Genomic DNA, 72089 nt, shown 5'->3' with positions numbered 1-72089 from the left:
AAAGCCCAGAATTGATTTAATATGGAAACAAATTCGATGAGCCGACGAGCACAAGACCAGATAAAACAAAACATGTTGCGTGGAGGTGCTACTTTGCTGCTACAGTATTTAAACACCCTTTTTTATATTTTTAATGATTATATATATATATATATATATATATATATATATATATATATAGGGGCAGGATCAATGAGGAAGTAACCAATCGGGGGGAAGCAAAATTTTTTTTTTTCGCTTTTTTGGAATTTTTTTTTTCCGGCATCAAGATCACGCGCAAATATGAACATTTAGAAGAGACACCTCGTGATGAATGTTATTATTTAGGCGGGAAAACGATTGACAAAAATAACATTCCAGATAATATTGTTCGTGAAGAATATGAACGTTTTTTTCATGTTTTGTGAAGTAAAATTTAGCCCGATTTAGAGTTTAGGGTTTAGGGTTTAGGGTTTAGGGTTTGGTGTTTTGGGTTTATTCCATAAATCCAAAACACCAAACCCTAAACCCTAAACCCTAAACCCTAAACCCTAAACTCTAAACCGTTCGTGTTAAAAATTCATGAATAAACCCAAAACACCAAACCCTAAACCCTAAACTCTAAACCGTTCGTGTTAAAAATTCAATCTAAATCCTAAATCTAAACCCTAAATCTATATCCTAAACCCTAAATTTCTAAACTCTAATATCTAAACTCTATAAACCCTAATATTTAAACCCTAATATCTAAACCCCAATAGCTAAAACCTCAACATACGCTCGAAAAACACGATAATTGTTATATATTACTTCTTCGAGCGTTTTTCCGCCAAAATAAAAACATTTATCACAAAGTGTCTCTACTAAATGTTCATATTTTCATCCCATCTATAATATTCGTGAACAAAGTTTTTTCAAAAAATGAAAAAAAGAAAAAGTTTTTGCTTCCTGTCGCTTCCCCCCGATTGGTTACTTCCCTATATATATATATATATATATATATATATATATATATATATATATATATATATATATATATATATATATATATATATATATAGATTTAATCAAGAGGGAAGCACTTTTTTGGGAGAAAGTAATTTTTTTTCATTTTTTTCAAAAAAAAAATTTCGGGCATCAAGATCACATGAAAATATAAACATTTAAAAAAGACACTTTGTGATGAATGTTATTATTTTGGCGGTAAAACGCTCAAAGAAAAAAGTGAAAACATTCAATGCATTGAATGTTTTGATTCTGAGTTTCTTTTAAGGGGTTAGAAATTAGGGTTTAGAAATCGGGATTTTGGGTTTAGAAATTCTGGTTTAGGGTTTAGAAATTAGGGTTTATGTTGAATATTTTCACACGAACTGTTTAGAGTTTAGGGTTTAGGGTTTTAGGTTTTGGGTTTTGGGACTAAACCCAAAACACTAAACCCTAAACCCTGAACCTTAAACTCTAAATCGGGCTAAATTTCGAAAAAAACACTTCACACAAGATGAAAACAAAACGATGCAAACAAACTCATAATCAAAACATTCAATGCATTAAAAGTTTTCATTTTTTTCGAGCGTTTTACCGCCAAAATAATAACATTCATCACAAAATGTCTTTTTTAAATGTACATATTTTCACCTAAACTTGATGCATGAAAAAAATTCGAAAAAAAGGAAAAAAATTTACTTCCCCCCACTTCCTCGCAAAAAAGTGCTTCCCTCTTGAATATGACCCTATATATATATATGGTGAGGATCCAGATATATATATATATATATATATATATATATATATATATATATATATATATATATATATATATATATATATATATATATATATATATATATATATATATATATATATATATATATATATATATATATATATATATATATATATATATATATTTAATCAAGAGTGAAACACTTTTTGGGGAGGAAGTTGGGGGAAGTAAATTTTTTTCGTTTTTTTCCAATTTTGTTTTTTCAGCCATCAAAATCACATGAAAATATGAACATTTAAAAAGGACACTTTGTGATGAATGTTATTATTTTGACAGAAAAATGCTCGAAGAAAAAAGTGAAAACATGCATCATGAGTAATATTATGTTTCTGAGTTTTTTTTCTTTTAGAGTTTAAAAATTAGGGTTTAGTAATTAGGGGTTAGAAATTATGGTTCAAAAATTAGGGTTTAGGGTTTAGAAATTAGGGTTTAGATTGAATTTTTAACACGAACGGTTTAGAGTTTAGGAGGTTTAGGGTTTTGGGTTTAGAGACTAAACCTACAACCCTAAACCCTAAGCCCTAAACCCTAAACTCTATATCGGGCTAGATCTTGAAAAAAACTTAACATATGATGGAAAAAAAAAACGCTAGAAGAATAACATTCAGGAATAACATTACGCATGCTGCATGTTATCAGTTTCTTCTTCGAGCGTTTTTCCGCCAAAATAATAACATTTATCACAAAGTGTGTTTTTTAAATGTTCATATTTTCGTATGCTCTTAATGTTGGAAAATAAATTCGAAAAAAAACTAGAAAATAAAAGAATAAATATATATATATATATATATATATATATATATATATATATATATATATATATATATATATATATATATATATATATATATATATATATATATATATATATATATATATATTGGTAGGATCAAGAGGGAAGTAACTATTCGGGGGGAAGCGGGGGAAAGCAAAAACTTTTTTTTTCGTTTTTTGAAAAAACTTTATTCACGAACATTATAGATGAGATGAAAATATGAACATTTAGTAGAGACACTTTGTGATAAATGTTTTTATTTTGGCGAGAAAATGCTCGAAAAGGTAATATATAACAATTATCGTGTTTTTCGAGCGTATTTTGAGGTTTTAGCTATTGAGGTTTAGATATTAGGGTTTAGATATTAGGGTTTATAGGGTTTAGATATTAGGGTTTAGAAATTTAGAGTTTAGATTTAGGGTTTAGATTTAGGATTTAGATTGAGTTTTTAACACAAACGGTTTAGAGTTTAGGGTTTATGGTTTAGGGTTTGGTGTTTTGGGTTTATGGAATAAACCCAAAACACCAAACCCTAAACCCTAAATCCTAAACGCTAAACCCTAAACTCTAAATCGGGCTAAATTTTACTTCACAAAACATGAAGAAAAAAAAAAACGTTCATATTCTTCACGAACAATATTATCTTGAATGTTATTTTTGTCGATCGTTTTCCCGCTTAAATAATAACATTCATCACGAAGTGTCTCTTCTAAATGTTCATATTTTCGTGTGATCTTGATGCCGGAAAAAAAAATTTCAAAAAAAACGAAAAAAAAAAATAATTTTGCTTCCCCCCGCTTCCCCCATTGATCCTGCCCCTATATATATATATATATATATATATATATATATATATATATATATATATATATATATATATATATATATATATATATATATATCTTATCTATTTACATATTAAGTTTATATTTATGAGATATATATATATATATATATATATATATATATATATATATATATACATATACATATATATATATATATATACTATTTACATATTAAGTTTATATTTATGAGATATATATATATATATATATATATATATATATATATACATATATATATATATATATATATATATATATATATATATATATATATATATATATATATATATATATATATATATATATATATATCTTATCTATTTACATATTAAGTTTATATTTATGAGAATGAAATGTAATCATGTGAAAATGTTCTCATTTATATAAATGATGAGAACAAATCTTCATCATCCATTCTTTTAATTAAAAGTTATGAGATTTTAAGTTTATTTAAATTTAAAAAGTAAATGAAAAGGACATAAGTGGAAAGATTGAAAACTGTGAACCCCTTGAACTTCTCAACTCCTTAATTAAATTCTATATCCGCCCTTTCTTCTTAACCATCATTTACGGTTAAACCGTTAACACCAGTGGCGAGTTTAGGTGTTAGGGGGTGGGGTTATGTGACACCACTAGTTTTTCGAAATTTGTCACAAAAATTATATTTTTTTGTATAGGACACCACTAAATATAATAATGTGACCTCATATATTTTCAGAATTTATAATTCAATAGTTTAGACTATTAAAATATTTGAAATTAGCCACTGATAATTTTATGGTATGGGACATTTAAATATTTAATTAAAAAATAAACAAACCTTTATCAAATTTTCTATTTTCCTTCAGACCTCGAGTGACTTCCCTCTTAGGTATCTTGAATTCTTCAATTCTTCATCCTACTAGTCTCATTCAACCTTCATTAATTTCCTTTTGTATAAATGATAATCTTTTGTATGATAGTTGTTGTAATGACAATAGTAAAAAATATGAATAATTTTATATTTTCCGAATACTATCCAATTTTATGTTTGTGTTTTAGGTGCGACCCGACCCGACCCGATTTGACCCGACACATTCAATATTTTGTGCAAGTAAGTTATCGGAAAAAAATTGGGATCCCATTGGGTTTTGATCCTAGAATCGCCACTGGTTAACACATTCGTATCTTGTTTCTTTCTATTTTCAATAGATTTATACTATGCATGTTGATATCAAGGAGATCACGAGTATTTATTTGTTTACATCCATTAGTAAAACTTATCATGATTTTCTTACAGAACAGGTGATTGACTGATGATGTAATTTTTGATGCAAACAATCTATAAGAGACATCTAGTCACATAAACACGTTAAAATTACAAAACAGTCGGAGTTCATTTTAGAATCATTACAACCACTTTTATATGTATGCATCCTCATAGCTGCATTCGAATCGTTGCATCCGGATTTGCTACATACTGATTTCACTAAAATACTATCAGTGGAATTACCAAAGCTTTTCGGAAGAAATATTGACATTATTAATGGTTATTTTGAATTTGACAATCAATGCATCCCTGTCAAAAATTTGAAAAACTACTATACGCATCATTGTTTTCATGTTAAAATATTAGGAGTGATAAATAGAGTTAAATGGATGCGTAGTTGTTCCTCAACCTCAAATACATTAGCATCTTGATCGGTGTCGAAGCACCGGTCAAAAATGAACTAATTACTCTAGGTTAGATAGAGTAAGTAGGATTCGTTCCACGAGATATATAGTTGAGTACAAGCAATTTTCAGAATTTGATTGTTTGTTTAACTACTAAGTAACTAAAATTAACCAACTAGTTTGAGACTTAAACACTTAAACTAAGAGCACAATTGAAATGTTGAAATGTAAACAATAAGATTAAACGCCTTTATCCCTTCACAATCCCAATTTAGCATGCATTCATTCAAATAAGCATTGTGTTTACCAAGTATTGATCAAATCTCATAGACAAGATTTCTTAGGTTCATTAATTTTAACTATCTTGAGATTGAACTATGCAACTTACACAATATGTCTTTATCCTTAATCTAATTAACACTAAGTTGAATCAAGAACACAATGTTAAATCACAATAATTCAACTTGTAATAATAAAAATCATAGAACTTGCATTGATCAATAATTGATTGGTTTATAATATCACAATCCAACAGACATAAGCATTAAAACATTATAAACCACATAAACTTGAATGAACTAATACATGTTTAATTGTTCATAGAAGGAATAAAGATATGAAAACTGTCCAAGCATGTTGGTGATGATGATCATGAGTAGATGGCATAAACACGCGTGACTGGACGGTGTACACACCAAAACTAACACAAATGTATTCTAGGCATACATACAAAGATATGAACTAGTTGAACTCAAGAAAAATGGACACAATACACATGAAATTAAAATTTCATTAGCTACGCATGATTCGTTACAAATCTTGATAGAAGTACACAACTACCACGGGACAACTGTTACAAAAATGGACATCCGTGATACATGCCCCGGATGCAAGGCAAATGCACAATAAAACGACGAACTTATATTCTGGCAGTTGATCGATCGACATACCCCCACCCGGCGTACGGATTCCTATCATCAAAATTAGGTATTCACTATCGCCCGCGCCATAGGATCTTCCTGGAGGGTATTCGCTTTAAATCCTTGGCTTGAAAACAAGGCCAGATTCAAGATAATGCCTCCATGAAAGCAAAAACGTATCGGACACACCAATAGCAACAAGAACAAGACCAATGGCCCAATCACGGATGATGGGACAGCACACCTTTTTCAAGGAAGATGGAAACTCAGATCTCGGCAAGACAAGCCGCCCTTTCTAGTTAAAACTGACCACGCAAGTATTACAAGTTGCAAGAGCTCGGACCTAACCAGCTCACGCCTCATCAACAAATGGGGTGGAAACAAACCTCAACATATCCGGGAAGAACCCCCCTTAGGGTCAATATCTATGTGAACATATAGCTAAACATCAAACTCAGAGAACGATCGGACAAACTCGTTCCTCCCGGTAAAGTCAGATTTGACCTCGGCTAAATCTTCAACTAAACCAACAAGAGTCGCCCGACACCATAAAAAGCACGAGCATAACATAACGGGTTTCTCGTTTATTTCACGCGAACAAACAAAAATAAAAAGTTAAAGGGATTCACATGTAACTTCCCAGTTAACGTTGCAAAAGATTCCTTCAAGACAGAATACGCCAGTATGAAGACGGAAAAATAAAAAGCGTATGTGTCACCAATACACTGTATAAACATTCATTTCAAGACAGAAGACAGACACAGATTATTTCATTGCTAAGCATGAAAGTTACACGTACAAAAGTTGAAAACCCTAACAACCTATGGCTTTCAGCACAAAGATATTGACTCTCATACAAATAAAAGGAACCTCTCGTATATGGTATGTCCAAGATCTCCCTGAAAAAAAAAGAAAAGTGGGCACAGATGTTGAAAGAAATCAAAAGCTCCCAAACGAGCAATCACCAACATGGATCGGATGGTATTGGGAAGATCGCAGGACAGACTAGCGTCTGACGGCCCCATAGGTCAACATTCGAGTCTCAAAATCAACCGGAAGCACCAGAAACAACTTTCGTTCGCAAGGGATGTGCATAGCACACCGTTATCCGAGCGCAAGCAAATCATATTCCTTGAGCCTGGAAGATCAAACAACCCAGAGACCAGTCGGATCACGTAAGATGCATCGAACGACCACTGGCGTCCGGTTGCTTCCAATCTATCCGCAGTTAAAGGCGAAATACGTTCGGAAAAATCCAAGGATTCGAAACAAATCTTCAGATCCAAATCGAAGCCTGAAGCAAAACAAAACAACAATAAGAAGATAGAACAAGAAGAGAAGACAGAAAAAGAGAAGCATAAATGCTCACCAATGTCGTGGGTAAAATGGCTCAGTAAGTAACGGCAACGCTGTCCTTCGGGTATCAACAACAACAACATCAATAATTAACCAAGCAAAGAGGTTATTCATAACATCAAAAGACTTTTAAAGCCTGAGAATTTATAAAAGTAAGATGGTGCTGAAAAACAGAAATGTATAATAGTTGGAAGTAAAAAAGTGAAAAACTCAAGAGAAAAGCAAGGCTATTTATAGCCACCAAGTAAATAAGAAGTAATGACGAGAGTGGAAAAATTTCCCCTTGGAAAATGTTCCAAACCATCGATAAAAGGAAAAAGCATAAAAAGGAGGCGCATTTGTAGAAACTGTCTTTTCACGCTGACAAGCATTAAATGCACATCCAATCAGGAAGCGTGGTCTTGTCTCGGAAGTTTGACGACGGTAACCGTTCCGACTACCCTCATCAAACTGGGGGGACTTAATGATACGCATAATGATCCGTCTCAATATAGGCAAGCATCTTGGCAAAAATCTTACCCGGTACTACGCATCCCGGGTTGCCGACTCCTTTCTCGACATCCGTTTAACATCTTCCTGGATATTCTACCATGACGGACAAATGGCAAGACCAAGAACTCGGATGACATACACACAACCAGCACCATACAGCCGGTCATGACAATCATAATCAAGCGTCGCGAAACCAGTCATCATAATCACAACCGTGAAGAAACACTTCGAACAAGTGTTCGGCGAAGACCCACCCGGCTAGACTGAGAGCACCGTGATGCCTTAACCGGAATCAACCTGCCGTCAGTACCATCACGGCATTCCAACCCGACACGAAGATATTCTCCCGAGACAAGCACTCTGTCCCGGAGAAAGTGCACTATCCCGGAGAAAGTGCACTACCCCGGAAAAGACGCCCTGTCCCGGAATGATCACATGATAACGGAACGAGCATGCAAGCAAGTTGCATGCCACTTCAGCCCAAAAATCTAGGGATGTTCGTTAGGATCTGTTATTCCCCACGAACGGGACAGGTTCCACGTCACCCCTCGGGATTGACCACGTTTGTTATAACCATGAAAGGGACATGTGCCACGTCACCATTCGCTCCTAAACATCTATAAATACATAAACAAGATCTTTCATTCGCATTACACTGGATGCATTAATGTTACTCTGCCCAAATCAATTGCGGTAACATCACTCCAGTCGTTAAACCAATTCCGGCCGGTACTTCGATCATCGTCAGAATTAATCCTCACTCTTAGATATTAGCTTATTCGATTCTGATCGAATAAGGCTAATTCAATCGATTGTTTTACGCCCTTGGAATCCAGATACTAAATCGAGGTTTGCACAATTATTGGAGTTAAAACAGTCAACCTACTCTTTTTCCCAAATCAAGCACTCAAACCCGAAATCTAAGCGCACTTAACGATTTTGGTTTGATCAATATACATTAAAAGAGTCTCGATTAGCTAATAAATTTTTTCAAAACCCCTTTAATCACCGTTAGATTAGAAAATTACGTTACATTAGCCTTTGATCCAATGGCTAAAAATCATCCCATAACACTATTAGCTAATAAATCCATTATAAACATTCTTCTCCCTAAATTACCCCCTAAACCTAAACCCCAAATCTTTCATTCACGCTACCTAATTATCATCAGCCATAATTATCGCCACCCGTCCTATTTTCCTTCCTTCTTTTTCAATTATCTAATCGAACTTATGAACATTTGATTAAAGCGGGTACTATCATATTCTTGATTATGAACATTTGTTGTATCCATATTTCAAACGACTGTTGGAGGTAACATGTACGTGATTCAAAACCCAAATTTTAGTTGTATTATTCACTTTATCAAATTCTCTTTCGAAATCCTAATTTTAACCTTTAAATGATTTGATTTTCATATATTTTTGGCTATATTAATATTTATTGATTTTTTGTCCACCATGTATATTACTATGCTAATGATGAATTCAACAGGGAAACGTTGTGATTTGACCGAAAATGGAACCATTTATTTGGAAACAAAATTATGAATTCCACGATGGTATGTATGTAACTAATCATATTGAAATGTATTGGCTTCATTATTTGCTATTATATAATTTTTTTCCTAATTGTTCTTGTCTATGTGAAAATATAGGAAGTAGATGATTATATTGAGGAGTGTGTGCAGGATGAAATTGCAGGGAAGTTTCATCCTCTAATTATCATAAGTTAAAATACAGCATTGTAAGCTTTAGTGTTTCTGTTAGACACAACTAACTAGCCATGTACTTCAAGTATATTTTGTTGAGGATGGCCTTTGAAGTTGATTAAGACGTTGATTATGCTTCTCCAGGTCTATTCGTGTGACTGGTAAGATTCTTAATTATAGATATTTTAGGTTTGTTTTTGTGTCCAACAGGTAAGCAAACAATCACTCTTTAAATGCCATCAATGATTTTTTTTATTGTAATTTTGATATAAATATAAATTTATATCACCAGCATGATTAATGTTGTTGGAGATCTGTATTGAATTTTTTATTCTAATGATTAATGATTAATGCCATCGATTTTTCAAACTGTATTGGTTAGAAGTAAAGGGGTTGAAATATAAGTAATCAGTTAATGGGTTTAAATTGTGACCTATTATTACTTATAGTCGGGATTTTAATACATCAAAATGACTAACTTTTTGAAATACATCATTGTGGGTTGGTTGACGGGTTAACCTTAGGAACTTATTGTCCAACAATGGGTAAGAGATAAGACATTACTTGGATCTACAGATTCATAAGACTGATGTTGGGCGTATGCAGAGCTTGTGTTATAAACAAAAGGGGTTACTTTACTCTTGCAAAATATTGTCAAGATGCATATTACACTATCTCTTGTGGATCATCAGGGATCACTTATGGTGTATAAGAGTAAACCAGTTTATCTAGGATAAAAGAATTTGTATAGTAAATCCCGAGTTATATAAGCAATAAACACACATGTTAATATACATTATTAATAACTTATTTGCCAAGTGTAATAGATAGTTCAGTACAATGTAGTTATTCTGGAAGGCGCTATCGGGAACAATGGTATCAATCAAAATGGAAGAAAAAAACATTGCCTGATCAGATTGCTTGTCTTCGATTCCAGGTATGCAAAAAGAAACTAAAATTAATTTTCTAGGTTAGCTGAGGTCAATACTCAGCGTGGTTACGTTAATACATATATTGTTTAATACATTAAGGGTGTGTTTGTTTGCATATGAATGAGACCATTTTGTTTGCATATGAATGAGACCATTCAGTGCTGAGCACTGAATCAGTCAGTGTTCAGTGTGTTTGATGTTTAGGGTTTATATATAGGGTTTAGAGTTTAGTGTATAGGGTTTAGTGTATAGGGTTTAGGGTTTAGTGCTTAAGGTTTATGGTTTAGACTTTAAGGTTTAAGGTTTAGATTTTAGAATTTTTGGTTTAGGGTATAGAGTTTAGGGTTTAGTTTTTACAATTTATGGTTAGAGTATAGATATAGAGTTTAGGGGTTAGTGTATAGGATTTAGGGTTTATGGTTTAGTGTATAGGTTTAGGGTATATGGTTTAGGGTTTAGCGTTTAAGGTTTAGATTATAGAGTTTAGGGTTTAGGGTTTATAGTTTAGGGTTTAAGGTTTAGATTTTAGAATTTATGGTTTAGGGTTTATGGTTTAAGGTTTAGTGTGTAGGGTTGATTTAGGGTTTAGGGTTTAGATATAGGGTTTAGAGTTTAGTGTATAGGGTTTAGGGTTTAGTGTTTAGGGTTTATGGTTTAGACTTTAAGGTTTAAGGTTTAGATTTTAGAATTTATGGTTTAGGGTACAGGGTTTAGGTCTTAGGGTTTAATTTTTTTCAATTTATATTTAGAGTATAGATATAGGGTTTATGGTTTAGTGTATATGATTTAGTGTTTAGGGTTTAGGGTTTATGGTTTAGTGTATAGGGTTTAGGGTATATGGTTTAGGGTTTAAGGTTTAGGGTTTAGATTTTAAAATTTAAGGTTTAGGATTTATGGTATAGGGTTTAGGGTTTAGTGTGTAGGGTAAAGGGTTGGTGGTTTAGTGTTTAGGGTTGGTTTAGGGTTCAGGGTTTAGATATAGGGTTTAGGGTTTAGAGTTTAGTGTATATAGGGTTTTGGGTTTAGCGTTTAGAGTTTAAAGTTGGTACTTGATGTATGTGTAACCTAATATTTTTGTGCAACTTTTGTGCAAATCTGATGTCTTTAGTATTACATATGCTACTTGGATGTGTCCTACTCAGCGGTGTATATTGTGAATTGGTGGATTACTTCCAACTGATATGCTACAGGCAAGTACACGAAACAATTTCTTTACCTTATTTATTATTATTGGTTTTACATTAACTACTTTTTCATATTTCAATTTTGAGATTAACATACATTAACTTAATCTTGATTGTGACAGTTAATCAATAATCGTACTGAAGTTTTTGGACCTCAACTTGAAAAAAATGAAATCTTTAACATCTGAAATTACGAACGAAGAGATTGCACTTACTACAACACAAAATTTAGAAGCCACAATATCAAATACTTTTACAGAGAAAGATTTTGTGAAGAATGGATACGAAACGGCAATGTCAAGTTATCACAATTCTGTGTCATTTTTAGTTGAAAAGTTTACTATTATGCACAACTTTATGAATGAGGTATACTAAACCATAAACTTCATACATCTTCGACATAATTTAAAAAATATTACAATATTATGCATTTTATTACAAATATTTTCAACTCATTATAAGCTGACAAATTACGACAGAAAATTTTCTCATGGATGCACAAACTACTAACAACAACATAAAGAGTTATGATATTATTCACAATTCATGATCATATAACAAGAATAACTACATTGTTGAATATGTGAGAAAATACAATGAAGATCTGAAATAACCATCCACAATTCTTAATTCAATCGCCTAAAACTACATCACGGTATCGAAGATGATTTATTTAATTTGAATTAAAATTTTGTTTTTATATTTATTCGTTTGGTACATTTTGAAACTTTTAAAATTTGAATCTGCTATAAACATTTATTTTAATGTTCATCATAGACTTAATAATAGTTCGTTAGTACAGTTTTAAACTTTAAAAATTTCAAGTCTCTAACAAACATTTGGTTTATTGTTCATCTTGACATAATTATAGTTTATAATTTATATATTTAATTTAATTTTATAGCTTAAATGATTAGACTTTTCAAAAATTCTGCGAAACCGAAGGGTCTTTAACTAGTATATATATATATATATATATATATACACACATATATATACACATATATATACACATATATATACACATATATATACACATATATGTATATATACATATATATACACATATATATACACATATATATACACATATATATACATATATATGTATATATACATATATATATGTATATATATGTATGTATATATGTATATATGTGTATATATATATGTATATATATATGTGTATATATATATATGTGTATATATATGTGTATATATATGTGTGTATATATATATATATATATATATATATATATATATATATATATATATATATATAATTGTTATAGGTTCGTGAATCAGTGTCGAAGGCCAAGTCTTATTTTTCAACTTATTGAAAAATCTTGTTATTTACCCTCTTCAAATCACATGTGAGTCTACAGTCCCATACACTTTTACTTTTTGGGATAAGATAACATGCTGTTTTAAACTGGTTTACGCATTAGACACGAGTACAAAACTGAATGTACACAATGAGTTCGATCCAAAAGCCTCTAGCTTGAATATATTAATTACTTTGTAAGGCACGAACTATAAGGACGATACCGTAGGTTTGACACACCTCACTCAACGAACTGGATGCTTATAACTTTATAACCGAATGCTTGATCAGCGTTTGCAATATGGGATAAAGGAAGACGTGTAGCGCATTTAAGCTATCCGAGGGTTAAAGCTTTATATTCAAGTGCTCATAACTGTTGTATAACTTTTACTGCTTTGAACAAAATCTCATGGTCGAACAAAGATAAACTAATTTACTTAAACCTGTAGATTCACTCAACATTTTTATTGATCGTTTTCATGTTTTATCTCATGTTCTTAAAGGTACTTAGCTTCCGCATTGTTTTGATGACTATGTGCTTACGTGGTGCATACACTGGATTGGAGTCCTGCACGGGTCTTTATGTCAAGAACTATATCATTCGCATTTAAAACTGATTCTTATTAAATAATGTTTATGGATAATTTACTATTGTCATTACATTAAATGTTTTGGATTATTTTACTTTAATGAAAATGCCTTTGAAATAAATGCGATTACTTTTCGAAAAAACGTCTCATATAGAGGGCGTGACCGTTAACTGTGGGACCAGAAGTTAATATTCTGTTAGTGTGTTCTGACGAGGTGTTACATGATCTGACCTATCACCCAAAATAAACCTAAAAAGGGACAAATTTACTGCTTATTTTCATTAGGTCCTTTAGTGCTGGCTTTAGTGTTTTCTTTATAAGTCATAGGTTTTGTCATCATCAAATAGTGGAGATTGTTGAGTCCTCAAAATAATTAAGGATTTAATGATGACAAAACAGTAATTATGTACACTAAGATGTTATGTGCAGCCAGCATATGTTTATTTATGTATAGACAGCATTTGTTGATGTGTTGAGGGTTCTTGTATGCTACTCGATCTACCAGCACAAGGTAGATAGTATTCTTCATTTAGCACATGATGAGTGTCCTGCAAATTATGAAGATGAAGTGAACCAGTAAAGAAGAACCAGCATGGCTGGTAGCAGCATACAACACTTAGACAGCTATACTCTATTACAAGCATGGTGGTTTCCTATCTGGTCTACATCAATGGTACTATTCAAAAGAAGTCGAAGACAAAGTTGAACAGAAAAGGACACGTTTCGGCGACTGACAAGTGACCTTACAAGACCACGTGAGAATGCAAAAGTTTAACGCATGTGCAGACATGTGTAATACTTTGTCAACGCCTAGGGAACCCAACATTCTATTTGTTTATTCAAATAGTGGTGCCAAACCGAATTGGGGTTTACCTGCAAATAGCTATTAAAGAGGAAAGAAGAGAGCACACTCTCTGATGCAGTTGTCCCCACAAGTACAGACATCCTATGTACCAATGGACAATAGATCAATTACATGGATAAAAGGATTGTTATAAATAGAAGTATCCACTATTGTAATATTTAAGGGTGTGGGTTTATTATAAGAGTCCAAACGTGTAATAGCTTTAAGATATCCTCTCTAGCTATACTTAGGTGTAATCTGCAATCAACAAACTGTTTGTTCCGCCTAAGAACAGTTGTGTGATTCTTTGTGATTCATATCAATAAAGAATAATTATTGAAAATTACCCTTGACTCATTTAAATTATCTGTTTGAATACTTAATTGCTATATTACTTAAGTTAATTAAAAAGAATTGTATTCAATCATCCCTTACAATACTCCTGTTGTTAATCAAGGGACCAACAACTATTAATAAAATGTACCTACTTTTAAAAAAAATAGTAATACATATATTATTGATAACTGACAATTCACAAAAGTGGTGTACTTAAATAATATAACTGAAGCCATTAAGAAAATGATATAACTGAACATGTGTTTCTCTTGGTTGTTAGTTACTACATCCATATAAGGATACTTTGTATATAAAGTATTAGAGATAAGGGAAACAACCTTCGCAGCCGATGTCGATGTGTAGATATGAGTTTCTAGTGAAGCATGAGTTCTGTCCTCATCGGTCACATGACTATCTGAACCTCAACCACCACTTAACACATTTGAAACTGCCTGAAATCAAGATCCGATATAAAATCACGTGTTATGAACAGTTGGTATAAAATGATAAGGGAAACAAATAATAGAGTTCATGAGCAGGATAAACTTCTTGGTTACACCTTAAGCTTTGACTTAACACCTTAAGGTTGTTCAGATGTAGTTTCTTTTAATATTCATGATGTTAATTGAATGCAAGGGACTTTTTTTGGGTAAAGGGTTATACCGGGTGAATGCAAGTGACTACTTTCTTCAATTTCATTGAATTTTGACAGTTCATTTACGCAACTGAACTTGAATTTTAGTTGATGACTGAGGAGGCACATGTATATATATTACTTCAGTTTCTTACATTGGTGTTATCTAATTATAATTTCAATGATGCTAACATATAAGTATTGTAAATGATAAACAAACATTACCTCAACTTTAAATTCAAGTTTTAAATTTCACACATTCTGTCTCTTTTGATCCAGCAGCTGCATCTATAAGAACGTTTACACAAACAAACATAAAAAATAAGTACATATTAATTCTTAGATGAATTTTTCTTAAGTTATTTAAGAAGTTCTGCAAAAAAAAAAAAAAAAAAAAAAAAAAAAAAAAGGGGTTTGTGGAAACAAACTTAAACTGAAAGAGAACAATGAGATATTTGAGAAAATCCAAATACACCATTCTGAAGGCATGTTCCATGTTATTGACCATCAAAATTATGATGATTTGTGAAATACAAAGACTCAAGTTATTAACTTCTATTACGAGTAGAATTTTGTTGTTTTATAAATCAAAGTCAGACTCTTCTTCCAAGTTCATTAGCTACCCAAAGTATAACAAATAATAATACCTACTACCTAATCATATATGTTATCGTACATAAGCAATTAAACTGATAATATCAAAATCATAACTATACCGTATGACGCCATGCAGAGGCGGAACCATGTAGAACACTATGGGGTCAAGTGACCCCAACGAAATTTCAAGATATTTTACTATCTAGATTTATAATTTGATAAACATTATCCTCAGTTCAGTTGGTTTAGGTGAAACATATACTAATAGTGGGTGCATGTTTGAAACTTGTTTACCAACATTTTTTCCAACTTCTTTTGTTACAATTATTTTTCTGCATATCCAAAACATCAAGGGACACTAGTTAAAAAATAGGAATCCATACATACATTACTTTTACATTTAATATTTAAATGAAATTATTACATAAAATTCATTCATTTGTTGTGTATGTTTAAATTTACACTCTTTTGAATTTTACCATCATCAAAATTTAAATCTTAAATATCTTTTGAAGTCCACTCAAGGTAATTATCTACTATAATATATTTTTTTATCGAGAAAATTGCGCGGATAGTCCCTGTGTTTGTAGCACCCAGCGTGGATAGACAAAGTCGGTGATTTGAGTGTGGATAGTCCATGTGACTTAAAAGTGGAGCAAGGATAACCCAGTTCACTAACACTGTTAACCTTTTCCGTTAAAACTGAATCATGTGCCAAGCATGTGAGGGTATTTTCGTCCTTTTGCATACCTTCTGCCCCAAATATTAAATCCCTGTTATTCTTATTTTGAATATCAAACCCTAAAAATTATTTCTTTTAAATACACACACCCATCAACCAAAATCAAAACAAATTAAAACACCAAAACTAATTAAATTCGAATTGAGATCAGATTCATGTTCCTATATACAAACCTAAACTTAGACATCATTCGGATCTCATTAACAGATTCAATTTCATGAAAAATAAGATCATCTACTTCATCTAGCAAAAACTTTCACAGATTTGGCCTCTGGATCATTTTGAAATCGTTTTCAGAAAAGGAAAAATGCAGAAGTGTTCCAAATCATCTCGTGATTGTTTCTACAAAGTTACATATGTTAACTTGAAGAATTGAGCATGAATTCGTGAGTCAAAGTTTCAGAGAAAAAGTCAACTATTTCTTCTTCATTCAAATTCGAACTCATATTGTTGATTCAGGTCTTGCTGATAATTTTCGAGTGTTCGACGCCACATTTAAAACATTTTGTATGAAGAAATCAAGGCCTGAAAACAAGTAAATTATGAAAATCGATTTTATTTTCATATGTTGAAGTTCATCTCTGTTCATTAATTTTTCTGAGAAATTGATGTTGTTTTGGATCCGAAGTCTTCACAAGAAGTGTTAATCGTGGCATATGGAATCAATTACAAGTGTTTGCAACTTTTATTTGTTAAAGTCACTTTTTGTTGTTCATCAGATGATGAAGAATTGGACGTGACAGGAATTTAGAAAGTTTGAAACTCAAACCTTCTTAAATCTTGAAGTTTGATCTTGATTTTAACTAGCTGAAATTGATCCTTATCATCTAGCCTGTGGCCCTTTTGCAAATATTCAGTATATGTGTGTAGCTAAAGGTCAGAGTTGGGTATGCAAATATTAATTTGTTTGTGATTTCTATTGTTAATTAATGATTTGGATTTTATGATTATGTTTAAATAAATTTGGGGTTTATTATTGAAGAAGATGAAGGTTAAAGTAAAAAGATTGAAGATAAAAAAAAATTCATAGATAAAAGGGAATTGTAAAAGCATAGAGTTTTTGTGAATACATATTCATAGATAAAAGGATGAAAATACCCTCACATGCTTGGCACATGATTCAGTTTAACGGAAAAGGTTAACAGTATTAGTGAACTGCTCAACTTTTAAGTCACAGGAACTATCCACACTCAAATCACCAACTTTGTCTATCCATTTACGTTTTTTAATGTTTATATTACATAATATTTTGTGACACCAACCACTTACAATCATGGCTCCGCCCCTGACGCCATGGATGCAGAAGTATGCGGTAGTATATTTCCGATATATATTGTTGCTCCAAATAATCTTAAAAATCGGAACAAAGTGTGATGAACATGTAAAAAGAGGGAGGCATTCCTTACTATAGAAAACTTAAAGAAGAAGCATAGGCAACATCGATTAGTGACCAACATAAACCTAAAAAAAAGCATACGCAACATCAAAATAAAAAACAACGTTAGAAAAGTATAGCCAAAATCAAAACTTTAACAACAATGAACCACATAATCGATGCAATGTGAGTTGCTATCTTTTATTAATATCAAAATAGTAGGTAATCAACCTGATGATATTCTTGCAGTTCAAAACATACATCCAAATATATTTTACTCATAAACAAAAGCTCCAATTATGAATTGAAAGCTTTTATTAGTGATAAATAGACAAATACAAACTTAAAACAGCATCAATTTAAAATCTTACCAAATTAGCGATGAGGATGAAGCTCCTTGGAAGCTAAACACATGATATAAATTCAGATACTTAAAATTAATGGGAATGTTACAGATAATGTAAAAACTTTAGTATCAAAAAGAACAATTCAAACAATTAACAAATCCTAATAAAAAATGTGACAAAGATATATAGATTTGTAGAAACGATACTAATGATCAATAATTTTATAATACAAATGATAAACAAGCCCTAATAGTTGATCAAAAGCTTACCACGAAGAGAATATAAATTTTTTGATAGAAATGGCGGTTTTAGTGTTAAATATGAAGTGTATCTGCTGGTAGTGCAAGTAGGAGGTGCCGATTGCTGAAGTAGGTAGAGTGGAAGACAAAAGCAGGTGGTGGCATCTTGATAATTATCTGTTCTAGCAATTGAGATCAATGGAAGCAGGTGCTGGCAATTTGATACCTATCCATTTCAGCCAATGAGATCCAGTCACATTTCGATCAATGAAAGGTGCTTAATTCAAAAGACTGAAACTAAAAAAAAAAAATCTCAAGAAAACAAAATGAATGAGGTGTCAGTGTGCTGCTATAGTGTTTAAATAAAACTTTTAATGGATAGGTACTAGGGAGTAATAGGCCGTTCATATGCACGGTCCAGGCACGATGCATAGAGTTGGGAATACGACACATCATAGTTATTGTACCAATATATCGAGAATTGAAATTGGTACATTTGTTACCAGTGCTAAACATTACTGGAGAATTATACAGAATATTAATTCTGGATCAGTGAAGTAACACAACATTTGTGTTTCTAGCAACTTACAAAAGCACAGTGACGCATTCATTGGGATTTAGATTGTTGATTGAAACATCAAATAATAGACGTACGAAAATTGTTGCTAGAAGTAAATTGAATTATATAAGATCCTATGCACTATATATATTACCAACGTGTATAAAATTGTATACAACGCTGTAACATGTAAGTCAACTTCTAAACCATTATGCTTGACACTTATCAAGAGCCAATGGAATAAAATATATCTGAAATTTGTAAAGATAATGACTCATATGAGGGAGTTATGTTATTTTACTATGAACTGATAGAAATACTATATGTGTCGCTTAAAGCTATAGTAACTTCCAAATTTGTACATGGCATCTATTCAAGAGTAGAGAAAACAAATTTGACTTCTAATTACTTACTACGATAGTTAAAGGGTAAGTAAAAAAAGGTATTTAAATATATTAGCTTGAGCTTTGAAGGCCATATTCTAGAAGTTGAGCCCAACAAAGCCCAGAATTGATTTAATATGGAAACAAATTCGATGAGCCGACGAGCACAAGACCAGATAAAACAAAACATGTTGCGTGGAGGTGCTACTTTGTTGCTACAGTATTTAAACACCCTTTTTTATATTTTTAATGATATTATATACATATATATATATATATATATATATATATATATATATATATAGGGGCAGGATCAATAAGGAAGTAACCAATCGGGGGGAAGCAAAATTTTATTTTTTCGCTTTTTTGGAATTTTTTTTTTCCGGCATCAAGATCACGCGCAAATATGAACATTTAGAAGAGACACCTCGTGATGAATGTTATTATTTAGGCGGGAAAACGATTGACAAAAATAACATTTCAGATAATATTGTTCGTGAAGAATATGAACGTTTTTTTCATGTTTTGTGAAGTAAAATTTAGCCCGATTTAGAGTTAGGGTTTAGGGTTTAGGGTTTGGTGTTTTGGGTTTATTCCATAAATCCAAAACACCAAACCCTAAACCCTAAACCCTAAACCCTAAACTCTAAACCGTTCGTGCTAAAAATTCATGAATAAACCCAAAACACCAAACCCTAAACCCTAAACCGTTCGTGTTAAAAATTCAATCTAAATCCTAAATCTAAACCCTAAATCTATATCCTAAACCCTAAATTTCTAAACTCTAATATCTAAACTCTATAAACCCTAATATTTAAACCCTAATATCTAAACCCCAATAGCTAAAACCTCAACATACGCTCGAAAAACACGATAATTGTTATATATTACTTCTTCGAGCGTTTTTCGGCCAAAATAAAAACATTTATCACAAAGTGTCTCTACTAAATGTTCATATTTTCATCCCATCTATAATATTCGTGAACAAAGTTTTTTCAAAAAATGAAAAAAAGAAAAAGTTTTTGCTTCCTGCCGCTTCCCCCCGATTGGTTACTTCCCTATATATATTGTCACGACCCTACTTTTTCCGTTATCTTTTTCCGTTAATTATTTAACGACCGTTAACTGTTAATGTGCCACGTCATTTCTATAACCTATATTATTATTTTTATAATAATATATATATAATAATTATTATGTGTTATGTGAATATATGTATTCATATTTTAATTTATACGTTTCTACGTCTCGCGGATTTCCATCCGGCGAATCTTTTCGGTTTTTAAACCAACGGTCGAGCTTTCGGGATTTTAAATCCTAAATATTTTAAATATGATATTTTAAGGTCATATTATTATTAGGTGTATTTATATTTATTTTTCGTCGCGCGTTTGTTATCCTTCCGGATTTTTAATCGCGTAAGCGTGTTTTCGCGTTTCGGGATTCGTTCGGGCTTTCGGGCCATAAGGAATTCTTCATTTAACAAATTTTGGCTAGTGGGGCCCACCCCACACACCCCTTTCGGCCGAACCAAAGGGGAGGGGAGTACCCCCTTTGTTTTTCATTTTCCTCATTCATTTTCATTTTATCACTTTGCATTCTTAAACCTAAAAATCTATTTTTGCTCTCTCCCTCTCCCTTTTAGGCCGTCGCCACCACCACCATACATCACCATCTTCACCACTTTTTATTGCTTGGATCATCAAATCGTTTATACAATCGTGTTCCTCTCTCCGTTCTCTACACATCCATATACTTTGATTCTCGATTTGGGTATAAACCCTAACCCTAGCTTTTTTATTTTTCATACATATTACTGATTTTGTATGTTATATTATTAGTATGATGTATATTAGTTGTTGTAATGTTGTTTGGATGCGTAGAATTACTCGTTTGCTTATGATTTCGGTTTGTAAATTTTGGACAGCAGTATAATTCGTATTTTCTGACTTTGTAACTGATATGAATGTTAAAATAAAGTACATAAATGAGTTCCTCTCATCAAGACATTAATTTTAGACTCCGGATTCATGTCGTTTCGATTCCCGGAGCCCTAGATATACTTAATTTGGTTTTTGTTAAAGATTGAAAGGTGTTCTTGGCATGAACAAGGTTGGGTCCGACTTTGTGACCATCCTTGGTGTCTTTAGGGTGTGTCATTTGGTTAGGACTGATGGTGGGACGAATTTTCATGTTCGGGTCACTTAAATCCGAGCCACGGTTCACCCGTTGTGCCCGAATTACTGTTTTGAGTAAATTGTTTTCCCAAATGTTGTCATGGCTGATATCCACGACCTAGGGACTGTTCTTGGAGTGTTCTTGAGTTCATAATTGTGTCGGATGGTTTGAGTAGGTGAAGTTGCATATGTGGCTTGCCCGAAACCGACACCCGGGGCTCAAGATACGACCCGATGAACTTTTAAACTTAAAACTTATGGTTAATTATTAAACTTATGTTAAAATTAATGGATTTCATTATTAATTAATTACTTATGATAAAAGAAGTAATTATTATTATTTAAAATTTATGATATAAATATTTATTATATCATTTAATTATTAATTATGATTTAATTAACATTTTAATTAAACTTATGATTAATAATACTATTATTATTAAAGGAAAATACTTATGATAAGTATTAAATTTGTTTTTGAGAAATTATTAAAAGACTTATAATAAATATTAAATAATTATTTAATTATTATAAGACTTAATTATTATTTAATTATGATTTAATTATTAAATACTTATGATTTAATAATTTTAATTAGAAACTTATGATATGATTAATAATTCATTATTAATTAATAATACTTATGATATGATTTAAAATTTATTATAAATTAATAATATTTATATTATGATTAATATTTAATTAATTAGTTAAATACTTATGTTATACTAATTATAACATTTCAACTTATATTAACTTTAATAATTCATTTTATTTAATTAAACTTATGTTAAGACATTATTATACACTTTTGACTTTAAATAACATTATAACCTATGTTATTATTATAACTTACACTTTTAAAATTAATGTTGACTATGTTTGACCAAGGTTGACTTTTGAGTTGACTTCCGGTTGACTTTGACTTTCAGTTGACTTCTGTTGACTTTCTAAATAAGGAAACTTTCCTAACTTCAAAACTTTCTAAAAATAGAAACTTTCCAAAAATAGAAACTTTCCAAAAATAGAAACTTTCCTAAAATAGAAGCTTTCCAAAAATGGAAACCTGCTAAAAATAGAAACTTTCTAAAAATAGAAAGTGTGTGTCCTTATGCTGTTCCAATCAAACCGATGCTTGCTGAGTAATGTTCTATGCCTACTTGCAACATGTACAATAGCTATCATACTAAGACTTGGCCTAAGTTAGTTATTTATTTCGACCTGCTTTATTTATAGGTCGGCGTTGTGATCTTTCTTGATCACTTTACTTTACTTGCTGTTCGCTTGTTTGTGAGATTTCTTCAGTTGCTATTTAAGGTGAGTTATAGTCCCGTTTTTACATACTTTTCAAAGTATATTTTTGGGATGTGATTACATGCAGATTTTTATTTACGTTTAGACACAAGTAACAGTTAAATTTAATTATTCATTGTGAGTTGGACAAAAAATATTCCCTAGTCTGGTAACTGTAATCATTGGTTTCTACCGGTGAACGCGAATCCTACGGATAGATCTATCGGGTTTGACAACCCCATTTCGAGCTAGTCGCGCTAGCAATTTATAATCAGAATGTTTAGTACTTCGTAATTTGTTGTAGATACACTGTCCAAGTGTATATTTTTATTGTGTTTGGCAAGGGTAAATAAAAGGTTAAGTGGTTACCAGGTGGCTCATTGATAATGGAATAATGTTTAATGTTTTCTAACATTTTTAAATCTTGTGGTCTAAAGTTTACTTATTTATTTAAACCTATAATTCACTTAACCTTTGTGTTGACAGTTTACTTGCATGTTTTCACAGGTACTTGAGTTATTTGATGCTTCCGCTGTCGTTAGAAGAGTCTGCATGCATTTGGGCAGATTTTATGAAACTATTTATGAAACTTAAGTTTGCATTCTATTTTGGATAATTTAAATTGTGGGTTTGTTGGCAATGTTTTGCGTCAACTTTTGGTTCATTACTATGGTTGGTTGATTTAAACTACTTAATTGGGTTTGTTTCCTTTTTGGGCAACATTTTGAAATAAAAGAATGCAACTTTGTTTATTTAATTCATTTAAGTCCGATCAAGCTATGGGACCAACTGACGGATCCGTTAAGTGTTTTGACGGGGTCGTCACATGTGGTATCAGAGCTCTGGTTGTAGGGAACTAGGCGGTCTTAATGTGGTCATTAGGGTGCATTAGAGTCTAGTCTACTGCCCGACCTTTTTGCTATAGCATTATTATGCATTTCATTTCGTATAAGTTATATTATTAGCTTTCATATCTTTTTAGTATGTGGTTTGCGGTTTTGCTGTTTGCAGATGTCGACTTCGAGCGATAACTCTGTTGCTGCTCCTGCTCCACCGTCTCCTGCTAGACGTCATGCTAATCAACCAGAGATCGATGATCCTGTTCATTACTATTTTTCTACCATTACTCATATGAACCGGGCTTATAATGAGGTGACACGTATTAACGCCCTTAGTGATTGTTTGCGCACCTTGCCACATAATGAAGTTATGGACGAGATCCGTGCTGACATGGGTAACTTTATCACTTTCAAGCATAGGGTTGAGGATGCGAACCGCAAGCGTGATCGAGAAGTTAATGCTAAGTTCGAGGCTCTCGAGAGCACTGTTCGTGTGTTGAAGGAAGAGTTGGATGTTGTGAAAGGGAAGTTGCGTAAGTATGAGGATCCTGCTGAGACTCATGCTGGACCAGCTTATCACACCCGTTCTAAGCGAATGTGATGTGATTATTCATATTGATTATCTATTTCATCAGACTTAATGTCCTTTTTATACATACATTTTGGGTTATGTACGGCGTTTTGCCGAGGATTTTATTAAGATTTTGTTATGGGATATTTTTCATTATGTATGGATGGTTATTTTTATGACGTCTATTATCATTATCATGTTTTATTTCTGATGTTGTGGCTCTTGGCATGTTATATTATGCGTAATATATGTTCATGTATGTTAGGTGCTATGTATGTTGTATGATGTTATCATAAAATATGTATGCATGTGATGGTTATTTCTATAACAATCATAACTGTCATGTTATTACTCATAGTGTTAGTTGACTAATATCTTAATGGTTAGTCTTTTCGTGTTTTGATCTATTCCTTTATGACACTAGTATTATTCTTGGTACTAACGATGTGTTACTCTATTTTGAAGATCATGCCTCCAAGAGAGTCCACTGAAGTGCGTATGCAACGCCTGATCAATGAAGGAATTGCTGCTGCTATGGCAGCAAATGCTAATGTTAACGCCAATGTGAACAACAACGTGGGATGCTCCCACAAAACTTTTATGGCTGGTCGACCCCAAGAATTCAGTGGTACGGAAGGACCAATAGGGCTTACTCGTTGGTTCGAGAAAATCGAATCTATTTTCAGGGTCAGTCGGGTCCGTGAAGAGGACAAAGTTAGTTTCGCTAGTTGCACTCTCAAGGATAGTGCCTTGACATGGTGGAACAATCTGGTTAGTAGTTTGGGAAGCGATGTAGCTTATGGTTTGGCCTGGAATGATTTTAAGGAAAGATTGATCACCCGCTATAGACCTCGGGGTGAGCTTAAGAAGCTAGAGGTTGAGCTCAAGAATTTGAAAATGCATGGCATCGAGTTAGATGCCTATGAACGAAGGTTTTTCGAGTTAACTTTGCTGTGTCCTAGGGTTTATGCGGATGAGGACCGCAAAATTGAGGCAAACATTGATGGTTTGTCCGAGAAGATTGAACACGGGGTTGAGTCCAGTGAACCCCAGACTATTGAGGCAGCTATGTCTATGGCCCACAAACTTAATGACAAGGTGTTGAGAAGAAGCAAGACTACAGTTGTTGAAAGTAGTGAGGAGGTTGTCAAGAAGGCTGATAATGGGAAACGAAAGTGGGATAACAACCGCAATCAAAACCAAAATCAGCAGAAGAAACAGGATACCTCAGGTGCTAACAACAAAAATCAGCGTGTGTGTCCTCGTTGTTATAAAGTTCATGATGGTTACTGCACAGTTACTTGTAAGAGGTGCTCTAAGCAGGGGCACATTGCTAAAGATTGTACAGTGCTTTTGCCGGGGTCTGCTACTCCCGCGACTGGTGGTAATAATAATAATGTTGGTAATAGAGGTGGTAACGGTAACGGTAATGGGAAATCGAATAATGGAGGTAATCCAAGGGTTTGTTATGAGTGTGGGAAGCCGGGGCATTTCCGAGATGCTTGTCCCAACAAGAAGACTGCAGAGACTGCACGCGGCCGGGCGTTCAACATTAATGCTAAGGATGCGGAGGAAGATCCTAAGCTTGTTACTGGTATGTTCTCAGTCAACGATTTATCAGTTTATGTGTTATTTGATTCAGGGGCTGATTTAAGTTTCGTGTCGAGTAAATTAAGTCCGAGAATCAAAACGCCGTTAACTCTCTTAGACAATACTTATGTTGTTGAAGTAGCTAATGGTAAGGAACTTACTGCTAAGACTGTACATCGTAAGTGTAACATTAATCTGGGTGGTAGGGATTTCGAGATAGATTTGATACCGATTGAACTTGGTAGTTTTGATATTGTTATTGGTATGGATTGGTTGTCCGCGAACCGTGCCGAGATCGTCTGTTATGATAAGGCTATTCGTATTACTGATGTGATTGGAGAGCCACTGATGGTCTTTGGAGATAAGAAATGCACACAGTTAAACCTTATTAGCTGTATGAAAGTTCGTAAACATCTCCGCAAAGGCTGTCATGCTATCCTTGCTCATGTTGTTGATCCTAGTAAGGAAGTAAAGAACGTTGATGACGTTCATATTGTTAGGGATTTTCCCGAGGTGTTTCCCGATGACTTACCTGGCCTTCCGCCGCAACGCGCGGTAGAATTTCAGATTGATCTTGTTCCCGGCACTGCTCCTGTAGCACGTGCTCCTTATCGTCTTGCGCCTTCTGAACTTCAAGAATTGTCAAGTCAACTCCGTGAGTTGTTAGACAAAGGTTTTATTCGTCCTAGTTCGTCCCCTTGGGGAGCTCCTGTTCTGTTTGTTAAGAAGAAGGATGGTTCTTTTCGTTTATGCATTGATTATCGTGAACTGAATAAGCTCACTGTTAAAAATCGTTATCCTCTTCCGAGAATTGATGATCTGTTCGATCAGCTTCAGGGTTCTTCTGTTTATTCAAAAATTGATCTTCGTTCTGGCTATCATCAGTTGCGTGTTAAAGAATCTGATGTTTAAAAAACTGCTTTTCGCACCCGTTACGGTCACTTTGAATTTCTTGTTATGCCGTTTGGATTGACAAATGCACCTGCTGTGTTCATGGACCTCATGAACCGTGTGTGTAGACCCTATCTGGACAAGTTCGTTATTGTTTTCATCGACGACATCCTTATCTATTCTAAGAGTGATGAAGAGCACGAAGAACACTTGAGGTTAGTGCTTGATTTGTTAAAGGAAGAAGAGTTGTACGCTAAGTTCTCTAAGTGTGCTTTTTGGTTAAGAGAAGTTCAGTTCCTTGGTCACATTGTTAGCAAACAAGGAATACAAGTTGATCCTGCTAAAATTGAGGCGATTGAAAAGTGGGAAACTCCGAAAACTCCTACTCAAATTCGTCAGTTCTTAGGATTGGCAGGTTACTATCGAAGGTTCATCCAGGATTTCTCTCGTATAGCGAAACCTCTGACTGCTTTAACGCATAAGGGGAAAAAGTATGAGTGGAAGGATGAACAGGAGAATGCTTTTCAGATTTTGAAGAAGAAGTTGACTACCGCTCCGATATTGTCCCTACCGGAGGGTAATGATGATTTTGTTGTTTATTGCGATGCATCACGACAAGGCTATGGTTGCGTTTTAATGCAACGAAAGAAGGTTATTGCGTATGCGTCACGCCAGTTGAAGGTTCACGAACAGAACTATACAACTCATGATTTAGAGTTGGGAGCTGTTATTTTTGCACTGAAGATTTGGAGACACTATCTTTTAGGTGTTAAGAGTACTGTGTACACCGATCATAAGAGTCTTCAACATATTCTCAATCAAAAACATTTGAACATGAGACAACGAAGATGGATTGAGACGTTGAATGATTATGATTGTGACCTTTTGTATCATCCGGGTAAAGCCAATGTTGTGGCTGATACTTTGAGTCGTAAAGAGAGGGCTGAACCACGAAGGGTTAGAGCTTTGAATATGACAGTTAGATCAAACCTCGTTAGGCAGATTCTTGAGGCACAACAATAAGCCTTAAAGGAGGAGAATTTCGTGAAAGAGAATGTAGCCAAAGTAGCTAAGAAGTTTGAAGTACGAGCTAATGGAACTAGATACTTTGCGGGACGTCTTTGGGTTCCGAAGTTTGGAGGTCTTCGACAGTTAATTCTAGATGAAGCTCATAAGTCTAGATACTCTATTCATCCTGGTTCAGGAAAGATGTATCAGGATCTTAAGGAGTTGTATTGGTGGCATGATTTGAAGGGTGACATAGCTAAGTATGTGTCTAAGTGTTTGACCTGTTCTAAGGTCAAAGCTGAACATCAAAAACCGTCCGGATTGTTGGTACAACCAGAAATTCCCGAGTGGAAGTGGGAAGGTATCACTATGGATTTTATCACTAAGTTACCAAGAGTTTCGGGTGGTTATGATGCGATTTGGGTGATTGTAGATCGACTCACTAAGTCGGCTCACTTTTTGCCGATTAGGGAAACCGATTCCATGGAGAAACTCACCCGTTTGTATTTGAAAGAGATTGTTTCGAGGCATGGTGTTCCCGTTTCTATAATTTCCGACAGAGATAGTCGATTTGTATCGAGATTTTGGCAATCGTTGCAAGAAGCCTTGGGCACTAGATTGGATATGAGCACCGCTTATCATCCTCAAACGGATGGTCAAAGTGAGAGGACCATTTAGACATTAGAAGATATGTTGCGAGCTTGTGTGATTGATTTTGGAAATGGGTGGGATAAGTATTTGCCGTTAGCTGAGTTTTCTTATAACAACAGTTATCACGCAAGTATTAAAGCCGCACCGTTTGAAGCTTTGTACGGTAGGAAGTGTAGGTCTCCTATTTGTTGGAATGAGGTTGGGGATGCTCAACTTACAGGTCCAGAGATTATTCACGAGACTACTGAGAAGATTGTGCAAATTAAAGAAAGGTTGAGAACTGCTAGAAGTCGGCAAAAGAGTTATGCCGACAAAGGAAGGAAAGATGTTGAATTTCAAGTTGGTGATCGTGTTATGTTAAAGGTTTCGCCTTGGAAGGGTGTTATTTGGTAAAAGAGGGAAGTTAAGTCCTCGTTTCGTGGGACCATTTGAGATCATTGAAAGAGTTGGACCGGTGGCTTATCGTTTGAAGTTGCCACAAGAACTCAGTGCTGTTCACGATGTTTTCCATATTTCGAACTTAAAGAAGTGTTTGGCTGAATTTGATCAGACTATTCCTTTGGAGGAACTTCAAGTTGACAAGCAATTGCATTTTATTGAGGAGCCAGTTGAGATCATGGACCGAGAGGTTAAGACTCTTAAACAGAGCAGAATTCCTATTGTTCGGGTCCGATGGAACGCTAGACGCGGTCCCGAGTTCACTTGGGAGCGTGAAGACCAAATGAAGCAGAAGTATCCGCATTTGTTCTCAGATGCCGAGACAACCCCTGCGCCTGCTTAAATTTTGGGACGAAATTTCCGTAACGGGGAGGTACTGTCACGACCCTACTTTTTCCGTTATCTTTTTCCGTTAATTATTTAACGACCGTTAACTGTTAGTGTGCCACGTCATTTCTATAACCTATATTATTATTTTTATAATAATATATATATAATAATTATTATGTGTTATGTGAATATATGTATTCATATTTTAATTTATACGTTTCTACGTCTCGCGGATTTCCATCCGGCGAATCTTTTCGGTTTTTAAACCAACGGTCGAGCTTTCGGGATTTTAAATCCTAAATATTTTAAATATGATATTTTAAGGTCATATTATTATTAGGTGTATTTATATTTATTTTTCGTCGCGCGTTTGTTATCCTTCCGGATTTTTAATCGCGTAAGCGTGTTTTCGCGTTTCGGGATTCGTTCGGGCTTTCGGGCCATAAGGAATTCTTCATTTAACAAATTTGGGCTAGTGGGGCCCACCCCACACACCCCTTTCGGCCGAACCAAAGGGGAGGGGAGTACCCCCTTTGTTTTTCATTTTCCTCATTCATTTTCATTTTATCACTTTGCATTCTTAAACCTAAAAATCTATTTTTGCTCTCTCCTCTCTCCCTCTCCCTTTTAGGCCGTCGCCACCACCACCATACATCACCATCTTCACCACTTTTTATTGCTTGGATCATCAAATCGTTTATACAATCGTGTTCCTCTCTCCGTTCTCTACACATCCATATACTTTGATTCTCGATTTGGGTATAAACCCTAACCCTAGCTTTTTTATTTTTCATACATATTACTGATTTTGTATGTTATATTATTAGTATGATGTATATTAGTTGTTGTAATGTTGTTTGGATGCGTAGAATTAGTCGTTTGCTTATGATTTCGGTTTGTAAATTTTGGACAGCAGTATAATTCGTATTTTCTGACTTTGTAACTGATATGAATGTTAAAATAAAGTACATAAATGAGTTCCTCTCATCAAGACATTAATTTTAGACTCCGGATTCATGTCGTTTCGATTCCCGGAGCCCTAGATATACTTAATTTGGTTTTTGTTAAAGATTGAAAGGTGTTCTTGGCATGAACAAGGTTGGGTCCGACTTTGTGACCATCCTTGGTGTCTTTAGGGTGTGTCATTTGGTTAGGACTGATGGTGGGACGAATTTTCATGTTCGGGTCACTTAAATCCGAGCCACGGTTCACCCGTTGTGCCCGAATTACTGTTTTGAGTAAATTGTTTTCCCAAATGTTGTCATGGCTGATATCCATGACCTAGGGACTGTTCTTGGAGTGTTCTTGAGTTCATAATTGTGTCGGGTGGTTTGAGTAGGTGAAGTTGCATATGTGGCTTGCCCGAAACCGACACCCGGGGCTCAAGATACGACCCGATGAACTTTTAAACTTAAAACTTATGGTTAATTATTAAACTTATGTTAAAATTAATGGATTTCATTATTAATTAATTACTTATGATAAAAGAAGTAATTATTATTATTTAAAATTTATGATATAAATATTTATTATATCATTTAATTATTAATTATGATTTAATTAACATTTTAATTAAACTTATGATTAATAATACTATTATTATTAAAGGAAAATACTTATGATAAGTATTAAATTTGTTTTTGAGAAATTATTAAAAGACTTATAATAAATATTAAATAATTATTTAATTATTATAAGACTTAATTATTATTTAATTATGATTTAATTATTAAATACTTATGATTTAATAATTTTAATTAGAAACTTATGATATGATTAATAATTCATTATTAATTAATAATACTTATGATATGATTTAAAATTTATTATAAATTAATAATATTTATATTATGATTAATATTTAATTAATTAGTTAAATACTTATGTTATACTAATTATAACATTTCAACTTATATTAACTTTAATAATTCATTTTATTTAATTAAACTTATGTTAAGACATTATTATACACTTTTGACTTTAAATAACATTATAACCTATGTTATTATTATAACTTACACTTTTAAAATTAATGTTGACTATGTTTGACCAAGGTTGACTTTTGAGTTGACTTTCGGTTGACTTTGACTTTCAGTTGACTTCTGTTGACTTTCTAAATAAGGAAACTTTCCTAACTTCAAAACTTTCTAAAAATAGAAACTTTCCAAAAATAGAAACTTTCCAAAAATAGAAACTTTCCTAAAATAGAAACTTTCCAAAAATAGAAACTTTCCAAAAATAGAAACTTTCTAAAAATAGAAAGTGTGTGTCCTTATGCTGTTCCAATCAAACCGATGCTTGCTGAGTAATGTTCTATGCCTGCTTGCAACATGTACAATAGCTATCATACTAAGACTTGGCCTAAGTTAGTTATTTATTTCGACCTGCTTTATTTATAGGTCGGCGTTGTGATCTTTCTTGATCACTTTACTTTACTTGCTGTTCGCTTGTTTGTGAGATTTCTTCAGTTGCTATTTAAGGTGAGTTATAGTCCCGTTTTTACATACTTTTCAAAGTATATTTTTGGGATGTGATTACATGCAGATTTTTATTTACGTTTAGACACAAGTAACAGTTAAATTTAATTATTCATTGTGAGTTGGACAAAAATATTCCCTAGTCTGGTAACTGTAATCATTGGTTTCTACCGGTGAACGCGAATCCTACGGATAGATCTATCGGGTTTGACAACCCCATTTCGAGCTAGTCGCGCTAGCAATTTATAATCGGAATGTTTAGTACTTCGTAATTTGTTGTAGATACACTGTCCAAGTGTATATTTTTATTGTGTTTGGCAAGGGTAAATAAAGGGTTAAGTGGTTACCAGGTGGCTCATTGATAATGGAATAATGTTTAATGTTTTCTAACATTTTTAAATCTTGTGGTCTAAAGTTTACTTATTTATTTAAACCTATAATTCACTCAACCTATGTGTTGACAGTTTACTTGCATGTTTTCACAGGTACTTGAGTTATTTGATGCTTCCGCTATCGTTAGAAGAGTCTGCATGCATTTGGGCAGATTTTATGAAACTATTTATGAAACTTAAGTTTGCATTCTATTTTGGATAATTTAAATTGTGGGTTTGTTGGCAATGTTTTGCGTCAACTTTTGGTTCATTACTATGGTTGGTTGATTTAAACTACTTAATTGGGTTTGTTTCCTTTTTGGGCAACATTTTGAAATAAAAGAATGTAACTTTGTTTATTTAATTCATTTAAGTCCGATTAAGCTATGGGACCAACTGACGGATCCGTTAAGTGTTTTGACGGGGTCGTCACATATATATATAGATTTAATCAAGAGGGAAGCACTTTTTTGGGGGAAAGTAATTTTTTTTCATTTTTTTCAAAAAAAAAATTTCGGGCATCAAGATCACATGAAAATATAAACATTTAAAAAAGACACTTTGTGATGAATGTTATTATTTTGGCGGTAAAACTCTCAAAGAAAAAAGTGAAAACATTCAATGCATTGAATGTTTTGATTCTGAGTTTCTTTTAAGGGGTTAGAAATTAGGGTTTAGAAATCGGGATTTTGGGTTTAGAAATTCTGGTTTAGGGTTTAGAAATTAGGGTTTATGTTGAATATTTTCACACGAACTGTTTAGAGTTTAGGGTTTAGGGTTTTGGGTTTTGGGTTTTGGGTTTTGGGACTAAACCCAAAACACTAAACCCTAAACCCTGAACCTTAAACTCTAAATCGGGCTAAATTTCGAAAAAAACACTTCACACAAGATGAAAACAAAACGATGCAAACAAACTCATAATCAAAACATTCAATGCATTAAATGTTTTCATTTTTTTCGAGCGTTTTACCGCCAAAATAATAACATTCATCACAAAATGTCTTTTTTAAATGTACATATTTTCACCTAAACTTGATGCATGAAAAAAATTCGAAAAAAGGAAAAAAATTTACTTCCCCCACTTCCTCGCAAAAAAGTGCTTCCCTCTTGAATATGACCCTATATATATATGGTGAGGATCCAGATATATATATATATATATATATATATATATATATATATATATATATATATATATATATATATATATATATATATATATATATATATATATATATATATATATATATATAGATTTAATCAAGAGTGAAACACTTTTTGGGGAGGAAGTTGGGGGAAGTAAATTTTTTTCGTTTTTTTCCAATTTTGTTTTTTCAGCCATCAAAATCACATGAAAATATGAACATTTAAAAAAGACACTTTGTGATGAATGTTATTATTTTGACAGAAAAATGCTCGAAGAAAAAAGTGAAAACATGCATCATGAGTAATATTATGTTTCTGAGTTTTTTTTCTTTTAGAGTTTAAAAATTAGGGTTTAGTAATTAGGGGTTAGAAATTATGGTTCAAAAATTAGGGTTTAGCTATTAGGGTTTAGGGTTTAGAAATTAGAGTTTAGATTGAATTTTTAACACGAACGTATTAAGTTTATATTTATGAGAATGAAATGTAATCATGTGAAAATGTTCTCATTTATATAAATGATGAGAACAAATCTTCATCATCCATTCTTTTAATTAAAAGTTATGAGATTTTAAGTTTATTTAAATTTAAAAAGTAAATGAAAAGGGCATAAGTGGAAAGATTGAAAAGTGTGAACCCCTTGAACTTCTCAACTCCTTAATTAAATTCTATATCCGCCCTTTCTTCTTAACCATCATTTACGGTCAAACCGTTAACACCAGTGGCGAGTTTAGGTGTTAGGGGGTGGGGTTATGTGACACCACTATTTTTCGAAATTTGTCACAAAAATTATATTTTTTTGTATAGGACACCACTAAATATAATAATGTGACCTCATATATTTTCAGAATTTATAATTCAATAGTTTAGACTATTAAAATATTTGAAATTAGCCACTGATAATTTTATGGTATGGGACATTTAAATATTTAATTAAAAAATAAACAAACCCTTATCAAATTTTCTATTTTCCTTCAGACCTCGAGTGACTTCCCTCTTAGGTATCTTGAATTCTTCAATTCTTCATCCTACTAGTCTCATTCAACCTTCATTAATTTCCTTTTGTATAAATGATAATATTTTGTATGATAGTTGTTGTAATGACAATAGTAAAAAATATGAATAATTTTATATTTTCCGAATACTATCCAATTTTATGTTTGTGTTTTAGGTGCGACCCGACCCGACCCGATTTGACCCGACACATTCAATATTTTGTGCAAGTAAGTTATCGAAAAAAAATTGGGATCCCATTGGGTTTTGATCCTAGAATCGCCACTGGTTAACACATTCGTATCTTGTTTCTTTCTATTTTCAATAGATTTATACTATGCATGTTGATATCAAGGAGATCACGAGTATTTATTTGTATACATCCATTAGTAAAACTTATCATGATTTTCTTACAGAACAGGTGATTGACTGATGATGTAATTTTTGATGCAAACAATCTATAAGAGACATCTAGTCACATAAACACGTTAAAATTACAAAACAGTCGGAGTTCATTTTAGAATCATTACAACCACTTTTATATGTATGCATCCTCATAGCTGCATTCGAATCGTTGCATCCGGATTTGCTACATACTGATTTCACTAAAATACTATCAGTGGAATTACCAAAGCTTTTCGGAAGAAATATTGACATTATTAATGGTTATTTTGAATTTGACAATCAATGCATCCCTGTCAAAAATTTGAAAAACTACTATACGCATCATTGTTTTCATGTTAAAATATTAGGAGTGATAAATAGAGTTAAATGGATGCGTAGTTGTTCCTCAACCTCAAATACATTAGCATCTTGATCGGTGTCGAAGCACCGGTCAAAAATGAACTAATTACTCTAGGTTAGATAGAGTAAGTAGGATTCGTTCCACGAGATATATAGTTGAGTACAAGCAATTTTCAGAATTTGATTGTTTGTTTAACTACTAAGTAACTAAAATTAACCAACTAGTTTGAGACTTAAACACTTAAACTAAGAGCACAATTGAAATGTTGAAATGTAAACAATAAGATTAAACGCCTTTATCCCTTCACAATCCCAATTTAGCATGCATTCATTCAAATAAGCATTATGTTTACCAAGTATTGATCAAATCTCATAGACAAGATTTCTTAGGTTCATTAATTTTAACTATCTTGAGATTGAACTATGCAACTTACACAATATGTCTTTATCCTTAATCTAATTAACACTAAGTTGAATCAAGAACACAATGTTAAATCACAATAATTCAACTTGTAATAATAAAAATCATAGAACTTGCATTGATCAATAATTGATTGGTTTATAACATCACAATCCAACAGACATAAGCATTAAAACATTATAAACCACATAAACTTGAATGAACTAATACATGTTTAATTGTTCATAGAAGGAATAAAGATATGAAAACTGTCCAAGCATGTTGGTGATGATGATCATGTTGGTTTCTTGAAATTGCATGAAGAACACCACTTTGATCCTAGCTTGAATCCTTGATTGATGATTATTTGTGATGTGATTTGGTGTGTTTAGGGCTCCAAGAACTGATGAGAATGATCTTAAATTCGTAGTCTAGGGTTTAATATATATATATAGGTATGAAGTAGGGTGTTTCCCAAGTAGCAAATCCCTCAAATTCGGCTCAAAATTCTATCCAAAAATACGTATAGCCGAAAATTGCGCATCCCGATCGCAATTTGCGGCCAGACCGCAAAAAGTAGGCGCTTAAAGGCTCCATTTTCCAACCTGAATGTGATTTTGGACTGATCTCATGCGTAAATTGCGCCTCCCAGCCGCAATTTGCGGCTGGACTTTCTTTTTTTTGACTTTTTCTCGTTTAAACTCTATTTTCGCGGTTTTGTCTCGAATCGTTATCCGTTATGAAAACCTCATGAAATAGCTTTTTAAACCTCAAATATACACATAAAATTCATCTCTTAACATCAATCATGATCGGCGTTTATGACCCGATCAACTCCCCCACACTTGCCATTGTTTGTCCTCAAACAATCTTCAACTCAAATATTCAACTCGAATCTCTACCAAATGATAAATCTTCAAAGTATATATAGAACCATGATGCCTTGAACTCAATATGAAACATAAAATCCACCGACACGAGTCCCACTTGAAATTAACCACTTTTAAATTCCCAAATTGAATCATGATTATACTAACATCTTGTCTCGAACGAATACTTCATAGCAAAAGTGTAATAAACCTCGAACTTTGTGATCTTCAAATAAACCATGAGTCAAGTGGAAACCATTCGCATACGAGCTACAAATCATGACAAAAGAACCATGGTACAAGTTACATACTACGCTCTAGTTGTTACACTAGAAGCGTTACCGTTAATTCCATCTTTGTTTTAAAGGTTGGTGTGCCAGAGTGTCCGAAGACACCCCGTTGGTTCTCCCGGTGTTTTAGGATGGCGGCATTCATCTCATGTCCCAACAACTCCTTCGGTGACTCTCAGAATAGGGTGGACAATCGAAGGAGGTTCGTGTCATTTAAGTCCCACGTGACTTATAATGAGAAATAATTTTACGGATTTAGCCCCCATCGGCTCTAGTTTAGCTGTATTATACACCCCAACAAGGCTCGCGTTTAGGAATATTTATCCAGCCCCTAGAATGGCTGTTTTATGGATTTGGTCCCATCGAGCTCTCATTTTGTGGATTTAGCCGAAGCAAGGCTCTCGTTTAGGAATATTTATCCAGCCCTTAACTGGTTGTTTTGCAGTAAACTGCGGTAAAGCTAGTGTCATCCACAGCTAATCCTGGTTTTAGATAGCGACACAGAACAAGTTCAAGCACTAGCATTTGTTCCCGGTATCGAAACAAGATGTGAATGAACAGGAAATGACATTTTGTACTTTTCAATTTCGTCAATTCATGGGTAAAAAGTTGCACTTAGAGTGCTTTTTGAAACATGAGTTGGAAGACTTTACTTCCTCATTTAGATGGACTTGAAACATCTGACAGGTATAAAACACCTTGGTGAAACACAACTAAGAAGACTTTACTTCTTAACTTTAAAACTTGAAATATTTTGTTCACTTTAAGTGCTTTAGATAACAATTAACTTTGTCTTAATACCCAGTAACACACATGCCATTTCACTTATTCTTTAAACAATGTCACACTTGAGTTGTTATGAAATATGATCAAAAATTGTGTTCAATCGCAATAATCATAATGTTTTACTCATTTTAAGCTTCAAACCCAAATAATGTATCCCCAAAATTTTTAATTTCCCCTATCCCCCACACTTACATCATGCTATGCCCTCGTACGCATGTTTTAAGAATATTACAATACTTATGTGAAAAGAAAAGAAAAATTTTAACATATTACCGAGATACTCGCACGTTCACCATTCAATAGTAACCATTGCACACCACTTTGATTCATCATTACGAGTTCCATTCGATTGCATTTACCCTTCCATTACAACATAGAAAAAAGAAAAACAAAAAAAAAAACGTAAAATCCTAACTAGCCACTTTCGTACGACTCACGATTGCACTTAGCATATGCAACAAGCCTTTAAACCACCCGATTCCCTCAGGTGGACGAGTTTTGTCTCGTGAGGGCTTGCAGTGAACATACCCACAAAGTTCATTTTACTAAAAATAAATAAAAATAAACTAGAAACAAAGTAAAAATAAAATAAAGAAGACTTACAAACTCTACACATAGTTTGTGCATTTTTATTTTCGAGTCATGCACGCGACTCTTTCTTCATTTCAGCTAATTCCAGGACTGTAGAAGGTTCCTCCTTCTCTAGCTTTCTGAGAACCTTCACTATCTCTAACTTTCCTTAACTTAGAATCCAACCACACATCATTCTCCTTAGCCACATGCATTAACTTAAACAATTTATCTTTTTCTTTAGGAGACAAGCTACACACAAGACGGTTGCTCAAACTTTCATCTCCTCTACTTCTAGCATCATGGACCCGTCTATGTAATTTTCTCATAGAACTATCAATCACCGGGTCATCCACATACTCCTCACACTCACTATCATGCCTCAAAGAACTATGTGATGGGTTTTTACTATCTCCCCCACACTTAGGCCTTTCAAGATACTCTAAATTGAAAGAAACCTCATAATCAACTTTAGAATTCACCTTTGCATTCTTATTCACTTTGATCTTGTGACCTCCAAACCGCTCAATAAGTTGTTCTACGGTTCTCCTCATTGCTTTGGCTACTTTTCTATCGAATTCTTCAGACTTTTCAAGTGTATCAACAGACACATTCCCAACACACATATTCTCCATTTTGTTATCACTAGATACCTACTCATTTGACTTTCTCATTGATGATGGTCGGTAAGGCTCAATGTCTTTGGGGTTACCAAATATTCATCCTCGTCACATTTAGAAACTTTTTCATCTACCCCAACAAATGTGGATACTGTCATCACAGTTTCATTAATCGGTAATAAACAAGAGGTGTTAATAGACGAATTCAACTTGGTTTCAAAAACTTGATTCAGATTTTTCAATTCCCGCTCAAGATTTTGTATCGACTCTTGTTGACTCATCAATATTTCTGCATTAGTTCTTATTTGAGATTCCATGAATTCACTCGTTATACCTTCTTCACTAAATTTCCTTACTGCCTCTTTCTCTTTCACATCTGGTGCATACTTTTGAACCTGTTTATGGTTAGTTTCCAACAAAAAATAATCCTGGACATCCGGTGTATGTAATGAATTAAAAATATTAATCTGTGATCTCTTATTATCAAAAGAAATGTCCATAACCCCGGTTCTACAATTGATAAGAGTATCAATTATGGCCAAAAATAGATGACCAAGAATGATCGTCTGTTGGGTCTCCTTAAAGGTGGTCTCAATGTCCATAACGATAAAATCTACCGGGTAATAAAAATCCTCAACTTTCACAATCACGTTTTCTAACATACCTCTTAGAGTTCTTATTGACCGGTCCGCAAGTTAGATGAGAATATCAGTTTGTTTTAAAGTTCCCAACTCGTACCGTTCAACTAGACTCGATGGAAGTATGTTAATACTGGACCCTAAGTCTAATAAAGCCTTTTTGACATTAACATTACTGACCGTAACTGAAATTAATGGTGTCCTGGGTCCTTCAACTTAGGTGGAAGTGAACCCGAAATTACAGCACTCACTTTTTCAGTTATGAAATGACCTAACCCGTCTTTAAACACGAATTTTTTTTTTATAATAGTACGCCATTATCACGCCACTTAAATGGTTACATACATCGACCATTTCATACCAAACGCTTAAACATTCAACAAGTTTAAAGTTTACATAGTAGGCACGAAGGCCCTTAATCAAATGTGTTACAAGTTCGACCCTTAAATGATAGTTTTAAACCAAACGACACATGAGCATGGTTTGGGGTTAAACTACCCAAAACAATAGGCCGTCTTCCAAAAGGCATCGCCTAAGCAACCAACATGGGAATATCTAGTTCCCGGCAACTCCTTTTCCTTACTCCATACTTGTACCTAAAAAGTAAACAACGAGAGGGGTAAGCAAAGCTTAGTGAGTGCAATAATTATACACATACATATATAATTTACCTACTTGCAATCACTTACATAATTACCGCATATACGCTAGTAACTTAATTAGCATACCATCACAAGTATAACGCTAAATCTCAAATACTCAAGCTAGCACAAAAAAGCATATATCCCGAACAATATAAATTGTTACAATAATAAGCAACACACAACACATCGATGTTCAAAACATCCGTTAGTATTCAAGACTAGCCCCGCGAATGGTATCATCAACATCGAACTTAAACCCCATCCGCCCCATTTAATGTGGTATCGTCAACATCGAACTTAAAACCCACATATGAGGTATCGTCTACATCAAACTTTAACCCCTCATCAAAATCACTACAATAGTGGTATGGCATCGTCAACATCGAACTATAACTCTATACATTAGGTATCGTCAACACTGAACTTTAAACCCTCATCAAATAGTAACTCACACGAGGATATGGTATCGTCAACATCGAACTTTAAACCCATACCCCGCAAATAGATAAATCATATACATACGCATATAATTATTCCACTCACCTTCACGCTTAGGTGATGATTATAAAACTTCGCAAACTTCAAAGCAAAGTACCTAATACATTAAGTACACAATCAACATACAAACTAGTTAGACTAGACACCTGTAGTGACCCGAACTTTTCCATGTTTATATATATATATTACATGAAATTGTTATTTAAATGATTAAGTGTTTCCAACATGTTAAGCAATCAAACTTATTAAGACTTGATTAATTGAAATAGGTTTCATATAGACAATTGACCACCCAAGTTGACCGGTGATTCACGAACGTTAAAACTTGTAAAAACTATATGATGAAATATATATGGATATATATATATATATATATATATATATATAGTTAACATGATATTATGATAAGTTAACATATCATTAAGTATATTAACAATGAACTACATATGTAAAATCAAGACTACTAACTTAATGATTTTGAAACGAGACATATATGTAACGATTATCGTTGTAACGACATTTAATGTATATATATATATCATATTAAGAGATATTCATACATCATATTATCATGATAATATAATAATTTAAAATCTCATTTGATATTATAAACATTGGGTTAACAACATTTAATAAGATCGTTAACCTAAAGGTTTCAAAACAACACTTACATGTAACGACTAACGATGACTTAACGACTCAGTTAAAATGTATATACATGTAGTGTTTTAATATGTATTCATACACTTTTGAAAGACTTCAAGATACTTATCAAAATACTTCTACTTAACAAAAATGCTTACAATTATATCCTCGTTCAGTTTCATCAACAATTCTACTCGTATGCACCCGTATTCGTACTCGTACAATACACAGCTTTTAGATGTATGTACTATTGGTATATACACTCCAATGATCAGCTCTTAGCAGTCCATGTGAGTCACCTAACACATGTGGGAACCATCATTTGGCAACTAGCATGAAATATCTCATAAAATTACAAAAATATGAGTAATCATTCATGACTTATTTACATGAAAACAAAATTACATATCCTTTATATCTAATCCATACACCAACGACCAAAAACACCTACAAACACTTTCATTCTTCAATTTTCTTCATATAATTAATCTCTCTCAAGTTCTATCTTCAAGTTTTAAGTGTTCTTCATAAATTCTACAAGTTCTAGTTACATAAAATCAAGAATACTTCTAAGTTTGCTAGCTTACTTCCAATCTTGTAAGGTGATCATTCAACCTCAAGAAATCTTTGTTTCTTACAGTAGGTTATCATTCTAATACAAGGTAATAATCATATTCAAACTTTGGTTCAATTTCTATAACTATAACAATCTTATTTCAAGTGATGATGTTACTTGAACTTGTTTTCGTGTCATGATTCTGCTTCAAGAACTTCGAGCCATCCAAGGATCCGTTGAAGCTAGATCCATTTTTCTCTTTTCCAGTAGGTTTATTCAAGGAACTTAAGGTAGTAATGATGTTCATAATATCATTCGATTCATACATAAAAAGCTATCATATTCGAAGTGGTAAACTTGTAATCACTAGAACATAGTTTAGTTAATTCTAAACTTGTTCGCAAATAAAGTTAATCCTTCTAACTACACTTTTAAAATCAACTATACACATGATCTATATCTATATGATATACTAACTTAATGATTTAAAACCCAGAAACACGATAAACACCATAAAACCGGATTTACGCCGTCGTAGTTACAACCGGGGGCTGTTTTGGTTTGGATAATTAAAAACTATGAAAAACTTTGATTTAAAAGCTGTACTTCTGGAAAATTATTTTTCTTTTGAACATGAAACCATATCCAAAAATCATGGTTAAACTCAAAGTGAAAGTATGTTTTTCAAAACAGTCATCAAGATGTCATTCTTTCGACAGAAATGACTACCTCTTTCAAAAACGACTTGTAACTTGTATTTTCGACTATAAACCTATAAATTTTCTGTTTAGTTTCATAAATTCAAGTTCAATACGAAACCGTGGCCGCTTAAATCACTCAAAACAGATTAGAAACGAAGAAATGGCGAGCAAAACAAAATTGGTAAAAACTACTCATTTTAGCTACGTGAAAATTGGTAACAAATCTATTCCAACCATAACTTAATCAACTTATATTGTATATTATGTAATCTTGAGATACCATAGACACGTATACCATATTTTGACCTATCATGTCAACACATCTATATATATTTCGGAACAACCATAGACACTCTATATGTGAATGTTGGAGTTAGCTATACAGAGTTGAGGTTGATTCCAAACTATATATATAGTTTGAGTTGTGATCAATACTGAGATATGTATACACTGGTTCGTGGATTGATTCAAGATAATATATATCGATTTATTTTCTGTACATCTAACTGTGGACAACTAGTTGTAGGTTACTAACGAGGACAGCTGAGTTAATAAACTTAAAACATCAAAATGTATTAAAAGTGTTGTAAATATATTTTGAACATACTTTGATATATATGTACATATTTTTTATAGGTTCGTGAATCGACCAGTGGCCAAGTCTTACTTCCCGACGAAGTAAAAAAACTGTGAAAATGAGTTATAGTCCCACTTTTAAAATCTAATATTTTTGGGATGAGAATACATGCAGGTTTTATAAATGATTTATAAAATAGACACAAGTACGTGAAACTACATTCTATGGTTGAATTATCGAAATCGAATATGCCCCTTTTTATTAAGTCTGGTAATCTAAGAATTAGGGAACAGACACCCTAATTGACGCGAATCCTAAAGATAGATCTATTGGGCATAACAAACCCCATCCAAAGTACCGGATGTTTTAGTACTTCGAAATTTATATCATATCCGAATGATGGGGATATTCTTATATATGTATCTTGTTAATGTCAATTACCAGGTGTTCACCATATGAATGATTTTTATCTCTATGTATGGGATGTGTATTGAAATATGAAATCTTGTGGTCTATTATTATGATTTGATAATATATAGGTTAAACATATAACTCACCAACATTTTTGTTGACGTTTTAAGCATGTTTATTCTCAGGTGATTATTAAGAGCTTCCGCTGTCGCATACTTAAATAAGGACGATATTTGGAGTCCATGCTTGTATGATATTGTGTAAAAACTGCATTCAAGAAACTTATTTCGTTGTAACATATTTGTAATGTAAACCATTATGTAATGGTCGTGTGTAAACAGGATATTTTAGATTATCATTATTTGATAATCTACGTAAAGCTTTTTAAACCTTTATTGATGAAATAAAGGTTATGGTTTGTTTTAAAATGAATGCAGTCTTTGAAAAACGTCTAATATAGAGGTTAAAACCTCGCAACGAAATCAATTAATATGGAACGTTTTTAATCAATAAGAACGGGACATTTCAGTTGGTATCCGAGCGTTGGTCTTAGAGAACCAGAAAAATTTGCATTAGTGTGTCTTATCGAGTTTGTTAGGATGCATTAGTGAGTCTGGACTTCGACCGTGTTTTCTTTAAAAATGATTGCTTAACATTTTTGTTGGAAACTATATATTATTAACATGTAAATATTATGTGATATATTATTCTCTTAACGTGTTTGATATTATGTGATAGATGTCTACCTCTAGAACAAGTCCCATTGACTCACCTAATAATAATGAAGAGTCAAATGTAAATTGGAATAATTCGTGGACTGATTCACAAGTTCCCGAAGAGGAACCGGAAGAAGAGTCGGAACCGGAAGAAGAATCGGAACCGGAAGAAGAATCGGAACTGGAAGAAGAAATAGAACCAGTGGGGGAAATAATAAAACGGTTAAGTAGAATAAAATCCTCAACCAACCGACCAAAGTTAATTATAGTCATGGTATTTCCGCCAAGGAAGCAAAGTATTGGGAGGATTACCAATTCTCCGATGAATCGGATCCCGACAAGGAATCCGATGATGTTATAGAAATTACTCCAACACAATTTAATAAGGCAAAAGAGAACAATAAGGGAAAGGGCAAAAAAATAGAGAAATTTGATTCCCAACCCGATGAACTTTATATGTATCGTCAACACCCGTATTTCTTAAGTTGTGACAATAACCCGGGAACCTCTAAACCACCAGGTTTTTCTAAACCAATGTGGAAAACGACGGCTCGTATTAGGGGAACATCATATATCCCTAGAAACTTGTCAAAACGAACCAAAACCGAAGAAGAAGAAACGAGCGAGTCGGAATAAGATAGTTGTATTCGTGTGGTGTAATATATGTAATATAGTGTGCTTATGCTTTATGATATATGTAAAAATTGCTTGTATTAATAAGTATTTTTTTTTATGAATCTAACTCTTGTCTATTTTACAGTATAAAAACACAAAATGGATAGACAACCCAATATTTTAAGAGACCTACCCGGAGACATGATTGATAAAATCTTGTCTAGAGTCGGTCAGAATTCCTCGACACAACTATTTAAGGCAAGATCAGTTTGTAAGACATTCGAAGAACGTTCAAAGAATGCCTTGGTTTATAAAAGGCTTTCGTTCGAAAGATGGGGGATATCACATTGGGAAATCCATAAGTTACGATGTGTTTACTTTGACGCATATATTGCAGGGAACCCAAATGCTATTTTACGCAACGGGTTAAGAAATTATTTTGACTCAATATATCCGAATATAGGACTTCGTGATTTAGAAAAAGTGGCTAACATGCAACATAAAGAAACATGTTATGCTTTACGGATTAGTAATGTTCGCTTCTCACCAAAGTGAGAACAAGAACATCGGGCTACAACTATTAAACAAAACGTTCCCACAAGTGACGGAGTCGGTAATTGGGGTAAGAAATGAGGTTTTTAGATTGTTACGGGACTGTTGGACATTACGTAACCCTCGTCCCTTTGACGACGTTACAACACGCTGTCTTATCAATGGCCATAACGGTTATGTTCCACAAGACCAAGGATGGGAAGTAGTCCTAGTAAAACCAGAATGCATGACTTGTTTCTGGATGTATGAATTACGTGTCTTTATTGCCATTGCTGAACGACTCGTGTACTAGCTAGAATTATCTTCACAACCATCTTGTATCAAATTTATTGTGTGCTATATTTCATGCTATATGTAAAATAAGCGGTATTGTAAGTTTGTAAAATACTGTGTAAAAGTTTGAACGCGAAATATTATTATAATCAGTTTTTCATATAGAATTGTAGTAGTTGAATTGTATATTAGCTACTAAGTATGAACTTAACGGATAGGTACTACCCGAATTTAAACTTATAAAATGCTAATATGAAGAAAAAGCTTTTATAAATGAGTTCATATTATGCTACGAGATACTATTGACTACTCTTGATATTCTATATGCTTAACTCGTTTCATTTGACTATTTTGAAGGAAATGGCACCGGCTACTCGACACACCTTGAATATGAGCGAAGAGGAATTTCGTGCCTTTCTTGCTTCAAATATAGCCACAGTACAGGCTGTGCTACATACCAACAATAACCTTGGATCTAGCAGTACAGGAAATCGTGTAGGATGCACCTACAAAGAATTCACTGCCTGCAAACCTTTGGAATTTGATGGAACCGAAGGACCGATCGGATTGAAACGGTGGACCGAGAAGGTCGGATCGGTGTTTGCCATAAGTAAGTGTACTGAAGAGGACAAAGTGAAGTACGCTACGCATACCTTCACAGGTTCTGCGTTAACATGGTGGAATACCTATCTAGAGCAAGTGGGACAAGATGATGCTTATGCACTACCATGGTCAGCATTCAAGCACTTGATGAACGAGAAGTACCGTCCCAGAACCGAGGTCAATAAGCTCAAGACAGGACTTAGAGGGTTACGAACCCAAGGATTTGATATTACCACTTATGAAAGACGATTCACAGAATTGTACCTATTGTGTCCGGGAGCGTTCGAAGATAAGGAAGAGAAGATCGACGCGTTTGTGAAAGGATTACCGGAAAGAATCCAAGAAGATATAAGTTCACACGAGCCCGCCTCCATACAACAGGCATGTAGAATGGCTCACAAACTAGTGAACCAGATTGAAGAAAGAATTAAAGAACAGACTGCTGAAGAGGCCAATGTGAAGCAAGTCAAAAGAAAGTGGGAGGAAAACGGTGATAAGAATCACCAATACAACAACAGCAGTAATTACAACAATAATCGCAACAACTATCCCAACAATCGCAACATCAATCGCAACTACAACAAACGGCCCAACAACAACAACAACAACAACAACAACAACAACAACAACAACAACAACAACAACAACAACAACAGCAACTACAACAATCATCCCACCAACAATAATAACCGCAACAACAACAACAATCAGAAGCAACTATGCCAAAGGTGTGAAAAGTATCACTTGGGGTTCTGCACCAAATTTTGCAACAAGTGTAAAAGAAATGGTCATAGCGCGACGAAGTGTGAGGTCTACAGACCAGGGGTTAACAGAACGAAAGGAACAAATGGTGTCAGAACGAGTAATGGCGGAGCAAGTAGTGTCGGAGCAAGTTATGCCAATGTAGTTTGTTATAAATGTGGAAAACCAGGCCACATTATTAGAAATTGCCCGAACCAGGAGAACACGAATGGACAAGGCCGTGGAAGAGTTTTCAATATTAATGCGGCAGAGGCACAGGAAGACCCGGAGCTTGTTACGGGTACGTTTCTTATTGACAATAAATCTGCTTACGTTTTATTTGATTCGGGTGCGGATAGAAGCTATATGAGTAGAGATTTTTGTGCTAAATTAAGTTGCCCATTGACGCCTTTGGATAGTAAATTTTTACTCGAATTAGCAAATGGTAAATTAATTTCAGCAGATAATATATGTCGGAATCGAGAAATTAAACTGGTTAGCGAAACATTTAAGATTGACTTGATACCAGTAGAGTTAGGGAGTTTTGATGTGATAATCGGTATGGACTGGTTGAAAGAAGTGAAAGCAGAGATCGTTTGTTACAAAAATGCAATTCGCATTATACGAGAAAAAAGAAAACCCTTAATGGTGTACGGAGAAAAGGGCAACACGAAGCTACATCTTATTAGTAATTTGAAGGCACAAAAACTAATAAGAAAAGGTTGCTATGCTGTTCTAGCACATGTCGAGAAAGTATAAACTGAAGAAAAGATCATGAATGATGTTCCCGTCACAAAAGAATTTCCCGATGTATTTCTGAAAGAATTACCGGGATTACCCCCACATCGATCCATTGAATTTCAAATAGATCTTGTACCAGGAGCTGTACCAATAGCTCGTGCTCCTTACAGACTCGCACCCAGCGAGATGAAAGAACTGCTGTGACGACCCGGAAATTTCCGACCAAATTTAAACTTTAATCTTTATATTATTCAGACACGATAAGCAAAGTTTGTTAAGTTAAATCTCAAGAATTTTAAACTGTGTTCATACATTCATTATAACATCGACCAAATTCCGACGATTCACGAACCGTTATATATAAATAGATATGTATATGTATATATATATATATATATATATATATATATATATATATATATATATATATATTATAACTTGAGAATATTAATAAAGTATTAAACGTATAATACTTTACACGAACGTATTTGTTTCAATATGATTTTCGGCGAAAAAAAAATATATTAAATGATTGAATTATCAGAAACATTGAATTATGATTACAAGTCTCTGTTGAGAGGTCCACTATGATTTGAGAAAATCTATTCCTTTTAATGATATTCAGAATAATTTGTAAAGCTATTTATAAATAAAAACAAAAAGTGTCATTTACGAAAGTTAGACAAAAGTTAGTGGAGAATTGGCTTCCATAATATTCAATTAATCTATTTTCAAACGTACAAAGACGTTTTCAGTTTAAAAAGAACTTTATTATTAAAACGTATATAACTTTTATAAATATCTAGAATCACTTTTGACAACTCATTACTTAACCTGTATAATAAATATAACGATATTTATATTTTATTTCATTAAATATATATAACGATTTAAATTAATATTATATATATTTATACGTGTATTATACATACATAGTTTTTTATACTTTTACTATACTTTAACTTTACCTTTACTTTACTTTAACTTTAATAATTCATACTTTAATAATTCACTTTAATAATTCATACTTTAATAATTCACTTTAATAATTCATACTTTAATAATTCATACTTTAATAATTCATACTTTAATAATTTACTTTAATAATTCATTTTTATAATTCAAAAATCTATTATAAATAGAATTCAATAGGTTTCATTATTTCATAGAAACTTGAAAATATATTTCTCGAAACTCTCTCAATCGAATTACATATATATATTTTCTTTGTATTATTTCATGATATTATTAGTATACATAAAATACTACGGCGGAGTTATACTCAGACGATTTTAAAATAAGTTTTCAAACGGGATAAAGCTAAGGAAATTATGGGTTATAGCTATGGAGGTTATGGGTATTGATCGAGAGTATTGCTCGTGAGTCAAACTAGTGTTTATCATCTTCGTTGCGTCTACGTACTTTTTCTGCAATATTGAATCTCAATATTGATACGTTCGTGAATCCAAGACCAACATGCACTTGTTCAATGACGTCATATGTATTTTTACTACAAAATACAGTATAGTGAGTTTCATTTGCTCCCTTTTTAATTGCTTTTGCAATATATATTTTTGGGCTGAGAATACATGCGCTGTTTTATAAATGTTTTACGAAGTAGGCACAAGTACTAAAACTAATTCTATGTGGGTTTAAACCAGAAATATAACCTTAGCTTGGTAACATTAAACTACTTGTCTATGTACGGTAGGCGCGAATCCTAAAGATAGATCTATTGGGCCTGACAAACCCCATCCTGACTATGGGATGCTTTAGTACTTCGAGGTTATTTTAAATACACCTGATCTGGTGTACTTCAGAGGGTAAAAGATGAACGTTAAGGCTTGTTACCGGGTGCCTACAACTTATAGAATACTTTTATACACTTGCGAGTGTACATATATTTATAAACGGAAATCTTGTGGTCTATTAATATATTGAAATGATTGTTATGATAAACCTGTGAACTCACCAACCTTTTGGTTGACACTTTAAAGCATGTTTATTCTCAGGTATTAAAGAAATCTTCCGCTGTGCATTAGCTCATTTTAAGGATATTACTTGGAGTCATTCATGGCATATTTTGAAAGACGTTGCATTCGAGTCATTGAGTTCATCAAGATTATTATTAAGCCAATTATAGTTGGATGTATTATGAAATGGTGTGCATGCCGTCAACTTTCGTTGTAAAGAAAGTTTGTCTTTTAAAAACGAATGCGATGTTTGTAAAATGTATCATATAGAGGTCAAATACCTCACGATGTAATCAACTATTGTGAATCGTTTATAATGTATATGAACGGGTCATTTCAACTGCAAAGCCAATTACAAGAACTTTTAGAGCGTGGTTTCATTCGACCAAGCACATCACCGTGGGGAGCTCCTGTTTTGTTTGTCAAGAAGAAAGATGGTACATTCAGGTTGTGTATCGACTACCGAGAGTTGAACAAACTTACTATCAAGAACCGCTACCCACTACCGAGAATGGATGACTTATTTGATCAACTACAAGGCTCGTCTATTTATTCAAAGATTGACTTACATTCCGGGTATCATCAAATGCGGATGAAAGAAGATGATATTCCAAAGACTGCTTTCAGAACACGTTACGGTCATTACGAGTTTATGGTCATGCCATTTGGTTTAACTAATGCACCAGCTGTGTTCATAGACCTTATGAACCGAGTGTGTGGACCATACCTTCACAAGTTTGTCATTGTTTTCATTGATGACATACTTATTTACTCAAAGAATGACCAAGAACACGGTGAACATTTGAGAAAAGTGTTAGAAGTATTGAGGAAGGAAGAATTGTACGCTAAGTTTTCAAAGTGTGCATTTTGGTTGGAAGAAGTTCAATTCCTCGGTCACATAGTGAACAAAGAAGGTATTAAGGTGGATCCGGCAAAGATAGAAACTGTTGAAGAGTGGGAAACCCTTAAAACTCCAAAACACATACGCCAGTTTTTAGGACTAGCTGGTTACTACAGAAGGTTCATCCAAGACTTTTCCAGAATAGCAAAACCCTTGACTGCATTAACGCATAAAGGGAAGAAATTTGAATGGAAGGATGAACAAGAGAAAGCGTTCCAGTTATTGAAGAAAAAGCTAACTACGGCACCTATATTGACATTGCCTGAAGGGAATGATGATTTTGTGATTTATTGTGACGCATCAAATCAAGGTCTCGGTTGTGTATTAATGCAACGAATGAAGGTGATTGCTTATGCGTCTAGACAATTGAAGATTCACGAACAAAATTATACGACGCATGATTTGGAATTAGGCGCGGTTGTTTTTGCATTAAAGACTTGGAGGTACTACTTATATGGGGTCAAAAGTATTATATATACCGACCACAAAAGTCTTCAACACATATTTAATCAGAAACAACTGAATATGAGGCAGTGTAGGTGGATTGAATTGTTGAATGATTACGACTTTGAGATTCGTTACCACCCGGGGAAGGCAAATGTGGTAGCCGACGCCTTGAGCAGGAAGGATAGGGAACCTATTTGAGTAAAATCTATGAATATAATGATTCACAATAACCTTACTACTCAAATAAGGGAGGCGCAACAAGGAGTTTTAAAAGAGGGAAATTTAAAGGATGAAATACCCAAAGGATCGGAGAAGCATCTTAATATTCGGGAAGACGGAACCCGGTATAGGGCTGAAAGGATTTGGGTACCAAAATTTAGAGATATGAGAGAAATGGTACTTAGAGAAGCTCATAAAACCAGATACTCAATACATCCTGGAACGGGGAAGATGTACAAGGATCTCAAGAAACATTTTTGGTGGCCGGGTATGAAAGCCGATGTTGCTAAATACGTAGGAGAATGTTTGACATGTTCTAAGGTCAAAGCTGAGCATCAGAAACCATCAGGTCTACTTCAACAACCCGAAATCCCGGAATGGAAATGGGAAAACATTACCATGGATTTCATCACTAAATTGCCGAGGACTGCAAGTGATTTTGATACTATTTGGGTAATAGTTGATCGTCTCACCAAATCAGCACACTTCCTACCAATAATAAAAGATGAGAAGATGGAGAAGTTAGCACGACTGTATTTGAAGGAAGTCGTCTCCAGACATGGAATACCAATCTCTATTATCTCTGATAGGGATTGCAGATTTATTTCCAGATTCTGGCAGACATTACAGCAAGCATTAGGAACTCGTCTAGACATGAGTACTGCCTATCATCCACAAACTAATGGACAGAGCGAAAGGACGATACAAACGCTTGAAGACATGCTACGAGCATGTGTTATTGATTTCGGAAACAGTTGGGATCGACATCTACCGTTAGCAGAATTTTCCTACAACAACAGCTACCATTCAAGCATTGAGATGACGCCATTTAAATCACTTTATGGTAGAAAGTGCAGGTCTCCAATTTGTTGGAGTGAAGTGGGGGATAGACAGATTACGGGTCTGGAGATAATACTAGAAACTACCGAGAAGATCATCCAAATTCAACAACGGTTGAAAACCGCCCAAAGTCGACAAAAGAGCTACGCTGACATTAAAAGAAAAGATATAGAATTTGAAATTGGAGAGATGGTCATGCTTAAAGTTGCACCTTGGAAAGGCGTTGTTCGATTTGGTAAACGAGGGAAATTAAATCCAAGGTATATTGGACCATTCAAGATTATTGATCGTGTCGGACCAGTAGCTTACCGACTTGAGTTACCTCAACAACTCGTGGCTGCACATAACACTTTCCACGTCTAGAATTTGAAGAAATGTTTTGCTAAAGAAGATCTCACTATTCCGTTAGATGAAATCCAAATCAACGAAAAACTTCAATTTATCGAAGAACCCGTCGAAATAATGGATCGTGAGGTTAAAAGACTTAAGCAAAACAAGATACCAATTGTTAAGGTTCGATGGAATGCTCGTAGAGGACCCGAGTTCACCTGGGAATGAGAAGATCAGATAAAGAAGAAATAACCGCACTTATTTCCAGAAGATACGTCAACACCTTCAACTGCTTAAAATTTCGGGACGAAATTTATTTAACGGGTAGGTACTGTAGTGACCCGAACTTTTCCATGTTTATATATATATTAAATGAAATTGTTATTTACATGATTAAGTGTTTCCAACATGTTAAGTAATCAAACTTGTTAAGACTTGATTAATTGAAATAGGTTTCATATAGACAATTGACCACCCAAGTTGACTGGTGATTCACGAACGTTAAAACTTGTAAAAACTATATGATGACATATATATGGATATATATATATATTTAACATGATATTATGATAAGTAAACATATCATTAAGTATATTAACAATGAACTACATATGTAAAAGCAAGACTACTAACTTAATGATTTTGAAATGAGACATATATGTAACGATTATCGTTGTAATGACATTTAATGTATATATATCATATTAAGAGATATTCATACATCATATTATCATGATAATATAATAATTTAAAATCTCATTTGCTATTATAAACATTGGGTTAACAACATTTAACAAGATCGTTAACCTAAAGGTTTCAAAACAACACTTACATGTAACGACTAACGATGACTTAACGACTCAGTTAAAATGTATATACATGTAGTGTTTTAATATGTATTCATACACTTTTGAAAGACTTCAAGACACTTATCAAAACACTTCTACTTAACAAAAATGCTTACAATTACATCCTCATTCAGTTTCATCAACAATTCTACTCGTATGCACCCGTATTCGTACTCGTACAATACACAGCTTTTAGATGTATGTACTATTGGTATATACACTCCAATTATCAGCTCTTAGCCGCCCATGTGAGTCACCTAACACATGTGGGAACCATCATTTGGCAACTAGCATGAAATATCTCATAAAATTACAAAAATATGAGTAATCATTCATGACTTATTTACATGAAAACAAAATTACATATCCTTTATATCTAATCCATATACCAATGACCAAAAACACCTACAAACACTTTCATTCTTCAATTTTATTCATCTAATTGATCTCTCTCAAGTTCTATCTTCAAGTTTTAAGTGTTCTTCATAAATTCTACAAGTTCTAGTTACATAAAATCAAGAATACTTCTAAGTTTGCTAGCTTACTTCCAATCTTGTAAGGTGATCATTCAACCTCAAGAAATCTTTGTTTCTTACAGTAGGTTATCATTCTAATATATGGTAATAATCATATTCAAACTTTGGTTCAATTTCTATAACTATAACAATCTTATTTCAAGTGATGATCTTACTTGAACTTGTTTTCGTGTCATGATTCTGCTTCAAGAACTTCGAGCCATCCAAGGATCCGTTGAAGCTAGATCCATTTTTCTCTTTTCCAGTAGGTTTATTCAAGGAACTTAAGGTAGTAATGATGTTCATAATATCATTCGATTCATACATAAAAAGCTATCATATTCGAAGTGGTAAACTTGTAATCACTAGAACATAGTTTAGTTAATTCTAAACTTGTTCGCAAATAAAGTTAATCCTTCTAACTACACTTTTAAAATCAACTATACACATGATCTATATCTATATGATATACTAACTTAATGATTTAAAACCCAGAAACACGATAAACACCATAAAACCGGATTTACGCCGTCGTAGTTACAACCGGGGGCTGTTTTGGTTTGGATAATTAAAAACTATGAAAAACTTTGATTTAAAAGCTATACTTCTGGAAAATTATTTTTCTTATGAACATGAAACCATATCCAAAAATCATGGTTAAACTCAAAGTGAAAGTATGTTTTTCAAAACAGTCATCAAGATGTCGTTCTTTCGACAGAAATGACTACCTCTTTCAAAAACGACTTGTAACTTGTATTTCCGACTATAAACCTATAAATTTTCTGTTTAGTTTCATAAATTCAAGTTCAATACGAAACCGTGGCCGCTTAAATCACTCAAAACGGATTAGAAATGAAGAAATGGCGAGCAAAACAAAATTGGTAAAAACTACTCATTTTAGCTACGTGAAAATTGGTAACAAATCTATTCCAACCATAACTTAATCAACTTATATTGTATATTATGTAATCTTGAGATACCATAGACACGTATACAATATTTTGACCTATCATGTCAACACATCTATATATATTTCGAAACAACCATAGACACTCTATATGTGAATGTTGGAGTTAGCTATACAGAGTTGAGGTTGATTCCAAACTATATATATAGTTTGAGTTGTGATCAATACTGAGATATATATACACTGGTTCGTGGATTGATTCAAGATAATATATATCGATTTATTTTCTGTACATCTAACTGTGGACAACTAGTTGTAGGTTACTAACGAGGACAGCTGAGTTAATAAAGTTAAAACATCAAAATGTATTAAAAGTGTTGTAAATATATTTTGAACATACTTTGATATATATGTACATATTTGTTATAGGTTCGTGAATCGACCAGTGGCCAAGTCTTACTTCCCGACGAAGTAAAAAAACTGTGAAAGTGAGTTATAGTCCCACTTTTAAAATCTAATATTTTTGGGATGAGAATACATGCAGGTTTTATAAATGATTTACAAATAGACACAAGTGCGTGAAACTACATTCTATGGTTGAATTATCGAAATCGAATATGACCCTTTTTATTAAGTCTGGTAATCTAAGAATTAGGGAACAGACACCCTAATTGACGCGAATCCTAAAGATAGATCTATTGGGTCTAACAAACCCCATCCAAAGTACTGGATGCTTTAGTACTTCGAAATTTATATCATATCCGAAGGGTGTCCCGGAATGATGGGGATATTCTTATATATGCATCTTGTTAATGTCAGTTACCAGGTGTTCACCATATGAATGATTTTTATCTCTATGTATGGGATGTGTATTGAAATATGAAATCTTGTGGTCTGAAAGGACCCGTCCTAATCCACCTGGACGACGTCATCAACATTTGGTCCCATTACGATGATCGACTCCAAGTAATGTCCTTAAAATGAGCAAATGCACAGCGGAAGACTTAATTCGTACCTGAGAATAAACATGCTTAAAAGTGTCAACCAAAAGGTTGGTGAGTTCATAGGTTTATCATGATAATCATTTTAATATATTAATAGACCACAAGATTTCCGTTATCATAAACATAATACACTCGCAAGTGTATGTAAAGCATTCTAAGTGGTTGAGCACTTGGTAACCATACTTAACATTTAATCAACGTTGCATATTCCCTTTATTATGAAATCTTAATACACCGTACCAAGTGTAGTCACCGAAACGAAGTACTGTGCAACCGTTGAATACTGGTCGTCCAGTCCGGTTGGGGTTGTCAGGCCCGATAGATCTATCAACAGGATTCGCGTTTACAATACCCATGTAAATAGTAGTTACCAAGCTACAGGGAAATATGCCAGTGGTACAACTCAACGTAGAATATATTTTTAAGTACTTGTGTCTATTTTGTAAACATTTATAACAGCAGCGCATGTATTCTCAGCCCAAAAATATATATTGCAAAAGCAATTAAAAAGGGAGCAAATGAAACTCACTTTTGCCTTGAAGGTATTTAATTCGACTTGGTCTCCGATAGATATCACGAACCTAACCATATATATAATATATCAACATATTTTCTTTTTAAGTAATCGTTATATATATATATATATATATATATATATATACTTTTAATACTTTTAATATTTTCTTAGTCCGTGGTTAGCAGTCCGATGTTAGTGGTCCACAATTAGTTGCTTAAATAAAATAAATAAAGACCCCATCGTATTTGTATTGATCAGAATTAATCTCGACCCATGGTACCATGTTGTCAAATGACGTATTGCGTACATAAAGTACCGTGTTGTCAAATGACGTGTTGCGTACAATCATGAGGTCTTATGATTAATCTTCTCGTGTTGTTTACGGGTGGTCCTGAAATATATAAAATCAAATCATAAGTAATTATATATAAAATATCATATTAATTAGAAAAGATATGATTAATTTACTTTTTCTCCAAATATTTTCGTAGCTAAACTAGCTTCGGATACCCAATCTTGTTTTAGTCGTAGTTTCTTCATTACAACTCCGTTTTTGTTGGTTCAACTTGCCACTTCCTTGGATCGAGTCAAAATTTAAGAATATGAACTGAAAATACCTTAGTTTGTATTCGAAATCATAGGTTATAGGTCAAACTTTGGTGAAACTTATGAAAGTGATCATTTTCCATCATAAAAACAACATTTAATGATCATTTTTCTAAAAATACTTACACTTTGATTTAAACCATGAAATTTTTATGTGTTAACATATTCATAAGAAATATCATTTTTCTAGAACATGAACTTCCAATTCAAAGTTTAAGATGTTTTTTAATTATCCAACCCAAAACAGCCCCCGGTTGCACTCCGACGACGTAGATTCAGTTTTTAAGATGTTCTTTGAAAAACCAAGTTATATCTTATTAAGTTAGCATATCATTATGATATATTACAGGTCTTGAAGTGTTTTAAAAGTCAAGTTATAAGGTTCTATTTAGTTTGCAAACAAGTTTGAAATCATTCAAACTATGTTCTTGTTGTTAAAATTTTATACCACAAAATAAGATAGCTATATGAATATGAATTGAATAAGATTATGAACAAGGTTACTACCTCAAGTTACTTGGACAAAGTTACTGCAAAAGATAAGAAATAATCTTGGAATCAAAGAGTGGTGGAGTTAGATCAAAAGGTTGGAAGTAAACTTCTTCAAATGGGTGGTTATTTTGATATGTTCTTGAAAGAGTTTTCTTATGGTGTTTAAGGCTTGTAATTGAAGCTAAATGATGGGGAAAATGCTTGGAGATGATCAAGTATGAAGTTAGGAGTATTTTTAGAGAGAAATGAGGGTGTAGGTATGAGAAAATGGAGTGAAGAAATGGTGTTCATTTATAAAAACGTTTTTAGTTTATAAAGAAAGAAAAGGATTCCTAATTTTGTTTTCTTACTAATAATTCATACTACTTGACAAATTCTAGTTACATCATATCTAGGGCAGTAATAATGTTGATTAGGATGTTGATTTGATGTGTTTATACCAATAGTAAATACGTATAGAAGCTGGGTATGATACGGGTACATATAGCCTAGATATACGTATAGAAATCTTGAGGAAACGGAACGAGAATTCAAATATAGCTATATTTTGTGAATATACTTATATTGGTTTATGTATTTAAGTCCTTAAAAGTGATTAAATACATTATATATACGATACATGTATAAGCATTATAGATTATAAGTATATATATCAAAGAATGTTACGTATAGTTATCGTTTTGAAAACTTAAGTTAGTAGTTTCAAAATATACTTATAACTCATTGTCATTAGTATACAATGAGATGTTAAACCATCCTTAGATCATGTTAAATATATATAAATACATATATATATACACAAACGTATAATTATCGTATGTTATATAGTTCGTGATATCATCGGTCATATTGGACGGTCAAACGTTGTGTAAAACTCTTTTCAAAAACACAAGTCTCAACAATTTGGATTGCTTATCATGTTGGTATGGTTTAATTTATGTAAATATTAATCTCATAAGTATAATTTGGTCGGAAAATTCCGGGTCATTACAGTACCTACCCGTTAAAGAAATTTCGTCCCCGAAATTTGATAGAGGTTGTTATGGATAACAATAAGAAGGTTTTCATGACAAATATAAGGTGATAATGGAGTTTTATCATCATTGAGTAATGTAGATAAAACGATTTGATTATGCGAAGAATATAAATGAGACTATCGTAAAAGAGTGAGATGAGTAAAATATATTCGTCTTAACCGATGACGTATTTATGATTGATTTCCGGGATTTAAGGGATTTAAAGAGAATCTTACGTAATAAGATTTGGTTCTTTGGTGATTAAGGAAATCAGGATCTTCTTTGATTATATGCAATAATCTGTTTCGATTGCTCTGTCAGATATTTCACTATAAATTCACCCCTTCGTTTCCTTATTTTCCACGACTCACACCTTCTATTCTTTCTCCCTTGATTCTTACTTTAAAGCATTCATCAATATGCTCCATCCAGTCCTGATTCTTGATATACTCCTAACTTTTATATCTGTCATTCTTCTTTTTCATCTACCACCAGAAGAATCTACTTACTTCTACTATACTCTTGTGTTTATAGTGTTTCTAATTCTCTCGTGTCTCTATATTGCTATCTGTATTGATATACACGGTTTGTAATTTCGGGGTTATTATCGAAGTTTATATTCTTCATTATTTTTCGGAGCTTCATGCTTTCGTTTTCTCTTCTCGACTTCGAGTCAAGCGAGTAATGGTCCGGAATTCGTAGATATGAAATTCACAATGAACATAGCTAATGCTCTAAGAAGAAAATGGTAATAGAACGATTTTGATTTGTTAAATTACCAGAATACCCTGGAGAAGACCGAGTCATCCAGAAAAATATTCTCTTGATATGTTTAGAGATTAGATAGAATGTAAGAGTTGTGTAAATGGCACATGATGACGGTACTGTGAATCATCATGCTTCATTAGAAACTCAGCATGACTTACTGTAATATAATGACGTTGATCAACTGTCATTATATTATACTAATCCATGCTTCAGTTCCCAACACTACTTCAAAACATTCATATTTTAAACTCGAAGGTTTTAGAATTTAGAAACTAACACAGTTTCTTTTATGTTGCAGATATTACGGGGAGATAAATGATCTCAGATAAGAATAGTTGTGAAAATATCGCCAGAAATATGGAGGATATTTATAATAGAACATACGAGAATATCTTAGAATTTCTAATATCAATGGATGATGAAGAAGATTTGTCTGTGAAGGTTTAGAATGAGAAATAAGATGTTTGCTAACGATTTCAGCAGGCACAGAATCATTTGGATTCTTTGAAGGAAAACTTATTCTTTGTGATTTGTCCACGGCTTTCTTCATAGTTTCACATAATCCGCTTTTCGGTACTAAATTTTCTATCGAGCGTTCCTAACACTCCTTTCTTTATCATCAAACTTTTGGCCATTAAGATCATCTACAACATGCTGCTTCGTCAGCATTTTTAAAGTTAACTGATCTGGGTCATCGGTTATCAAACCGAGGTAGTTTCAGGAGAATTGTGTTTTTAGAATGATTAATCGCTGATGGTAATATTGTGGAATATAAAAGGTTCCCCAGTAACAATAAAGAGTACGCATATATATCGCGGTTATAATAAAGTTGTTTCAGATGAAAAGTCAGAGTTGACTTACTGGAGCTGTGACAAAATTAGCTACTTTGGAAAGGGATTGCAAAACGATCTTCGGTAATAACAATGTCAAAGGAACTAGAACAGATACATGTCAAACGTTTACTCAGTTTTCGAGGGTTTTTCAGGTGCATAACTATATGCATCAATCTTTTCTTCCGTAGATGAAGTGCGGTTGGTTTATCCTCTCGATTGAGGTGTTTTTAAGAATCATGATAGATTTGAACGCTGATTGTAATCGTCGAGATACAATGAGGTTTAAGATGAAATCAAGTGGCAATCTTGAAGAAATGTTTAGTTTCATATGTTATAATTAATATTTTAATTCATTTTAATTGTCCAATGTCATTAGTCGACAGTCGATAGTCCACAGTAACAGTCCAATAATTCATATATAGTTTAATATATAATATACGAATTAATTAATACGTGTCGTGACCCGTATACGTCTCAGACTCGATCACAACTCAAACTATATATATTATTGTAGAATCAACCTCAACCCTGTATAGAGAACTCGATCATTACTGCATATAGATTGTCTATGGTGATTTCAAATAATATATATAGATGCGTCGATATGATATGTCAAAACATTGTATACGTGTCCCGATATTTAAAGTGCGTTAAATAATTACAGAAATTAAATGACGATAAATAAAAGTGCGATAATTAAATTGCGATAAATAAACTGCGATAAATAAAATGTAATCAGTTAGCTAGGAACAGTTAGCTGGAACAGTTAGCGTGGATTCTTAACAAAATTTTTCATAGTTAATTTGTTTGTTTCTAACAGATTTTATTTTGTCATATGTTTTCTTCATATGCCACTTGTTGGATTCTGGGAAGTCAAAATCCAAATATGAAATTGAATGAAAATGGTTATTCTGCGGTGAACGGATACGTATATCGGTGGTTATAAGTAGGATAGTAAATGACTGTTGAATCAACTTCGACGAATGTACAATGTAACTTATTAAGATGAAATCTAATTATTCCTCGCGTATTACCTACCCGTTAAAAAAAAATTTCACCATTAATATTTTGTACAAAAGAACTTTTAATTACAATCTTTATGAAAACATATATACATATATATTTTCTTCAGATGAAATCATGAATTTAATGAGTTAATATGATATTAATCTCATTTGCTTTTCGGTTTAAGCTAGAATAAGAAATCTCTAAAACTTTTTGAAACCACATATTCTTCGCAGAATATCAATGAAGTTATGGATCAATACTTCATCGTTCATTATTATTGGTACTCCTTGGTATCTATGGTGCGTATGATGTTGATGTTTGTGGGACAGATTATGATGTCGAGACGTGTGATGCGGATGTTGTTTGTTAGTGGTGATGATGGTATTGTTGATGTTATTGATGGTGCTGCTGATTATGCTACTGGTGCTGCTGCTGGTGTTTGCAACCTTCGCACCATGTTCTCCAAAGCCGTCACGCGAGCGATAAGTTCGTTAACTTCTGCTAGTACACCGGGATGATTGGCGGTTGGAGCGAGCGAATGAACAAGATTTGTAATATGGGATAGTATATAATCGTGATGAGATACTCTAGAAATGAGAGAGAAAATGGTGTTTCGAATAGGTTCGCCGGTAAGTGCTTCAGGTTCATCGCCAAGAGGGCAATTTGGTGGATGGAATGGATCACCTTCTTCTTGTCTCCAGTGATTTAGTATATTACGAACCCATCCCCAATTCATCCAGAATAGATGATGGGAAATTGGTTGATCCATTCCGGTGACGCTGCTTTCGGAGCCCGAATGGAAATCCATATCGGCATAACTGTCGGAATCTGAAGAATTCGAACTAGATGCGGAATCCATCTTGTATAATGGGAAAAATGAATTTTTGGTATGGAATAGATTATAGGAGTTAGATTTGGTACTCTTCAATACATAATTTACATATGTATATATAATACCAAAATCCCGTAAATTACGAAGAATCTTTGAAAAGATATCAGTCAAAGTTCGCAATAACAGATATGCTAAGATAAGAATTCGTCTATACATTATCAATGCAGTAAATGCAGTAAAACGTGTCTAGACTTATGAATGATAAGCAGGTAATTTCCTAAGGATGATAAGCAGATGATTTCCGACTAGAAATGATAAGCAAAACTTTTGACATGTAGACACGGTCGAAGTCCAGACTCATTAATGCATCCTAACAGCTACTAGTTAGACACACTAATGCAAGACCTGGTTCGCTACGACCACCGCTCTGATACCAACTGAAAGGACCCGTCCTAATCCACCTGGACGACGTCATCAACATTTGGTCCCATTACGATGATCGACTCCAAGTAATGTCCTTAAAATGAGCAAATTCACAGCGGAAGACTTAATTCGTACCTGAGAATAAACATGCTTAAAAGTGTCAACCAAAAGGTTGGTGAGTTCATAGGTTTATCATGATAATCATTTTAATATATTAATAGACCACAAGATTTCCGTTATCATAAACATAATACACTCGCAAGTGTATGTAAAGCATTCTAAGTGGTTGAGCACTTGGTAACCATACTTAACATTTAATCAACGTCGCATATTCCCTTTATTATGAAATCTTAATACACCGTACCAAGTGTAGTCACCGAAACGAAGTACTGTGCAACCGTTGAATACTGGTCGTCCAGTCCGGTTGGGGTTGTCAGGCCCGATAGATCTATCAACAGGATTCGCGTTTACAATACCCATGTAAATAGTAGTTACCAAGCTACAGGGAAATATGCCAGTGGTACAACTCAACGTAGAATATATTTTTAAGTACTTGTGTCTATTTTGTAAACATTTATAACAGCAGCGCATGTATTCTCAGCCCAAAAATATATATTGCAAAAGCAATTAAAAAGGGAGCAAATGAAACTCACTTTTGCCTTGAAGGTATTTAATTCGACTTGGTCTCCGATAGATATCACGAACCTAACCATATATATAATATATCAACATATTTTCTTTTTAAGTAATCGTTATATATATATATATATATATATATATATATATATATATATATATATATATATATATATATACTTTTAATACTTTTAATATTTTCTTAGTCCGTGGTTAGCAGTCCGATGTTAGTGGTCCACAATTAGTTGCTTAAATAAAATAAATAAAGACCCCATCGTATTTGTATTGATCAGAATTAATCTCGACCCATGGTACCATGTTGTCAAATGACGTATTGCGTACATAAAGTACCGTGTTGTCAAATGACGTGTTGCGTACAATCATGAGGTCTTATGATTAATCTTCTCGTGTTGTTTACGGGTGGTCCTGAAATATATAAAATCAAATCATAAGTAATTATATATAAAATATCATATTAATTAGAAAAGATATGATTAATTTACTTTTTCTCCAAATATTTTCGTAGCTAAACTAGCTTCGGATACCCAATCTTGTTTTAGTCGTAGTTTCTTCATTACAACTCCGTTTTTGTTGGTTCAACTTGCCACTTCCTTGGATCGAGTCAAAATTTAAGAATATGAACTGAAAATACCTTAGTTTGTATTCGAAATCATAGGTTATAGGTCAAACTTTGGTGAAACTTATGAAAGTGATCATTTTCCATCATAAAAACAACATTTAATGATCATTTTTCTAAAAATACTTACACTTTGAGTTAAACCATGAAATTTTTATGTGTTAACATATTCATAAGAAATATCATTTTTCTAGAACATGAACTTCCAATTCAAAGTTTAAGATGTTTTTTAATTATCCAACCCAAAACAGCCCCCGGTTGCACTCCGACGACGTAGATTCAGTTTTTAAGATGTTCTTTGAAAAACCAAGTTATATCTTATTAAGTTAGCATATCATTATGATATATTACAGGTCTTGAAGTGTTTTAAAAGTCAAGTTAGAAGGTTCTATTTAGTTTGCAAACAAGTTTGAAATCATTCAAACTATGTTCTTGTTGTTAAAATTTTATACCACAAAATAAGATAGCTATATGAATATGAATTGAATAAGATTATGAACAAGGTTACTACCTCAAGTTACTTGGACAAAGTTACTGCAAAAGATAAGAAATAATCTTGGAATCAAAGAGTGGTGGGGTTAGATCAAAAGGTTGGAAGTAAACTTCTTCAAATGGGTGGTTATTTTGATATGTTCTTGAAAGAGTTTTCTTATGGTGTTTAAGGCTTGTAATTGAAGCTAAATGATGGGGAAAATGCTTGGAGATGATCAAGTATGAAGTTAGGAGTATTTTGAGAGAGAAATGAGGGTGTAGGTATGAGAAAACGGAGTGAAGAAATGGTGTTCATTTATAAAAACGTTTTTAGTTTATAAAGAAAGAAAAGGATTCCTAATTTTGTTTTCTTACTAATAATTCATACTACTTGACAAATTCTAGTTACATCATATCTAGGGCAGTAATAATGTTGATTAGGATGTTGATTTGATGTGTTTATACCAATAGTAAATACGTATAGAAGCTGGGTATGATACGGGTACATATAGCCTAGATATACGTATAGAAATCTTGAGGAAACGGAACGAGAATTCAAATATAGCTATATTTTGTGAATATACTTATATTGTTTTATGTATTTAAGTCCTTAAAAGTGATTAAATACATTATATATACGATACATGTATAAGCATTATAGATTATAAGTATATATATCAAAGAATGTTACGTATAGTTATCGTTTTGAAAACTTAAGTTAGTAGTTTCAAAATATACTTATAACTCATTGTCATTAGTATACAATGAGATGTTAAACCATCCTTAGATCATGTTAAATATATATAAATACATATATATATACACAAACGTATAATTATCGTATGTTATATAGTTCGTGATATCATCGGTCATATTGGACGGTCAAACGTTGTGTAAAACTCTTTTCAAAAACACAAGTCTCAACAATTTGGATTGCTTATCATGTTGGTATGGTTTAATTTATGTAAATATTAATCTCATAAGTATAATTTGGTCGGAAAATTCCGGGTCATTACATGGTCAATTATTATGATTTGATAATATATAGGTTAAACCTTTAACTCACCAACATTTTTGTTGACGTTTTAAGCATGTTTATTCTCCGGTGATTATTAAGAGCTTCCGCTGTCGCATACTTAAATAAGGACGATATTTGGAGTCCATGCTTGTATGATATTGTGTAAAAACTGCATTCAAGAAACTTATTTCGTTGTAACATATTTGTATTGTAAACCATTATGTAATGGTCGTGTGTAAACAGGATATTTTAGATTATCATTATTTGATAATCTACGTAAAGCTTTTTAAACCTTTATTGATGAAATAAAGGTTATGGTTTGTTTTAAAATGAATGCAGTCTTTGAAAAACGTCTCATATAGAGGTCAAAACCTCGCAACGAAATCAATTAATATGGAACGTTTTTAATCAATAAGAACGGGACATTTCAACACCAACATTTAATACTTGTGCATTTAACGACCCAAATGCATTAAATGACCCATTTGTACAAAAACCACCCATCCAAAGTTAAGACTATCATTAATCACCAAAAGCTAGTGATTAAAGTCCAATAACACCAACTAACACAAGTTTAGGGTATTTTCATACCCATCTTGCCCACTAGGTCAACCATTACCATTTGACCCATTTAAAGTCAAGACCCACAATTTGGTCAAACTTGAACCCATTAACAAAACTTTCACTAACTCATAAATGGGTTAGTGATTCAATAACACAATTAACTCTATAAACACCAAATCACATGACTAACCCCTAAATTACAAACCTTAGGGTTTCAATACATCAAGTTTGCCCAAAGTCCGCCCATTTAACCCTAAAATGGGTCTTACAAGCTTTATATGAACAAACCCTAGCTATAACTCAAATTGAACTTGAAACTCAGAGTCAAAACTTACCACTACCACCAAAACATAGCTAGAGATGTAGGGAACAACTTTAAAACTTTGACTTAGGCAAGATTTGGTCTCATTCTTCCCTAAAATAAGCTCTCTCACTCTAAAACTCTAACTCTCTCTCTAGAATTTAAGTGTGTAGGTGAAAGAGTGATAAATGTGATAAGGATAAGCCTTGGGTCAGTTTTTATGATCTCAAGCCATCCACCAAGTGAAAAGACCAAAAAACCCCCTGAAAAGTCCATTAAAAACGAGTTGGAAAAACTAGATCTGGCAATCAGTCGCGTTTCGCGACAACATGTCGCGTTCCATGATAACCTAAACCGGAACACGATAAAAAACCCAAACGCGATAAATTGATCAGGAGTGGGGGTTCTCAAGTTGTCGTGTTTCAACCAAACCTGTCGCGTTACGCAACGAACCCAGAAGCGATACACTAACCCAGAACGCGATGACTTGCCAGTTTTGTGACGACCCGTGAATTTTCGACTAAATTTCAACTTAATCTTTATATAATTTCGATACGATATGCAAAGTGTGTATTGTTAACTCTTAAAAATTTTGAACTGTTTTCATATATGCAATTACCTTTGACTATTCCCGACGATTCACGAACAACCATTTGTAAATAAATATAAATATAAGTATAAATATAAGTGTATATATAAAATATTGAATTAATAAAGTACATTTAACCAATTTGAATTAAAATGTAAAATAATAATTAGAATAACTAAGTTACTATTAAAATAAATATATGTATAATATTATGATGACTATATATGATTCCTAATTTTTGTAATATATATATATATATATATATATATATATATATATATATATATATATATATATATATATATATAATGTTTAAATAATAAAAATTTAATAAAAAGTTATTATTATGATTATTAAATATCCTTACTTTCATTATTATTAAAATAAATATCAATATTAATAACATTATGATACAAATATGAAAGTTGATATGTGCAAACTAGTATAGTATTATTATAAATATTATTATCATATTAATACTATTATAATTAGTATTATTATTAGTATTATGAATATTATTACTATTACCATTTTTATAGCTATTATTATTATAATTGTTATCTATTAGTATTATGATTAATCAGTGTTATTATTATCAATATTATTTTAGAAAATAATATATGTTATTATTATTAATATTAATAATCCAATTATCATCATTTTATTAGAATCATTATAATTTATTATTAATAATAATATAATTATTATTATTAATAATACATTTTTTAACTATTAATTATTTATTTATTAAATAAGCTATAATATATCAAATAATCGTACCATCTTGTAGAAGTAACTATCAACTGTATACGAATTTGTTTCTAGCCTATAGCTTTATTATAGGAATCAAAATCCAACACAGATACAGCCTAATTCAGTTATCCATATATATATGTGTTAATTATTTTTATTCATATTCTGTTTCTGATTGAGCTTCCTGTCGAGTCAAATAGGCTACAAAACAAATCACAGTTGAGCGAATTCAGTGGCAATATTATCACTCAACCTTTATGTAAAACTCTTCTTATACAATTAGAGATTAAAAACAGAAAAATCAAAGTTTTATTTGAAAAACGCAGCTTTTCTTCTCTGTTCTTGGTTCCATTTTCAAACAGTTCAAATTCTTTTTATTTTTCAAAATCTATAAATGCAAAGTTGTTAGGATTGATTTAATCAATCTTTCTGCAAAATTTCAGGTTCCATTTCATCGAATTGAATTCGAATTTAAGAGTCAAAGTTTTTAATTTTAAAAGTCAAAACAGTGTTCATCGACTAAATTAAAGTTATCTGTTGAATTTTAAGTCCAATTAACGATTTGGGAAGTTTATATGAATGATATAAAACTTATTTTGTGTTGAAAGTTTTACCTAAAACATTCTTGTTTGAGAAATCAAATTTTTTTTTTGCTGTACAGCGTCGAACAACATCAGGTCTTTTTTCTTAATTTTTTTTAAAAGAAGCTGTATTCATTAAAGACTGATTTTAATTCATTAGCCAGTTTTGAATCAAGATTATTTTTTATTGAATGGATTCGTTTCTTGGTCGTTTGGTCTGTGAGATTGAAGAAGATGATATAGAGAAATAATTAGATATGGGATATATAGTTTTAGGATTAATATAAATCAGAAAAACACAAGGCAGATGGATGGTTGGGTGTTTGATGGGTGATCGAGAGGTCTCGGGTTCGAGTCCCGGCAGGGGCGTATTTTTTTTAAGCATATCTTCAAAGGTTGTACCTATTATTATTATTATTATTATTATTATTATTATTATTATTATTTTTATTATTATTATTATTATTATTATTATTATTATTACTAGTATGATTAATGTTTTTATTATGATTATAATTATTATTGTTATAATTATCATTATTATTTTTATTGTTATTGTTATTGTTATTATTAGTAATTATTATTATATATATTAAGACTAGTAATATAATTGATATTATCAGTAATATTATTATCATTATCATTATTATCATTAGCAGTAAAATTATTAAAGTTATTATTGTTATCAGTATTAGTATTATTGTTATTATTATCATTAATATTAGCGTTATTATCACATGTATAATTATTATTGTCATTATTATCATTAAGTATCATTATCATAAATATTAGTATTATAAGTTCCATTTAACATTAATTTTAGTATTATTAATTATATGATCATTAAAATTTGTATTAAAATGATAATTATTATTAAACTTACCATTACAATTAATGTTGCTAAAAGTATTATTTTACTTTATCATTATTAGTTAAATTACCTTTTTTATTAAAATTACTACTATCAGTATTATTATTATCTTTAAACTAGTATTATTGCAAGTAATAATTTTTACAAAACAAAAGAGATATATATATATATATATATATATATATATATATATATATATATAAGTATAAATATAATTATTATATATAAAGTATACTAATACTACTTAAAATTTCATTTTTAACTAATAACATTAATTTAAAATTAAATAAGTATCATAATGTGATATAAGTATTAATAAAATCACATATATATATAAGAATATTAATCTTAATACATAAAATAATACGTATACATTTGTTTAATTATGATTATTTATTATAATATATATATGAATAATATAGGTTCGTGAATTCGAGGCTAACCCTACATTTGTTCAATGTCGTTATATGTATTTTTACTACAAAATACATTAGGTGAGTTTCATTTGCCTTTTTACCCTTTATATTTTTGGGCTGAGAATACATGCGCAAATTTTATAAATGTTTTACGAAATAGACACAAGTAATTGAAACTGCATTATATGGTTGAATGATCGAAGCCGAATATGCCCCTTTTTGCTTGGTAACCTAAGAATTAGTAAACCGATCTACTAATTGACGCGAATCCTAAAGATAGATCTATGGGCCCAACGAACCCCATCCAAAGTACCAGATGCTTTAGTACTTCGATGTTGTTTTATCATGTTCAAAGGATTTCCCGAAATGATAGGGGATATTCTTATATGCATCTTGTTAATGTCGGTTACCAGGTGTTCAATCCATATGAATGATTATTTTTGTCTCTATGCATGGGACGTATATTTATGAGAACTGGAAATGAAAATCTTGTGGTCTATTAAAATGATGGAAATGATTATTTATGTTAAACTAATGAACTCAACAACCTTTTGGTTGACACTTTAAAGCATGTTTATTCTGAGGTATGAAAGAAATCTTCCGCTGTGCATTGCTCATATTAGAGATATTACTTGGAGTCATTCATGACATATTTCAAAAGACTTTGCATTCGAGTCGTTGAGTTCATCAAGATTATTATTAAGTCAATTATAGTTAGACATATTATGAAATGGTATGCATGTCGTCAACTTTCGATGTAATAAAAGATTATCTTTTCAAAAACGAATGCAATGTTTGTAAAATGTATCATATAGAGGTCAAGTACCTAGCGATATAACCAAATGTAATGTATTCATCCAGATGGATTATGTAACATCCTAACCCGTTATCCAACCAAATACGCATCAATAAAATTTTTTTTATACACAGTGTAGTGCGCCGAGCGCACCCCACCCAGTACGCGGCGCGCACAGTGGCCTGGGGCAGGTCTGATCAAATTATTCGTTTTACGCGAAAAGATCTACCACTTCCCGACACTTTTAGACGAAACGCTTTTAACAACATATTACCATAAGTAAAACTAACACGTTTTGATAATAAACAAGTTTTACGACACCGAGCCCACATCGTCCCGTTTTACGAATTAAGTACGAAATACAATTTTTGACCACATGTTTCTAACACAAAATAAAAGCCGAGCATGGCGATTGGGGATACGAAACCCAATCCTAATCAAATCCAAAAGCAAGTCCACTAATCCCCGCGCTCACCCGAGCCACCGCCTCCAATGCAAATCTATAAAAAAAGTAAACAACGAGAGGGTAAGCTAACGCTTAGTAAATGCAATAATTATACATATACATATATAATATACCTACCTGCAAACACTCACACAAATACGTCATACACGCTAGCAAATTTACATAGTATACCTTCGCAAGTATAACTCTAAATTCTTCAAGACCACAAGCTAGCACAACATCAACATATATATAACTCGAATAATATAATATGCTACACTACAACACACAACCATGGTTAACCATTCGTACAAGGGAATGGTACTTCGAATTTCCCATCGGTGTTCCCAACAACCGTTAGTGTACAACGAATTACATCACTAACCCCTGGTGGTATCGAACGCCCGAACTTTAAACCCACACTACACGCCCACACACACATATATAACATGGTATCGAACGCCTGAACTTTAAACCCATGTCATATATTGACCCAATGTGGTATCGAATGCCCGAACTTTAACCCACATCGAACCTCGTACAAGTAAATACATTATATACACACATGTATAATCATTCCACTCACCTTGTCGCCTTGATGAAATGATACCGAAATAACCCGCAACTCGCCGATGGAATGTACCTATTCCATCATCACAAATACAACAACACACTTAGAGTGGATTTACAAACCAACTCAATTCGACCCTTAGTGCAAATTCGACCAATTGCACTTACAAACCCAAAAAGTGCCCAAACTAACCAATAATTACTAACACAAGTAAAAATAGTCTTATTATGCCAATTGAACCCAATCTTAAGTGTTAAACACTTATCATTCTCAAAATCAACCAAAACCCCAATTTTAACTCATTTCCAAAATTAGTCTTTCAAATACACAAAATGGGTTCTAACACTTCCATAATCACTAATCCTAGTGATTAAACCCAAATATAAGTCCTAATCATGGCCAATTTGTTCTACAACCCAAAATCCACCAACAACAACCAATAACCCTATTACTAGCATCAATAAACTCACTTCAAGAGTTTAAATGGGTTTCCTAACAATTTAAGTTCAAACCCTAACTTGAATATCAAAATTAAACAATGAAATTCGGAGTTTGAACTTACCAAAACTACCACAACGTAGCCGTGAACGAGATGAACAACTTTAAAACCCAAGCTTTGGTGAGAATCCAACTCCTTCTTCTCCAAATGAAGCTCCCTCTCTCTAAAACCTCTTCTCTCTCTAGGGTTGAAGATGAGAGTGTTTGTGGTGTAGAAATGAGGATAAGATGATCAATGGATCAGCTTTGAAGGCTCCAAACCGGCCCCAAGTGAAATGACCAAAATGCCCATCATTTAATTCAACAAGAAAAAGTCAGAAAACTGTCGTCAGGTGAGTGCGCTGAGCGCACTCTTAAAGGTGCGCGACGCACACTAAGCTCAGATCAAGCAGTCAGCTTTTATGTAAGACCCAAATATTTATTGTACATAATGTATTTATGGTGTACGATGCGTGTATGAAGTGTACGTGTTGCTTGCTCGAACGCCGAAGGAAACTGGACGTTGTCTGAAGTGGTAAGGTGTGTAAGTATCTTTTAAACCCCAACTAAAGTTTGTGTTGATGTTTCAAAGCCTTACCATTGGAAATGAAATCTTATTACGTTTCCAACGATATTTAATTCATCGAAAACGGAGCTACGGTCAAAAAGTTATGGCCAAAACAAGTTTCTGAAAACTGACCTGTAGGTTGGAGCGGCGCTCCACCTTTCGACGCGGTGCGCCGAACCCGTCTGATGCAATTTTCAGCCTTTTTTAAAGGCTTAAATGAAGGGTACTTTGGTCTTTTCACTTAGGGTCGGTTTGGGGTCATCAAAGCTGATCTAGAACTCCATTGGAGCTCATTTCTCACCCACACAAACACTCTCATCCACATTTAGAGAGAGAGGAAGAGTTCTAGAG

The sequence above is a fragment of the Rutidosis leptorrhynchoides genome, chromosome 6 (assembly GCF_046630445.1).
Source record: "Rutidosis leptorrhynchoides isolate AG116_Rl617_1_P2 chromosome 6, CSIRO_AGI_Rlap_v1, whole genome shotgun sequence".
In the NCBI taxonomy this organism is placed as follows: domain Eukaryota; kingdom Viridiplantae; phylum Streptophyta; class Magnoliopsida; order Asterales; family Asteraceae; genus Rutidosis; species Rutidosis leptorrhynchoides.
Note: the sequence above shows the minus strand (reverse complement) of the source record.